The 71,260-nt window shown below is 47.9% G+C and overlaps 4 protein-coding genes across 5 annotated transcripts in view; 1 reads left to right on the top strand and 3 right to left on the bottom strand.

Moving 5' to 3' along the window:
• The first annotated feature begins 6,593 nt into the window (after positions 1 to 6,593).
• Positions 6,594 to 10,226, top strand: LOC139057502 (uncharacterized). The gene is made up of 5 exons (XM_070535863.1): positions 6,594 to 7,759; positions 8,510 to 8,610; positions 8,742 to 8,860; positions 9,788 to 9,933; positions 10,055 to 10,226. The coding sequence occupies exons 1-5, from the start codon at positions 7,200 to 7,202 to the stop codon at positions 10,056 to 10,058; spliced, it is 930 nt and encodes a 309-aa protein (XP_070391964.1). The 5' UTR covers positions 6,594 to 7,199; the 3' UTR covers positions 10,059 to 10,226.
• A 9,432-nt stretch (positions 10,227 to 19,658) lies between these two features.
• Positions 19,659 to 25,105, bottom strand: LOC139057497 (uncharacterized). 2 transcript variants are annotated; one of them, XM_070535859.1, is made up of 5 exons: positions 24,232 to 25,105; positions 23,333 to 23,433; positions 23,092 to 23,210; positions 19,975 to 20,120; positions 19,659 to 19,871 (listed from the first exon to the last, which is right to left on the bottom strand). In XM_070535859.1, exons 1-5 carry the CDS (start codon positions 24,942 to 24,944, stop codon positions 19,868 to 19,870), a joined length of 1,083 nt encoding a protein of 360 aa, XP_070391960.1. In that variant the 5' UTR covers positions 24,945 to 25,105; the 3' UTR covers positions 19,659 to 19,867. The 2 variants fall into 2 exon arrangements, with proteins under 2 accessions (XP_070391960.1, XP_070391959.1); XM_070535858.1 differs by having other exon boundaries at positions 19,659 to 19,824; positions 24,232 to 25,101.
• Positions 25,106 to 45,890: 20,785 nt separating this feature from the next.
• On the bottom strand, positions 45,891 to 46,618 carry LOC139057733 (mucin-21-like). Its single transcript, XM_070536483.1, has 2 exons — positions 45,986 to 46,618; positions 45,891 to 45,896 (listed from the first exon to the last, which is right to left on the bottom strand). Exons 1-2 carry the CDS (start codon positions 46,616 to 46,618, stop codon positions 45,891 to 45,893), a joined length of 639 nt encoding a protein of 212 aa, XP_070392584.1.
• A 21,401-nt stretch (positions 46,619 to 68,019) lies between these two features.
• LOC139057498 (uncharacterized) overlaps positions 68,020 to 71,260 on the bottom strand; it is a 9,296-nt gene continuing 6,055 nt past the window's right edge. Inside the window, exons 4-5 of the mRNA XM_070535860.1 lie at positions 68,480 to 68,619; positions 68,020 to 68,331 (exon numbers count right to left, since the gene is read on the bottom strand). Of these exons, the coding sequence (XP_070391961.1) occupies positions 68,488 to 68,619 (132 nt within the window). The 3' untranslated portion in view covers positions 68,020 to 68,331; positions 68,480 to 68,487. The remainder of the gene's footprint in view (positions 68,332 to 68,479; positions 68,620 to 71,260) is intronic.

Here is a 71,260-nt window from a genome sequence, read left to right on the forward strand (position 1 = left end):
CACACGCTGGTCTTATACGTTTCTTTCGAAAAACGTCCGCTCGCCAAGCTCTGCCAACGTCATAGCCAACAATAACGCCCAAGATGTTGCAGATATGTCCATCACTTTCAAGAAATTCGAATTCTTTTGTGGTTTAGATTAGCGAAGGGAGATAGTGATCGCTCTTGAATTAAATTGGAGAGGTTAATACCTGGTGGAAGGCCCACAGCATGTTATTACCCCTGTGATAGCGATGATAACTGAAATGATACACAAGACTCATGGAACATGCACGACAATTAATACACGTGGGACGCACGCATAAAAGTAAAAAACCGCTTTCGTAGCGCATAATTCTCGGGGCCTGCTGCGGCTCTCAGTCACTGCCGTCTTGAAAAATGCCTTTCATGCTTGCAACTCCAGGCCAGAACGGCGCAGATATAAAATTTGGGAGCGCACGGGCATGTTGTTTTTGCGCCTTGTCAGCAAGGTGAATGTTTCTTTCAATCCTTGCATTTACGAAAATGTTCAATGATTTCAACTTCTTTTGAAGTGCAGCAGGCATTGGTGTAGGACATTCGGGACGCCTCATCTACGATGTGATTGTGTGATCAGTTAGTCTTGGCTTCCACGGGCACTTTGCGGGTCTAGGCCCACTTGTCACGCGGCCATTCGTCATAGGCCGGCTCCCCATAGGAAAACTGGTCAGGAAGGTGAACTTGTCGTAGGGGATATCATACGATAACTTGTGGCGCCGGACTTTTCGTCACGCGGACAAGCCGAGTTCGGAGCTGGTTTGAGATGCGACGAGCAATTTGTTTTGCTTGCCCCTCATCCCCTTAGCAAGAAAAGTGATTTTGAAGGCCTCGTTGAAGCGCCCCTCACGAGGTCTGGCCATTTTGAGCTGACAAGCTCACTGCATACAATGCGCGCTAACGACCGTGTCTGATCCCTTCGCGCCGCGCACAAAGCTTAAATTTCAAGCGAAACGCTGTTTGCCCTTAGCCTCGCGGGGGCCGCGTGGCTACATGCATGTCATTGCTGTGACGTCACTCACATTCACACGTGACTTCGACATTTAATTGAGGCAACATCAGTTATTCGTTTAAACTGTTGCTTCAATAGACAGATTCATTTTTAGGGAAATATTAAAACATACAAACCGAAGGTCTGCGTGTTTCGGTTTTACGTCGTGCTGTAGTGAGAAAGATGTATACGTCCATTTCGGGCGCTTGCTTCCTTCTAATTTTCTATCGTGTTCCAGCGCCACCCTCTTTCATCCTCTCGCGTCTGCCTCAGTGCTCGTGGCTGTGGCACTGACTTATACCGCATAAAATAAACCTGGAAGCTGCTGCTCTACTGCTGTAGCCGCCTGGTTGTATGAGCGATTAAGCCCGACTTACTTGTACCGCTAATAAGGTGTTGCCGTGCGCGCAAAAATCGTCCGCTGAGCGAAACGAAATAAACCAAACAGCTCGCGCGCGAGACCGTCGCTGGAAGTGGGCCACTCAACAAAAAACCCGAGAGAAAGGGAAACAAAAAAGGAAGGCGGGGCCCGCGACTTAATCGTCACGCGATTCTCATATGGTGCGGTGTGGTAGATTGGAGGGAAGGAATTTCGCTTGCGGAGGCTAGAGGGGGATCAAGTGGTCAGAGTGTCTATGTTGGCTGAAACGCTCGCATCCTGAGATTATGGGTTGGCGGCACTTAATATAATTCTGTCTCTGCTATGAAGGAACTAACGTGAAAAATTATTGTAGTATAACACTCCTTAGAGGGTACGTGACAATTGTCAGTATATAACCGAAATTTATTTGTGGGCTACTGAAGGGCGCTTAAAAGAGCCGTCAAGCTTGCGAAAAATGATTTTTTTTAACAAGTGGCTCATTTTGTTCAGATGGGGTGAGACATTGCCAGGTGGCATGAAATAATTGCAAACAGGGCACTCATGAACTTGTATGCTTCTGGATGAAGTCGGTGAAGTTGAGAGTGTGATGGAAGCCCGTCTGGTCGGAATGATGCATGCTTAAAAGGCGGTGTCCAGACCTTTTCCTTTTAAGTATGCATCATCCCGACCAGACGGGCTTCCGTCATACTCTCAACTTCATCCATTTGCGACAGGCGTACGGCCAGCAAGTGATCACTGAGTGAACAAGGCTCCCGTGGGGGAGCCGAAACGTAAATAACTCTTTTAAACCATTTTTGGTCGGTGTCCAGACCTCTTCCTTGTATGCAATGGTTTCTTTACCTCTTCCTTACACACCATCCCACTGCTGCTGCTGCTGTTGTAGGCTGGTGGCGCGCACCGCGCCGGGAGAGGATTCAGAGCGTGTATATAGGCGACAGCCGCGAGAAGAGGGGAAAGGCGACGGGAGAAACTCGTTATCACCCCACCGCGTCGAATGAGCAAAATGCCCTCTGGAGCTCCCTGGTCGTGGCCATCTTAGCAACTTGACAGCTGTAATTATCCGTGACTTCCCTGAGAAGCATTCAAGAAACTGCAGCGCTTCCCTTTCTACTAACGTGCGAGGCCAGAGGGGACGCATAACTAACACTACTAAAACTAAATCCACATTATTCGAAGCCAAGAACAAAAACGCTACGCTGCCTGCTGACATCACACTTAATTCGGAGAAAATTGAACTAGTGAGCTCAGTTAAGAGCCTAGAGATCATTCTCGACTACGATATGTAATGGAATAGCCACGTATTATCACTTGTCACTAAACTTTCATATATAGTTGGCCTGGTTCTCCCTTAGGTACCTGCCACGCCATGTAAAAATGCTTATATATCACTCCCTTTTCATCAGTCATCTGAATTATTGCTGCCTTGTCTGGGTTACCACGTCTGTCACAAATATAGGTAGATTATTCAGCATTCAGAAAAAAAAAATTCTCCGTGTGATATGTGATGTACCATGGGACTCCCCAAGTGAAGCTCTTTTCCAAGAACTGAAAATACACAAAGCGCATAATTTATACACTTACAGGTTAGTCCGTGCATACGTTATGGAGTGTAAATCGAGTAATTGTTATATCTGTTCCATAGCTAACCTTAAACAGAACATACGCCAGTATCGAACACGATCTCCAGAATATTGGTAAGTAATGCACCCGCGCACTAATTATGAAAAGGAAATGATTGCTTATACGCTGCCTGTCCTGCTTAACACACTGATCGCGCAGATGATATCGATGTTTCACAGTCTTCGTTAACTACTCTGTATAATTACTATTGCTGCTAGGGCTGGTTTTATGCTTAATAATTTGTACTTGTAGATCACAATATTACTTTTGCAACATCATCTGTTGTTAGTATGCATGTCTGATCTGAGTGTCGTTTTTTTTCTCTCCATACTGCTGATTTCTTAATATGTAAGTTAAGTAACTTGCTTTGGGTTATCAATTCTTGTTTGTTTCTTTGCGTTATTTTATTCGTCTTTTTCTGCTTTATTGTTATCATTCCCACATGCATTCTTGTTCCCCCTGCTGCTGCCATAAAATGGGTTTTAGGACTTAGTCAAGCTATATTACTACATCTCTACGCTATCTGAACGCTAGCTAAACGCTAGCTAAATGAACGCTAGCTAAATTACTATATCTCTACGTTATCCTTCCTGCATGAAGCCGATGGCGCTGCTCAACACAGCGATCACGGCGGTTGGTGAACCAGCATGATACATATATAAGCTGTACGCTTCGGCATTGCCTTTTTGGCCTATATAGAGTCATATTATATGACAGGGATCGCATACAAAGAATGCGGTGGCTATTTTTGAGGACAACATTTCCGTAATACGTGTGAGTGCGCCGTAGAGAACGGAACGAACACAACTGGAAAAAAAAGTTCGGTTATCATCCTCTTTCTCGAAAAAGCTAGAGAAAACGAGCTAACACCGCAATACGACTTCGCATAGTCACGCCACACAACGTTTCTTACTATAACCGCTGATATATATAACGATATATAACCGCTGACGCCGTATGTTTGGACCATGCGCTATATCGAACAAAGATATCTGCAATCCAGCACCTACCACTGCTTAGGACCCTCGCGCAGTTCGTAAACGGTCGCTTTGCTGGACAAGCTTAATTCAGACTGCAAGGTACGTATGTATACACAGTGCACATACCTGCATTCGGTATACCTTATCACCAACTGTTAAGTCACCTTCTTACCTCATCAGCGAATCACTCCTGCAACCAAGTGTGCTGGTCTGCGTTTTACTTGCATTTTCACCTATGCAGTTGGTAAAAGTCTTTGGCTGTTTATTGTAACTTCATATTTCAAACATTTGGTTGCACAAGAGGCTTAGGCAACACTGGCAACCCAGTTTCATGAAGGCTGGGCAGGCTTCACGAAAGGCCACTAGTACCTCCTCGTTGCAGACTGTGCTCAACATTCTTCTTGGTTCGGCTGACTAAGAACCCATACATCTTTCCTCCGAAGTGGCTGGTACTGGCGATGCTTTGATGCAGAAAGAGGTTACTGTCGCACATGTCAACCTTAGGCCAGAAACCAATCTGGCACAGGTGGAAATAGTCTTGTCTTTCCCAGATGGTGCTTCAGCCCCGCGAGGAACATTCTGTTGCGAAGACCCTTTTCCTTCTTTCCACGAATGTTGTGGGCTCCTCGATACGGGGAAAGCCTTTGTGCAGAAATAACAGCGACGGCGCTTCGGGTATGTGCTCTCGCGCGGCCTCCGCCGCACCTGAGACGTCGCTACGTGCACATGTCGCGCCCTCTTTCCTCGCTCGGCTGCATCGGGCATCAAAAATCGATTAGTTAAGGACGAATTGATCTTGTATGCGGAGTGTTCACGCGACCATTTTTTGGCCTCTTTGAAGCAGTAAAGGCAAGGGGCAGAAGACCAGGACTCAGGAAGAAGAACGCAAACGACAGGACCGGCGCCACTCACAACTAAGTTTATTTTCGCAACAAGCCTGCCTTATGTTGGTTATTCACGCCGAGTCGCGCACAATACTTTATAAGTAAAAAACAGCAATCTATCGACCACTCAGGAATCATACCTGGCACATAATATCGAATGAGCGAACAAGAACCACACGTGGATCAGCACGGGAGGCAAATGATCTATTGTAGTCTTTTTCCAAGCAAACGGGGACAAAACCAGACATAAAAAGTACCGTCTACGCTTCACTACCAAACTATCCACAACATAACACACTTCGAACGCATAAGGCCCAGTCAGTGATAAAACCCGCACGACTATGGGAATAATGACCAACGAATAACACGGAAAAAACATGAAAAAGCGTCTAAGTACAGCGTCTGCGTCAAAACTAAAATCTCTAATAGTCACTCGCCTAAAAAAAATTGATAAAACATGTGACCGCGCGAAAAATGAACCACGTGACAAACAATGAAATGGACAGACGTGTTGAACGATAAAGGCCTAAAGAACAGCGTCTGCGTCAAAAAAGAAAGTGCAACAAAAGCTTAAGAGCCACTAGAAGATCGTCAACAAAATAAAAAAATAAGTAAATAAAAGGAAGACAGATGGTGAAACCAAATAAAATCACTCTAACATGAAGCCTGAATGAAACCTTCTAAAAAAGTCGTCTCCTTGTCACTAAGCATAATGGACGGCCTGCTGACGCATGCGTTTCCCTCTTTTTTGATGAAATAGGCTTCCACAATATCCCGCTCGAACCTGTCTTTTCCAAACTTCCAAGCGCACATATTTGTGCCTACAATCAGCCTCGGAGATCAATTGTGTATTTCTGAATGTTCCATCCACTAATGTGACCTTATTGCAGCATTATCCTCTATTTCCGAGCTGCGGTTTAGGAGAGATCAAACATACGCGACAATCGTAACAGCGCGGGTACCATTCTGCGACGATAGGAGCTGTGCTGTTGTACTTGGACAAGCGTTCAAACTGTTCGCTGCAGTTTACATTGCGTGACTACTTGGTTCGATGGATGAAGTTTCCACCCATGAATAAAATAGTTTTGGCTATTAATAGCAGCATATAAATGCCAGAAAATGAATGAATATATTTATTAGGAGGGCTGAAACTTAGGCCTGTAAGGGGAAAGGGAAAATATAGAATGTACTTTACATCTTCCAAAGAATAATACCAAATACAATGGTATGTGAGAGCGCAAGCTTATACATATCGGAGGGGGGTTTGGTATCAAGTAAACACCTGCGAGAGATCGTTAAAGCAAAAAATACATAGGAAGAATTTAGGCAAGAACAAAACTTAGTTCGTGTTTCCCGTGATCTCAAAATGCAAATAAATTATTAAAATACCATAACAGAAAAGATTGAAAGTGTCGTCATATTATTCACCAAATAAAATGAAGCACATGGAGTTAAATCATGCGAAATTTCATGTCACTTTTGGTGAGTATAATCATTCGTTCGGTGCAAGGTGTTTGTTTACCTGCCAGCTTGCGCAATATCTTTGTTCTAATATGGTGCACTGCCCGCAGTGGCGTAGCCAGGAGGTGGCTACGGCACCGACGCAATTACCGAAGTAATTAACGAAGAGAATTGCGCTAGTTGTTGTTTTTTATACTTTTCTTTCGATTCTATTTGAATTGGGTACTATGGCGCGCGAAAGGCGAGAGCACAAAAAGACGGGAAACAGACACCAGGAGCCGCCACTTTGGCGTCTCTAGCCCACTTGTTCGAACCCCCTTGAACTTGTGGCTTGGCGCATCAAGTGCATTTTCGCTCGCGTTTCTGGCGCGAAAAGAGAAGTGCGAGGCCACGCACCGCTGCAAGAGAGCCAGTTCGCGAACCACGACGAAGACGCAGCCAGAAAACCAGCCACGATAATCTCGCAAATTTTCTCTGGTGCATTATCACTTCCTAGTAAAAAAAAAAAATGACCAAGCCGAACGCAGCGTGGTTTCCCGCCGCTCATGCTTTCTTCGATTTGATAAGGGGTGGGGGGAGCATGTTCCTCCAGAATATCTGGCCAACAGAAAAATTATTTGACGCAAGTTTTTCGGCCTCCCGCAGCTCGATGGGGAGAAGAAAATTGTAGAAGACGAGAACGAGAACGAGAACGCGTCCACGTTGGAGCGAAAACGCCACACGCCGGCGTTCTGGAGTAGCACGCTTTCCCAGCACGCCATAAAGCGAGTCACTGCACAGCAAACGGCAGCTATACTCAACGGTCGCAGATCAACTTCAGTCGCGCTCCCCACGACGCACTTCGCAAACGCCGCTTGTGCCTCGAGGATGGCGGCGTCGGGCCGTGATGCTGGCTCCGCTGGCGCTGGCCTCAACGCCGGTCTCTCCAGGGACGACGACGACCGGATGAGCGCTTACAACGGCTACACCACGCTGCGGAGGGACGATTGCGAGTTGTCGACGAGCAGCAGCAGCGGCGGGGACGACGACTGCACCAGCAGCGGCGACAGCAGCAGTAGCAGCGGTTCTAGCAGCGACAGCGGAAACAGCCACGTGGCGCAGGCCGGCGCGTCCCAGTCGGAGGACGTCGACATCGAAGATGTGCCGACTGCCTCCAGCGTCGCAGCCGTCGCCGCCTTCATGGCGAGCGAGCCACAGTTGGGAATTTGGATCCAGGGGAGAGTCGAACGACCAGCGGACTTTCCCAGTGACCACCCGGACGAAGTTCACGACTGGAGCGGTTGGCCCAAGTTTGCTCCCAGGAAGAACGCGGACCAACAGCGTGCGATCGCGCCGAGCCTGCCGGCCAAGGTTCCTCACGTCGCGCTCGTCAACCAGCACGAGTTCCTGCTGCCCAATATGGAACTGCTGATCCACACACAGGGCAGGTGAGTGTTTTTTCATCCTTTTTATTTTTTTTATTTTTCCGGAGCATGCTGCTCGATCGGGACAGTTGTTGGCGCGGGCTTGCCTGTATTGTACGCGCGCGCCATTTACGTTCGATAGCACTGACATACAAGAGAGCAGCGCTTGAATGGAAAGCACGCTGTGCGCGATCTTAATTTTTGGTTCACGCGCGGACGCTACTTTCCTTTGCTGAGATTGCGTAGTTGAAGCATCGTCGCGCTTCCCGAGATCTTTATTTTTGCGATTCCGACTGCGCGGGCACTCGACGCGTTTTCTCGCCATAGAGTGCGGCGCCGATCTCAATCGTAACGGTTCTCTTTCAGAAACCGGTGCAATATCGCACTCCAGGACAGCGCTTTGTCTTCCGTTGTTGACGTGAGCGTTCTGAGAACGCATTAGTGTACCTGCCGAGAAGCTGCATGTATTCAAATGCCGCAGAGTGGTGCATATGTTGGGCTAAATGGAGGGAACATATATACTCGTCTAGCCTGCTATTTATCATGCGGACGATAATCACTTTCGTTTTGCGAATGTATCTCTGCTTTGAACCGTTTAAGCAGTCTTAATAGCTTTTGAGTGCTCAACGTTCTGTACATGGTCCACATATATCCACCGGGCACACCACGTGTTTTAGCTGCTCGTTTTGAAACGTGCGTGCCTAAATATCTCCAACGCGTGGCCACTGTGTTTATCAAAAATGATCGTGCCACGTCCTTCTATTTCGCATGCAGGCTCATGCAGCCAGCGCCTTCGTTCCGCTGTACCAACTTGGTGGACGACCTGCAGTACACGGCTTGGCTCACCTTCACTAATTCCGTTGGGGGCGAATGCGGTCAGTGTGCACGAGGCCCTTCCGGTGTCGGCCTTATCCCCGCCTCCGGAAAGAGGCGTCTTTCTTTACTTTTGTCTTTCTGTGTGCTGAAATGAATTTAAGCCCTAAATTGTATCCTTGGACTGGTGCAGTTGGTCAGTACTCCCACCCGGACTCACCGCATCCCGGTTCTTCATGGAACGGCCGGGTGCTGTCCTTTTCTCGGCTAAAGCTGTTCTCCTACGACGGCTTCACCACAAAACTTCCTCCGGTAAGATTTCGTTCGCCGGTTTCCCAGTTTATACACGCTAGGTCGCCGTTCGTAAGTTGCCCTAAACTTCGCAGGTTTATATGTGCGCACACTATGCACGAATACCCAGGACAGGACTGTCGTCAATTGCAATGTGCGCCCATCCAAATTTTGATCTAGCGATGTTTGGGGAAGGCATCAACAAAACATGACGGCGCGGGTGGTACAAATTGTTACCGTGCTGTCGTATCTCGTGTCTTGGTGCGTGCCTGCGATGGCTTCTCAGGCCGATTTCTTGTCAGCCCAGCGAGCAACGTGGTCTTAAAGATATACTTGTAGCCACCTACTTTCTTCCTTGTCATTGTGGTTTCTTGTTAAAACAAAAGTAGCATTAATGACCGTATACCACGAGGAGACCGAAACACAAATTAGGTCATTTTGGCTGTCGTGACGCATGAACCAATGGTCACCAAGATGTGTCAATTGGGTTGAACTGTGTACGGAACTGTGTATGCCTGACCAAAATTGAACCACTCTAAGCTAACATTGTGACACCAGACGCCTTACCTTAATGTTTGCCTTCATAGGATAGCTAGTGCAGGAGGTGCCATGCCAGTTCTGTATTCAACTGATTCGCGCAGTGCCTTGCGCCATTCATGCTGCTGTGCACTACGATTGTTATCAATTCCCTTCAGTGCAGTTTAGCCTTGTGATAACGAAGTTGAATACCTTCCTTATGAACCGACGGTTCTTTCAGGGCAAGTGGGCTGCAGTCGCACTCTACAGCATGGTGCTTCACGCGGGCTCGATTTCGATTTTTGTAAACATGTACAGTATCGTATCAATAAAGAAATGATTAAGCATGCATTCTATTGACTAGCCGATGATTTAAGGTATTCCCCTCTCCAAAGCTCAGCACCGGAAACTCTTCCATTATATGTCTTTCAGATCACCCTGAAGTGTAACCACAGTTACCGAATCCAAGTGAACGTTGGAATCGTGGACAACAGCGGACACATCTTGAGCAGGTCGGTCGTCCGCCGCTTTGTCGGTGCCCACTTCATTGCCGTCACCCAGTTCAGCAAAAAACCTAGGTGGGTGCTGTACGTATACTGCGTGCCGGTTATTTACTTTCCCTTCCAAATCGGTACACTTAACATTTCACTGTCATCTTCTTTCTCTCTCTCTCTCTCTCTCTCTCTTTTCCTTCTACAGCTGAGGAAACCACGACCAGAGCTTCATCTTCATGTTTTTTTTTCTCGCCCATCCAAGCAACAAGGGATTCAAGACTAAGACACGCTAATTTAATAATATATACACTGCACTGTTTTCACGACTTTCATTGTTTCTGTGATAAAAGTAATAAAGACACATTTGCCGGTACGAATAGGTCCGTTTTTTTTTGCTTAATGACATTTTACAGTACAAACAATGCACTGGTGGTGGTTCTACTGAAAAAAAATTAAATTCTGGGGTTTTTCGTGCCAAAACCACTTTCTGATTATGAGGCACGCCATAGTGGAGGACTCCGGAAATTTCGACCACCTGGGGTTCTTTAACGTGGACCTAAATCTAAGTACACGGGTGTTTTCGCCCCCATCGAAATGCGGCCGCCGTGGCCGGGATTCGATCCCGCGACGTCGTGCCCAGCAGCCTAACGCCATAGCCACTGAGCAACCGCGGCGGGTCAGGTTCTACTGAAGAATACGAGAATGGACTTGCTGCACACATGATGATGCCAGACCAGTTGCCGCACTGAAAAGAAAACAGATAAATTTGAAGCACTCTTCGCAGATAAATAAGAGCACCCTATTGCATAGAATGTAACCTGAAGGTGCTTTTCCCACGAGAACTAAATTCGAATTTTCAGCATGCACATCATGATGGCCATCCAACAGTCATACAGTGACCGCTTCCTCTGGAAATGCAAAGTGAGCATGCGATGGAATGGACCACAGTTTTAAACATTTACTAGAGGGAATTGTGGCGCTAGTGTCTAAGGGATCTGCAAGCGGTGCAGTTCAACCAGCATGGTGAGGAAGTTCATGAATTTGCCTAAACTTCGTCTTTGTGACTTTGCAAAGTGATCATTTTGAGAAGGCACTGCATCGTATATATGACTACATAAACATTAAAATTGTTGGACGTCAAGATGCAAACGCAGGACCTCTAACACATAAGCCCAATGATAGCAGTACACCATGGACGCATGGACGAGCGTAACCACTGCAGTTAGTAGCGATGGGGTGCGCTTGCGGAGTTTTATTACCTTCTGCATTAAAAAAGTATAAATTGCTTTGAAATTTAGGAGAACTTAGGCCCAGGTAAAACGAAAGAAACGAAGCCATAAGAATGTCTGAAACCGCAAGCACAAAGATCGGGCAAATGCATGTACTACCCATCATACCCATGGTGGAAGTGCAGGATCGCAGTACCAGAGTTCCGTCCATAGTGATATGAAACTCTGTGGCTTGGAGGAAAACTAACTCTAACTCGAGAAATGGCTTGGGATTCTTTGCATTTCCGAGAGATCGAAAAGGAAGGCTTCTATGCATGGACAGTGAAAATTAAATGGTACGAGTGCTAGCCAATGAACAAATCGCGTTTATGTAATGTGAGTATAGAATGTCCCGCTTTCTCTTAGGAAAAAAAAGTGATTAGTAATGGCGAATTCAAATTCAGGGAAACAGTGCATGTACAGAAAAAGTTTACAATTTGTGAGAGCGCGTGTTGACAGTGTGACATTGTGAAAAATTATCGAATTGCAACCTTGCAAAATGACAACCAAGTTTCAGCGATGCTGTTAGCGCGGGTACACACTTGCAAACGCGTTTTTACATTCGTTTCACCAGCTGAGCCGCCGGAAGTCTGTGACTCAGCCATAGTCGAGGAAGAGCTATTTTCGGCTTTGAAGTCTATGAAGCATAATCGCAGTCCAGGATTCGATGGTCTGGCAGTTGAGTTTTATGTGAAGTTTTGGACACTGTTAGGGAAGCCGTTCATATCAGTGGTGAACAGGCTACTACTCTGTCAGCGTCCAAAAGAGAAGAGCTAATCTCTCATTTGTAAGGATGAGTCGAGAAGCACCGATTTAAGAGCATGGCGTCCAATCGCACTTCTGAACTGCGATTACAAACTCATAGAGAAGTGTCTGTGTATGCAACTCACTCCAGTACTCAACACTGTTTTGGATTCATACCGGGCATGTTCGGTCCAGGGACGTTCCACTCAGCTTCATGGTATAGCAGTCGGGGACCTTCTCCTGTGGGCAAACGCCAGGAATCTTCCAGGTATTCTGTGCTCCTTCGATCAGGAAAAGGCTTTCGATATCAAAAGGCTTTCGATTGCAAAGACTATATGTTTCTACTTCATTTCGCCTGCTGGTACGTTGAATTTGATCGCCAGACAATTCACGGAGATTACATAAAGGCTTCCCGGTCTCCCCGATTCAGCCTGAGTACACATGCAACATATTTTCCTTAGCATTGTTGTTCATATTAACGTCCAGTAATTACCTTGATTGCTTTTCTCGGAGAGTCGATTGGTTCACCCGAAGCTGGTGCAGCTTTTCAAAGAGAGACGCCTATATTCCGGTCGGTGTTTTCACTTTTTTAATCAGTGCATTTAGAATGTTTTATAATTTTTCTCTTACATGTACGTCTTTGACATATATGTCTATGTACCCTTAGATTTACCCAGAAGTGCATTGGTCAGCTGCATCTGTTCGCGCCACGCAGTCAATAAACCACTTTATAATATTGTTTCTTTCATCATTGTCCCTGATGGATGTACTACCAAGAAAGCGCGTAAAATGACACGATGTCAATAAAATTTTTCGTAGCTCCATGTTGCAGATAGGCGGCTTCTGCGGCCAAAATTACATGTTACTTCAAGAAAACTGCTTAAAATAGCAGTTCACCTGGCTAAAACTACAATTGGAACCGGCAGACAAGAGTCGCGTGTGCACCAAAGCAAATGAAACCATAAAAAATTTACTGCACAGACCTAGTGCGAAAAAAATTGAGTGTCCGTCAGCGTCCGCGCAAAGAACGCGCGCTCGCTGGCACTCAAGCCACACGTCATACGAACTCCTTAGGGGCAGGCACCTTTCGATCAGCAATGCCGCGAGCAGAACCGAGAGCGAGCTCGTCTATGCCGTGCCGATGCTGCGACCCGGGCACAAGACCAGTCTCGTGCAGCCGAGCGCAAGCAACTGCGTACCGAGGATCCGGCAGCCTACCAAGTCGTCGTTTAACGAACCATTTGGATAAACCCAGTGATAAACACCGAGGCCGCACGTTTCAGCTTCGCTGGTTAACCATCTGTACGGAGTGCTTGGGGGTCTTTTTTTTTCCCGCACGTCCGACGCCACGGATGGATGGATGGATATTATGAACGTCCCCATTGGAACGGGCCAGTGGGTTGCACCACCAAGCTCTTTCTATTATACTGCCTAATGTCATACCTAGGTTAAAAAAGAAGCAAAAGAAAACAAAACCAACGATAAATTGCCATAACCAAATTTTCTGACCCCCTGTTGTGAACTTTTTTTTTGTACGTCTCCGTTTTTTTTTTTTTGTAGTTTCCCTACTTTTCTTCCACCAATCTTCCACTCGCCTCTTACTAATCTCTATTGCGGACATGTTTACTTTTCTCCTGCTCTGAACCCAAGGACTTCAAGGAGGCCAGTGTTGCCTAAATTGACCGCTTGGCAGATATCTTCACGTTCTAATAAAACATGCTCCATCGTTTCCCTAGCTTTCCCGCAGCAAGCAGATGCTTATTCTTCCTTCTTATATCTCGGTTCCTGATTTCGCTTCGAAAAGTAATGAGCTTCCCTTTGAGTTATCATAAATTGTTTCTTTCCTAATTTCGTTTTTTCCTCTAAAGTAGTTACTCATGGCAGGTTTCTTTTCCATTGCCGCCACCCATGAGGTTATCTCAGCCTCTCTGACTTTCCGCTTGATGTTCTTTGTTGCTGTGTTGCTCACCCTACAGGCCACATGCTTGCTGGTAAGATCGTAGTTCTTTTCCTTCTCTGTGAATCAATGTTAATCCTGTACAAATGCCCGAACGCTCTTCCAGTCCATTTACAGTCTTTCATATTCCTCAGACGTCAGGTGAAAGGCGCCGCAGCGCCACCTGTACGTTTCTGGGAAAACTGCTTCAACACTACCTCCACCCCCACTACCCCTTATCTACGTAGTACACTATTGGGGGCGAGATCTACCACTTGGAAAGCTGGCGCCACCGTCGGCGTGACGTGGCATGAGGGATCACGTGGACACAGCGGCCGCGTAGGCTGTTTCGGAAGTGTCGAAGCAAGCTGAAAACTAAAGTTTAAAGTCCCACCTGCACCACGGTTCTGATTAAGTAGTCAGGCTTTACCTTCTGGGTGTCAGCTTGTCAACATTTGAAAGTACTATAATAGGTAGTGGCTGTCTTTCGAGGCGTGCAGCATGGTAGGCTACTGCTCGGTGCCGCAGTGCCGGACGTACGCAAGGGAGCCCTGTGTCAGCCTTATTCACACGTTGCCGCAGTCCAAGAAGCTGCGTGAAGCTTGGCTGGTGAAACTTAGAACCGGCAGACAGCCATCGGCTACAACTGGGGTATGCACCGAGAGGACTGGGAGGCCGCCCTGCTCGGCTGCTCAACCCTCCAGGACCAACGGGGCCTGGTGGCCCGAGCCAAAGTCGCTGCAGAAGCCACGGAGGTCCCGGACTAGGGACACCCCCCCTCCCCCTAGACTTTGTAAGGGCTTGGCCCTTAGGGCTCAGCTCACACCTCCTCCTGTAAATAGCAGAAATAAAGTTTATCGCCACCACCACCACCAAGCACAGACGCGAGGAATATTTCTGCTATACGGCGCCCGGACAGCGCGATGTTCGGTGAGTAGCAGAAAACGAGCACTGGGACTCTTGTCCACGGCCGCTGCCCGGCTAATGTCATAATGGTTTGGTCTATGAACTCGTTGATGCTAAATACTGGCAAGTTCACTGGAACGGAAAGGGAGCGGTAAGACGCACATTGAAGAAAGGCATGACATATGGTCGTGCTTGTGTTATGAATTAAGGCACTGGATTACGAAAAAGAAGCGGAGGAAAATCGCACGCTGAGAAGACCGACAAACATAGTGCGACGCAACTTGAGAAATAATATTCAAATGTTCAAAAATTTAGAAGACAAGAAAAGATTGAATCGTCGCCACGGCCCATCATGGTAGCCGTAGGCGTCGAAGTCTCTATAACGAAATTATTTTTGAACAGTTCTGATAGCGTCCACGCAACAATGCTTGCTGGTGTGCTGTCAAATGCTCATATGCTGCGGCCTAAAGCTCACGGCACTATGCGAAAACGCGCTCACAGCGAAAGCGAAACATTGTGCGCAGACATGCATGCAGACGCGCAGTCGGTCGCTGCAAACCTGTGCGACCGATGCATTGAGGCTTCATTCTGTTATGCCCCATTTGGTTATACAGACAGCCCACTATAATAACACATTTCACATAGTTTACTCTCAGCGTTTGCCTACCTTTCATGCAAGAAGCCGGTTCGGGAGACTCCATCGCGACGACCGCGCGCAGTGGCACGTTCACCGTACGTATTCGGTAAAGAGATAGCGTGCGTAAACGATTCTGTGCTTTCAGTTTGCCCAAGATCGTTATATCGACAGTAAAAAACTTCTCTCGTTTTGAGGGTACCTATACAAATGTGGAGAAGGGCTGCCGCGTGGTGTTTTTATTGAGTGCGGTAAGCGAAACATATGAGCGTGCCGCGTGATCCCTCACACTACGCAAGGGAGCTAGACGCTCCCAACAGATAACTCTTCGCCCCCAATAGCGCCGCGGAAAGAGTTTAAATTTCAAGCCAAACGCCGTTTGCCCTTCTTGTGGGCACCGTGCGCCTACATACATGGCAGTGCTGTGACGTCACTCACAGTGACACGTGACTTCTTTTAAGGCGACATCAGTTGTTTAATACGTTGCTTCAATAGACGGATTAAAGTTTAGACAAATATTAATAGAAGCAAACGTAGTCTCTGCGTGTTTTTTTTATTTTATTTTGTGCCGCATAAAGAGAACTGTGCTTCCTCTCATCTGCTGGTTCCCACGTAGTGTAGTAACCCGCTCAGAGGACGAAGCCTTGTCATTTTCTGCCGTATTCCAGCGCCGCCCTCCTTCATCCTCTCTCGTCTGCCCCAGTGCTCGTGACTGTGGCACTGACTTATACCGCATAGAATAAGCCTGGAAGTTGCTGCTCTGCCACTGTACCAGCATGTTTGTATGCGAGATTAAACCCGACATTACTCCCTTCTGGCGCCCTCTCCATCCTCACCATGTGCATCTGTCACGGCTTGTCGACCCGTTCGCCGTCGGCGCGAAGTCGTCGACGGGGTATACACGCCAGTTGGTCGTTCCGTACTCAACCGAACACAGTGAAAGAGGTCGGGAGATATAGAGAAACAAATATATTTCTAGACTGACAACGACACACAATTTAAACGAAACGCACAAAACAACACAACACTAACACACATTCACTTAAACTAGATCAGTGATGAAGACGAAAGAAATACAATGAACAGTTAACAGTGGATATAGAAATAACACTACACAAAACACACTAAACGGTGATCAACTAAACAGAGTTCGAAAGAAAAATGATGGCACACGCATGGCCGCGGAGCGGCAGCAAGTCCCTCAACGTAGAGTAGACGGCAGAGCTTTCCCGAAGAACGCTAGTAAGCCAATCTCGCTGAAGTGGATGCGATTGGCACGACAAATGCATTGAGGGGCAGAAGTATATACAGCTTGGCTGTAAAGAAAGCTCGTTGAACCGAATAGCATACAAATGAGCAGCGGGGCCGACGCGAAAGCATTTTTCACGCGAAAGAAATGTTATGTGGGACAAGGTGCAAAAATCTTGCTATCGAACCGCAAAACCTTGGAAACCTTAAAAGCTCGTGGTATAGAGAACACAGCTTTCTACACGTTAACCCTTTTGCTCCATATCTATACCACACCTGACACATAATTAAGGGAATCTGAATTTAGTTTGTCCTATCAGCACGGTGCGGAAAAAACAGCGAATCTTCTTTTTTAAAGCATTAAAAGACACGGCGTAAATTAGGAGTATTGAAACCAATTTTGATGGTAGTTTAAAAAAAGATGCAAGTATTTTACGTGCTTGTGTGGAACGGGTCTCTCAATATGGCTTCTTTGGACAGGGCTGAAATATTCAGGAACTTAGCCTTTGGTGATCCCAGCATCATAAATACATTTGCGGGTTATCTTAAGACTAACAAGGCAACAGTAATGCTTCTCATCCGAGCCTTCTGAAAAGCATTTTTTGGCGCATCAAATGACACAATGCCGTAGCACTATGATGAGAGAGAAGTACGAAATTGGGCCGTCAGCTATATCGCAGCTGTTTCTGCAAACCTAACTGTCACACTACCTTTGCCCATGACTTGGCGCAACGTGGCGCTGTAAGGCTTGTACACTGTTGATCCAATCAGCAGTCTGCAAAAGCGATGCGAATGATACTGCGATTGTAGGAAATTTTCGCCGGACAGTTCGGAATTTCTTTCAATACTGAGAGAAAAAAAATTCACCGACGATTACGATACTCCCCAACGCGAAATTTCAGCGCAGCTGTATAGGTGTTTTCATTTCGCGATATATTGACTGGCGCTGACAATGTCTCGTGCGGCACGTTGCAAGCGCACCGAAGTGTGGCGCGACTGCATCGATAATCGGGAGATCGCGAGAGGCAGCGCGTAGGTGACGCGTGGACGCGATTCACAGCAGCCGCCGCAGACAGACCTCCACTCATGCAGCGCTTGGTTTCCATATATGGTAGCGGTGGACGCGCTCGTCGCGTGCCATCGGTGAAGAGATAAGGGCAGTAAAGGGCGCGGTATATGTATACTCTGGGGCCATCTCGTAACGGTCGTCGCCGCAGAGCGCGTCTTGCGCGCGGCACAACGCTTTCCTTCTCACGCTTTCGCCATGCCCTCCTCCCCCGCTTTCCGCCTCGTGCTCTCTTCGCTATCGCAGTCTTTTATCCGCGCTCCACCTTCGGTATTTCATCCTTCGCTGTGCTCGCTCGCTCGGGTATAGACGTCGAGGCACGATGTCGCCGCTCGCCGCAGGAACGGGCGCCTAAGAGCTTAGCCCTGAAGAATAAGCGCGAACCTTACTTTTTAGGCCCTCTTTTTTAAAAATTTGTCATCCACTTTCAAGCAAAAGCAGGAAATTGGTGAACACACCTCCAGCACTAGACACGAGAGTATAAACACTACACATGAAGCCACGGCCATCTCGGCTCGCACCTTTGAATCCGCCACAGATATCTTCATGCAGAGCGGGTTGGGGCCTTGCACACCGACAGCCATGGGCAGACGAAAAGAGAAGCGCGGTCATCTGCCCCCATTCAGACAGACGCAAACGCATGCGCGCTCAAGCATATTTACCGCGCGCTGGCTTCCGCGATCTTTTGCTCGCGCTTTAAAGACGATGTGCATGAGGCCCCTATGCCTCTCGTCGCACCCTCGCACGCTTCCCTTCGCAGCCACAGCACACAGCGCGCAATAGGATCTTATCGCACTTGAACTTTGTACGGAACACGACGGTGACAGGGTCTTGCGGCTCCGCTTCAGGGGCCACTCACTATCTCGCTGTTAGAGGTGCGTAAACGGCAACATGTCATTCCATCTGGTCCCAAGGAGGCAGTTAAGTTTCGTTATGTTGAGCTTTAATTGTACTTCTATCCTCTTCCCTGTCCAAGTGGACACCCTCAAAATCCTTCACATCATGGCAAGCTGGCGCAAAAATTAGGCCTGCGCTTGAAAGGCTGGGTGCCATCTAAGCCATAGAGTTTCCTAGAAGTACTGCAGGGAACTTTGGCGCTGGGATCGTTCAGCCACCACGGGAATGATGGGTAGTACGTGGATTGGTCTGACCGTCGTGCTTGTGGATTCGGACGTTCTTGTAGCGTCGTTTATTACGATTTACCTGGGCCTAAATTCTCCCATATTTCAAAGCAATTTGTACTTTTCTTTAACGCAGAGGGTAATGAGACGCCGCAAGTACGCATAATCGCAACCTGAGCCGTGCTCCCGCATGGGTTGCAGAAAATAGCGCTAGCCTTTTCTCCTTCCCCTCAAGAACCACTTCTCAGCCAATTGCAGTGGTTCCGCATGTCCGTGCGTCCGTGGCGTAATCATACCAATATTGGGCTTCCGTGCTACAGGTCCTGTGCTTGAATCCTGCCGTCAGACAATTTTTGTGTTTAATTATTTATAATGCAGTGCCTTCGTGAAACGATCACTTTGCAAAGTCACAAAGACGAAGTTTAAGCTAATGCGTCATCCATCATGCCCATGCTGGCTGGACTGCCCTGCTTGCCGGTCCCTTAGACAGGGCCACAGTTCTCTCTAGTAATTGTCTACGGTTCAAGCCATCCAATCTTCACTAAAGTATCCCAGAGGGCGCTATCGCTCTGTACCTGTTGAATGGCCTCAATAACGTGCATGTTGGGAATTCTAACTTTGTTCTAGTGGGAACTACATCTCCAGGTTGCATTCTGTGCGCAATGCATTTTCTGTGAGGTATGCAGGAGAACTATAGGGTGTTCATATTTATGTGCTGGGAGCGCTTCCATTGTTCTTTCGTTCTCTTTAGGGCGGGAACTGGCCTGCGGCATGACCATGTATGCAGCAGGTCTATTTTTCTATTCCTCAGTAGCCACCACAATTACATTGTTTGTCTTTGTTGTACTGTAGAATGTCATTGAACAAGTAAAAAGGAGAAAAGACCTTTATGTACCGACAAATATGTCTTTATTAATGTTATCGCAGAAACAATGGAAGTCGTGACAACGATGCGAAGTATTGACATTATATTATCGTGCCTTAGTCTTGAAGTATTGACATTATATTATCGTGCCTTAGTCTTCAACCCCTTGTTGCTTGGACGCGAGAGACTAGAAGCAAAAAAATGAAAATAAAGCTCTGATTGTGGTTTCATCAGCTGTAGAAGGAAAAGAGAGAATGAAAGAAGAGGAGAGTGAAATGTTAAGTGCACCGATTTGGAAAGGGAAGATAACAGCCCGCGTGGAAAGCACAATACCCACCTAGATTTTTTGCTGTACTGGGTGACGGCGACAAAGTAGGCACCGACAAATTGTCGGACGACCGACGTGCTCAGGATGTGTCCGCTGTCCTCCACGATTCCAACGTTCACTTGGATGCGATAACTATTGTTACACGTTAGAGTGATCTGCAAGACATACAAAGGGGGCAGTTTCTGTATTGAGCGTTTAGTTTGGAGTGGGGAAGGTGTTAAATTACGGGCTAGTCAGTAGAATGCACGCCTTCTTTTTTATTCGTATGATATTGTGCATATGTACAAAAATCAAAATCCAGCCCGCGTGATGCACCAATGCTGTAGTGTGCGACTGGGAGCCCACTTACTCTGAATGAACTGTCCACTGATAATGAAGGTATTCAACTCTGTTATCACAAGGCTAAACTGCACTGATGGAAGTTATAACAATCGCAGTGTACAGCAGCATGACTGGCACAAAGCACTTCGTTATTTAGTTCAATACAAAACCGGCCTGGCACCTCCTGCACTAGCTATCCTATGAAGGCAAATCTTAAAACAAGGCGTTTGGTGCCACAATGCTGGCTGAGGGTGGTTGAATTTTGGTCACCCATCCACAGTTCAACCTGGCTGACACTTCTCGGCGGCCGTTGATCGACGAGTTATAACAGCGGAAATGACCAAAATAAGTGCTTCAGTCTCCTCGGGGTACGTACATGGTCACCTGCGCTACTTTTGTTTTAACGAGAAACCACAATGACCAGAAAGAAAATAGGTGTAAGGGCGGGTATCGGGGTTGGACGGCGCGTTGCGAGCTGGACTCGGAAGAATGCGACTTGTGAAAGCCATCGCAGGCACGCACCAAGACACGAGACGGGACATGCACGGTGAGAACTTCTGTCACCCGCGCTGTCATAAATTCCTGATATGCTTCCCCAAGTGACGCTGAGCCAGCTTTGAACGAACGCACACTGAGCACTTGACAGTACTGTCTTGCGTCTTAGTGCAACGTACGCGCTCGTTCAAAGCTGTGAAGTAGTACAAAGGCAAGCTCCATCTAAATAGGTCGCGAAGCTGCAAAAGGTCGCGAAGCATGCCAAAACTTATCGCCAGAGATATCAGTTAGTGGTGCACGATTGATGCGTGACTAGGCGAGGGGGATGGGATGGGGGCGACGAACACTGAAACGAGAAAACCTATGTGAAAAAAAAATGTACGAAAAAAAGTTTGGACAGAGTACTGTCATACGAGTAACTTTCTATTTCACAATTTAGTTTTTCGGTCTCGGTGACCGCTACCAATCAGTGATTCTGGCGAAAGCCTTGGGAAGACTGTGCAAAGCAACTATTACGTCGTTCGGAATGCCGTGCTCGTGTACTTGAACGCGGCGGCTTTGTCCGAGCTTTTTTTTTATAATTTTCTTGTGCGTTTGTTTAAAGCGTGGCGTGCACTTCACATCAAATTTCGCGTGACCTAGCGCGCGGCATTCATTGGCGTAAGGTGTTAGTGCAAGTTTTTTTTTTGTTATCGTGTAAGTTCACGCTGCGTCTCTTCGTGACGATAAATGCGGAACGGTCCGCGAAGAAACGTCGCGCTATGTTCGTTCGCCCAACACAGGCTCCGATTGTCTGACGGGCAGCCAAATTAGTAAGTAGAATGTTTTCTAAATGATAATACGGGGCAATCTTGTCTGATAATTGTTGTATATGAATACATGGTGTCGCGCGGAATTGCGAATGATTCTGGGAAAAGGTTTCGCATATGTTGCCATACATTACGACTGTCTGCTCGCCATAGTACCTCCTAAGGAACCTACTGGAGCAACTGCTGTCAGTAACAGCCTAATTATCTTCACATTAACACATACGCCACTCGTGTAGTTTAATGACACGCTGGTGCTTCAGCTGAGGCGAGTCGCAAGCTCGCCACAGCCTCAAAAGAATACGCGTAGCTACTGGCATAGCGGTCGAAATGCCGGACGTGAAGGAAATTCAAGCATCCGCGCCAAGCAGCATAAGATCTTGACGTGACTGCCATTTCCAGTTGTGACGTCGCTTTTTATTTTTATCTTTTGCGTGCTGTTAGTTGTGTCCCCCCGCCCCCCCCCCCCTGATATGTAGATGGCGATGGCTGGAACGAGCCGCCATTTTCTTACCATGTGGGCATGGAAGCTTCGCTACCAGTTTACATATACCTTGATCAAGCCGCAGCTTTTTCGCACAGCGGGATGGATACTATTTCATGCGGACCCGCCCAGCCGCTCAATTCGTACCGATCGTATGTGGTATAAGCAGGCACCGTCGTTTCGTACTATCGTCTGCTCGCGTCAGCTCTCGCTCGAGCTTATTTTAATTGTAATGGTTTGTGATAGTTTTTTTTTTTCTTTTTACAATGATGAGTCTAAACCGAGGTTTTCGGAGACAGTGCGCCATATTCGATTCTGTGCGAGAAAACGGACCCTGATTACAAGAACGCGGAGGCAACACCCAATAGCTCATTCTCCTGGTCTTATGAACGCGGCGACGCCGCAACAGAAGGGACCACATCATCACGATTATGATTAGTGGCAACGACATCGTCATCATCATCATCATAAGGCATTACTCACGGCAACACTAACTCACGTGAAGAACGTAAAAACAGCGCCGATCTGTCACCAGACAAGAAAAAAGCACGCGACATCGCGCACCTACACGCAGAGTAAAAGAGAGGAGGCGAGAGTTAATGATGTCACGTGACTGCCGCAGCGGCTCGTCGCCAGTTGATGTGGCCAATCCTGGCTGATGTGGCTGAATCAGGTGAAATCTTTCTCAAGAGCGCGTGATGACCTACAGGAAATATCACGTGACCTAAGGAAGGCCAGAAGGGAACCAAAGCATGTCCAGCCGTGTATAAAACATTATTAATGATTACCAAAGTAAATTAAGGTGTACTAAGAAGGATTAGGGTGCATTAAGGAAGATTAAGGCGGATGAAGGAGGATTCATGTGAATTACATTAGGCTTTAGCCTTCGCGTCTCTTAGGCGGTAGCTAAGGACACCGGGGAATTTTACACTGGTAGCCTGCGAAGTATAGTGCAACTTACGAACGACAACTTAAATCACAAGCGCGGCTAAAATGGGGTAGCGGCGAACTAACTCTCACCGGGGGTGGTTTCGAAGTGAAGCCGTCGCTGGAGAAGAGCTTCAGCCGAGAAAACGACAGCACACGGCCGTTCCACAAGGAACCGGGATGCGGTGAATCCGGGTGAGAATACTGACCAACTGCACATGTCCAAGGACGTGCCTCGTACTTCACCACAAACAAACGCAGAAACGCAAAGAAAGACGCCTCTCTCTGGAGGCGGTGAAAAGGCCGACGACGGTAGCGTCTCGGTCGCACTAACCACATTCGCTCCCAGTGGAATCCGTGAAGGTGAGCCAGGCCGTGTACTGCAAGTCGTCCACCAAGTTTGTAATCCGAAACGAAGGCGCTGGCTGCATGAACCTGCACGCGAGGGAGATGGTCGAGGCACGGTCATTTTTGACGAACACCGTTGTCACGCGATGGTAGGCAAGCATGTGTCGAAACGAGCAGCTAAAACACGATGATTGCACGATGCCATGCTGTAAAAGACATGAACAGACAGCGATTAGCGTGGGTCGTGCATATGTGCTTGATCTTAGTATCTGAATTACGTGAATTACGCGCTGTCTGTAGGGACGAACATGGGCGACTGGATGAGCTTGCTCTCAACACTGCTGAATCGGTTTAAACTGCAGGGATACCTACGCAAAATGATACGGTGATTATCATACGCGTGATCAATGCATAGCGTCCCGCGATTATTGTCAACTTTTTTTTTTTCAGACCAGCATGTACACCACGACGTGGTATGTGAAGCTTCTCGGCAGGAACGCTAATGCATGCTCGGAACGCTCATGCCAGCAACGGAAGGCAGGACGCTGCCCTGTGGAGTGCGAGGTCGCAACGCTTCTTAAAGAGAACCATTTAGAGTTCGTGCCCTTGCATGACGAGGGGTATCCATATCGTATTTCCGCATAACTGGTATCGCAATAATAAATGTTTTAAATGCGCCACGACGCTACGACTACGGCAAACTCCGTATAAGAAAGCTGCGTCCGCCCGAGCACTACAAGAACGCACACAGCGTGCGTTCCTCTCATCCATTGCTCTGTGGTAGTACGAGTCAGTACGCGCATACGATCCAGGATAGGCCGCGCCAACACCCATGCCGATCGAGCAGCCGACGGGGGAGCTCCAAAAAAAAAAACAGACACTCGCCTGCCCTGTGTGTGTATCAGCAGTTCCATCCTAGGCAGCAGGAACTCGTGCTGGTTGACGAGCATGACATGGGGAACCTTGGCCGGCAGACTCGGAGCGATCGCGGGCTGCTGATCCGCGTCCTTCTTGGCAGCAAACTTGGGCCAACCGCTCCAGTCGTGAACTTCGTCCGGGTGGTCACTGGGAAGGTCCGCCGGGCGGACGACGTTCGGCTGAATCCAGATGCCCATCTGTGGCTCGCCCGCAGCGAAGGCGGCTCCGGCTGCGACGATGGAGACGGTCGGCGCCTCTTCGATGTCGATGTCCTCCGACTGGGACGCGCCGGCCTGCGCGACGTCGCTGCTTGCGCTGTCGCTGCTGGAACCGCTGCTGCTGTCGCCGCTGCTGGTGCTGTCGTCGTCCCCGCTGCTGCTGTCGTCGCTGCTGCTGCTCACCGACGGCTCGCAGTCGCCGCCCCTCAGCGTGGCGTAGCCGTTGCAAGCGCTCATCCGGCCGTCGTCGTCCCTGGGGAGACCGGCGTTGAGGCCAGCGCCAGCGGAGCCAGCAGCACGGCCCGACGACGCCATCCTCGAGGCACAAGCGGCGTTCGCGAAGTGCGTCGCAGCGAACGCGATTGCAGCTGGTCTGCGACTGTCCAGTAGCTGCCGTGCGCTGTGCAGTGACTCGTTGTATAGCGTGCTCGGTAAGTGTACCACTCCAGAAGGCCGACGCATGGCGTTTTTGATGATGATGATGATGATCACCCTGAAGTATTTAGCACATGCCCGCTAACAGGGATTGGTTTTCTCTGCCGTACGAGCGTGCCCTGGTTCTTGTCCACAATTTTCTCCTCTCCCTCTAACCGCAGGAAGCCTAAAAACTAGTGTCGGAGCTTTCTTTTGTTGTCCCGACCCCTCCCTTAATCAAATTAGAGAATGACTGGCACGAATCCAGGCTACAATAGCAATGGGCTTGGTCAACTTTTTTTTGGAGGGGGGGGGGGGGGGTAAGTGATAATGCACCAGAGGGTATTTTGCGATGTTCGAATGACTGGTTTTCTGGATATATCTGTCTTCGTCTTCGCTCGCAAACTGGCTCTTTCGGGGCGGCGCGTGGCCTCGCGCTTTTCTTTTCGCGGGCACAAATGCACGCGATGCGACGAGCCACGGGTTCACGGGAGTTGGACCAAGCGTGTTCGACTAAGCCACAGCGGCCGGGGTTCGACATACCAAATCGGCGGCCACGTTCTTAAAAAAAAAAGTTTGCACCCTTCGCAGCTCATCTTGGACCACAATAATCGTCATCTGTCTTGCGCACCTTTACTTTTATGACGCTACGTATAGTTTGCGGCATGCGCAGGCTCCGTCACGATCTTAAGATTTGTGCTGGTTCCTGGAAAGAACCTGCAGGATGACGTCAACAATGGCATAGCATAGTGCAATGCGAGGAGGGGGAGCAAACAAGTCTTCTCTCGTGCCGTCAGTGGTGTATCCAGAAAACATTCGTGGGGCCGCAACATTCGTATGGGGACGGATTGCCAGCGAAGCTGTTTAGGCTGCATACAATATGAAATCATACTTTCCTTTAACGGCACCACACTACGCCGATACAAGCGCCGCAACGGTCACCGTACCTCCCATGCCGCAACCGCTGCTGCATCCGCGCCGGCACCTCCGGCGCACGTGACGTCATAACCACAGAAGCGCAGGTCACGTGCCCAGGCGTCGTCGCCACATAGTGTCTCCCCTCTCCCCCAAAGGCTCGGCTGCGCGCGCGCATTCCTGTCCACGATACGGATGCAAGCAATTAATGTGTGTATAATAATGATCATACTCACCAAGTGACACGAAATATGACATGATTTAATCGATGTGCTGCATATTATTGGGCGAATAAAAGGACGACACCTTCTATGTTTTTATTAGGTTATTTTACATATTCATTTACTTTTTAATATCACGGAGAAACAAGCAATAGGTTTTGTTCTTGTCAAAATTCCTCCTATTTCTTTACCGATCTCTCGCGTGTGTTTATTTGATGCCACACCCCCAGTCCTATGTGTATAAGCTTCCTGTTATTTTTCTTTCAGTTATCTGTAATCCTCACTCGCACACCACTTTCTCCGTTATATTCTTCAGGAGATGTAAAGTACGACCTATATTACCCTTTCTCATAACAGGCCAAAGTGCCAGCCATTCTAATAAATTGATTCATTTTTTGGAGTTTGTCCTGAATGTCGCCATGATTGTTCGGGATAGTTCGTGACCGCGCGTCTTGCTCTTTTTCCAATCGCGCTTTTTGTTTTGTCTCCGATAATGCATAAACTGGTCTACCTAGCTGATAGCTAGGATAACCTGTAAGATTCGTGCGCTATTTCCCGCTACCCACATGCTCGTCACTGGACGCGCAGAAAGGCTGACTCATTCCGTTGTCAGCATGCCGAGATACGCCACGTCATCAGTGGGTCGCGTCGCGTTTGTTCGCTCTTTGAATCGGGAATTTTTTTTTTGTCTATATCAGGCGTATCATATAGGCCTGATAGTTCTTGATAGGCGAACTGGTCGGCCTAACAAGAACAGATTCGAATCGTTCCAATTTCTTTTCGAGCTGTACCGATAGCCTGCCGGCGACTTCCGATTTGAAGATATGTATATATATATATATATATATATATATATATATATATATATGTTCAGCAGATTGGCCATTCAATGGCGCCCGATATGAGAGATATCAGCATATGATATCAGTATGGGGCACTCTTCATTACTGGACGCGTAACTTGTCGTACATGTCATGACGGACGTGCTCCCGAGACACGAATATATATACGACGCTTAACCTACTCAGCCCCTTATGTATACCTGGCCTTTATTATTCCTTTATTTCCAAAATTAACTCAGAATCGATTACGTGAAGCAGTCGTTCACCGTATGAGCTCAGATGCATGTGAAACTGTGCAAAAGTAGCCTATAAGCTCATTCTTGCTGTCAGCCTGTGTGAAAACTGACATCAATTTGATTCACGACAATTGTTTTGTAACGGACGGTGTAAAGTATATATGTAGCGCGTTTTGAATAGTGCCAGTTTAGATGAAAATCCACACACTCGGCGACCCAACTTGGTGAGAGGCTCATAGAAGAGCGGCAGACACCAACTAGCACATACTCAGGGACACAAGTTGGTATCAAAAAGGTTCATTGAAGGTCAGAGCAGACCGATTAGAACATACGTATACAGTGCTCCAAATGGGCGTCAAATAGGTTCACTGAATAGCGGTGCCTACCAAATCCCGCATCTATGCAGTGACCCATGTCGACGTCCACCCTGCTTGGATGTCCAGCCAGGTCGCTGCCCTCTGCCAAGAGCCACTTGCTCCAGGCGGCCCTGAGGCGAGGGAAACGCCGCAGCGCACCAGGAGCAGATGGTGTAACGCCACAAATGCTCTGCAAGCTGGCCGCCAGCGAGCAACAGCGCCTGCTAGAGTGCTTCAATGAGATCTGGCAGTCATGGCAGGTGCCAGAGGTATGGCGCACAGCCATTGTGGCACCCATCCTCAAGGCCAGAAAACCGGCTAGGGAACTGTCGTCCTATCGACCGGTTTCCTTCACCTCCGCTCCCTCCGCTGCCGCAAGGTGATGGATGCCATGGCCCTGGCACGACTGGACTGGGTGGCCCGTGCTCGCGGCTTCCTGGTAGACAAACAGACGGGCTTCCGGCGGCGGCGGTGCACTGCGGACTCCATCGCTGACATGGTGTCCACCGTGGAGGATGCCAAAGCCGGCGGGGACCTCGTGATGCTCTTGGTAATCGATGTACAGGGTGCCTTGGACAGCCTCCCTCACACAGTTGTCCAGCAGGGCCTGGACCTTCTCGGCATATGTGGCAACCTGCAGGAGTTCCTCTCGTCGTTCCTGCACAATCACACCCTCAGGGTGCGTGTGGGTTGATCGAAGAGCACCCCCGTCCCGTCGCTGCAGGCGTTCCACAGGGGTCAGTGAGGAGCCCCTTTCTTTTCAACCTGGCCTTGGCATGGTTGCCTGCTGCCCTGCCAATCGACCCTCACTTCCCCGTGCAGTCCTCAATCTGCGCGGATGACATCGTCCTATCGGTACGGGGACCACCGCAACACATCCGCAAGACACGTGCGGCCCTACAGAGAGCCCTGGACCCTGGACAGAGAGCCCTGGACAGAGAGCCCTGGCTGCCCATTTGTGCAGCATCGGCCTTACCATCTCGGCCAGGAAGACCGAGGCCTTGCTGCTGCATCCCTGAGCAGCAGCCCACCGCTAAGCTGCCCGGCTGCGCTTGGAGGGCGTCCAGATTCCATGGAGCAAGGCACTCACGTACCTGGGGCTGCGCATTGACCATCGGCTGACCTGGCTGCCGGCTACCAACGCCCTGTGCACCCAGACGCTCCGGTTCCTCAAGGCGATCTCACAGCTCCTTGCCCGTGTACAGGGCTGTACCACCAGGTGGGCCCTGCAGCTCTTTGAAGCTGTAGCCACTTCACGGCTACTGTATGCCCTCCCTCTTGTGGCGCTGCCCCCACCCTGCCTGCGGAAACTGGGGCTTCAGCTCCGGTCAACAATGCGGGTCTGTCTTGGCGTTCCCGAACCTCACAAGTGGCCGCCATTCTTGCTGAGACAGGTACCTGGGCCCTGTCACTACTCTTCCTGCAACAGGGGCTGTGACACATTGATCGCCTACACCATGCCGCGGATGATCATGCACTCCTGACCCATCTACGCTCCCGGCCAGCATCACACATGGGACGGCTGTGTGGCCTCTATAAGGAAGTCATAGGGCACACGCCTGCAAACGCCGTACGCCCTCGCCCACCACATCGACCACCAATCCCTATCTCGACGGAGCTGCCAGGTGACTTAAAGTACCGTTCCGCAACATGTGCACTACAGCAGACGGCATCCTCTCTCCTCCAAGAGAGACTTGGGGACCACCTTCACATCTTCATCGATGGATCCGTGATACCGGAGACGGGTTCATCCACAGCAGCCTGCGTTGCACCGGCCCTACAAAAGAGCAAGCTGTGCCGACTCCCGGGACATGCAAGCTCTACCGCAGCAGAGCTAGCAGGACTCCACCTTGCTGTGGACCTACTGGCAGAGGTGCTACCAGCGACCCCGGCAGCCATCTTCTGCGAGTCCAAGGCGACGCTGCTCTGCCTGCAGAACCCTGACAGAGATAGCCTTGGGATTGCGCTGCTCTCTTCAAGACTGACGGCCCTTCAGGACGCAGGATGCTCACTATCCCTGCATTGGCTACCGGCACACGTGGGGATCCCGGCCAATGAAGAGGCGGACACTCTTGCAAAAAGTGCCCAACACTCAAGCGTCCCCTTCAGCCCTGCTGTAACGGCCGCAGACTTCTTGAGACTGAGGCTGCGTCGGCACATCATCGCCTGCCACCCGGACAAACGGGCATCCCTGGGCCGGCCTCTACGGCCTCTTCCACAGCACGGCCTCCTACGAAGGGATGCCTCGTTGCTGCTCCGACTGCGAGTTGGCTGCTACTGGACGACAGCCCGCCGGCACCGCCTTGGGAAAGCCACCTCACCAGCCTGTGCCTCCTGCGGTGAGCCAGAGACCCTGGAGCACCTCCTGTTGACCTGCCCTGCGCACCTGCAGAACCGCGGCCGAATTCTGCAGGAGTTCCACCGCCTGGGGCTCCCATGTTCTTGACAGGAAGATATCCTCTTCCCCTGTCGTAATCAGCTACCAGCCTTCCTAAGTGTCATCGAGTACCTCGACTCGTCGGGGCTCTCGGCGAGACTATAGGAAATTTCTACAAAGACCACCACCTCGAGCTTCCTGATCCGCCACTACTTCGCTTCTGCTGGGCCACCTCCTATACGGTCTACCTCCAGCCTACTCCTCCGGTCGAACCCACTGGGCCCTCCCGGCCGGGCTTCTCTGATGCTTCTAGGACGATCCTCTACCTTTCTCCCTCCTACCCTCTCTCTCTTTAATCCAATCTCCCCCACCCTGCTTGCGCTGAGCCGCACTGGGTTCGCGGCACTGAAATATTTCTATCTCGGCTATTAATGAGCCGATTTGAAACAAATTTTGCTACAGAACGCTCTCTAGAGGACATATAACAACTTCCAGCGTATAATCAAAATTCGCTATGGGGCTTGGTGAGGGGCCCTTAAATTGAAGCCCATGCTTGACTTGGTCACGATGACACCTGACTTGAACGCGCCCAAGGAAAGGCAACGAGCATGTTGGTCCTGTTCATGGTAGGCATTATGTTGACTAAGTCAAGCATGGGCTTCAAGTTGGGGCGCATCTTCAAATACATGATTTGTTTACCTCATACTTGTACCCTCATATTTTTGTTAACGCGTCATTTCTGTACCCAGTTCCCCTACACCCTCAGAAGCACGCGCATAGTGTTGCACGTACATATACCACTACGGCTGCATCCTCAATTAATACAGCCTATATCCGATCTGTCACAAAATGTCTGACATGTTCGGGCACCTTGAGTTCATACACGGGTGAAATTTATTCAAAAATGCGCATTTGCGCATTTCGCGCAAATTGAGCAATCGAAGATCAGGTATGCGAAGAAAATAACTTTTGATGGTATATAAAACGTACGATCGTCCGGTATTAGAAGTTGTTTGGGTTTTATTCTCTAGGGGTACCACCATAAAAGCTTCGGCCACTAGTTTTATTAAAGCGAGAGGCGCCACGTCTGTGCGTGCGTGCGTGCGTGCGTGCGTGTGTGTGTGTGTGTGTGTGTGCGTGCGTGCGTGCGTGCGTGCGCGCGCGCGCGCGTGTGTGTGTGTGTGTGTGTGTGTGTGTGTGTGTGTGTGTGTGTGTGTGTGTGTGTGTGTGTGTGTGTGTGTGTGTGTGTTATTGTATCGAGGTCCGGGAGTCGCGGGACACCCCGCCAGCATATGTCTGATTCCAATGATGTCAATACAAATACAATCGCTGCAGTCCATCTTTATCCTCCAGCTGGATATATTTTATTAATGGTGTACGGTGTGGGATATGCACCCGTCATTGTATGTTATTAAATGATCTCTAGATTCCCTGGCTTAATGGTGAACGCCTCAGTTGTGAGTGCCACGGTTAGTAAGTCCTCGTGCCAAGTCATGAGCAACCTCATTGAGGTTTACCCGAATCTCGTCCACTTTTCCCATTGCGCAGGAATCCATCGGATTTCAGTTCTCATAATTCCAATGTTTTCAAAAAGTTTAGCTGCAACTCCAGCTACGTAGCCTTTATCAAAACACTTTACAGCGGATTTCGAATCACTGTAAATGCAGGCCTACATATTACTCCTGATGGCTAGAGCAATTGCCGCTTCTTCCGCCACCATGGGGTGCTTAGTAAAAATAGTGAGAGCGTCTTGCACCTTCCCTTGATAATTTGATACAATGGCCGTATATGCATCTTTACCTTTCCACCAGGCAGCATCAACTATAGCTGCCAGTTGGTTCTGCTGCTCTATTTCCTGCAAGAGTGCTTTAGCTCTTGCCTTTCTCCTTTCGATATTATATTCTGGATGCATGTTTCTTGGGAGAGGGTTGGTTCTGATCTTGTTTCTAACTTCAGCCTTTAATTCTACTTCAGCCTCTATTGGGCTCCTTGAAGTATTCAGTTATGCACCTATTGCCTGTAATATGTTCCTGCCAACTCGTGACTTTGTCAATGTTTCGTGTCGCGCTAGCTGTTGGGCCTCGGCGATTTCTTCCATTGCGTTGTGCACCCCTAGACTCATGAGTTTGTCGGTTGCAGCGTTACTGGGTATCCCTGGGGCTACTTTAACGAGCTTCCTGAGCATCACGTTAAGTTTGCTAAGTTCTGCTTGCTTCCATTTGAATAATCCAGCCACATAAGTGAAGTGACAGAGAGAAAAGGCGTGTATTAGCCTCAATGCGCTGTCTTCTGCTAAGCCTCTGTGTCTATTGGTAATTCTACTCAATAACCTAATGGTTTCATCTGTTTTATTCGAGATATTTTGCATTGTTCAATAGTTAGTATTGTTTCCGTCTATGTGATACCCAAGAACCTTGATTTTTTCAACTAGCCTGATTGCGGATCCTTCATAAGTGCATAAGCACACTCTTGGCTCATCATCCGGAATGTAACTTCTTGGTTTACGACCTTTTCTGCGATGTGTAATGACTAAGAGTTCTGATTTGGCTGCCAAGCATTTCAACCCCTACCCCGTGTCTCTACAACATATAAACTTTGCAGTAATCTGGTATCTGTCTGTTCTACATTGCCCTTGGCACTCCATGTGGTTATGTCGTCGGCATATATGACATAATGTATACCCTCAATTTTTTCCAGATTTCTTGCAACCTTGGACATTGCTAAATGGAATAGCATGGGTGAGAGCACAGACCCTTGTGGAGTACCCATATTTCCCAAATTCTTAGGTTCTGATTTAAGCTCACCCAGCATGGGTTGTGCATTTCTATTTCTAAGAAAGTCCTTAATCATGTTAAAAAGTCTCTTACCTGAACCCATCTCCGAGAGAACGTCAAGTATTGCCTTATGCATTATACGATCAAAAGATTTTTCCACATCCAGTCCCAAAAGAGCTTTCGTATGCGCTGGGCTGGCCTGTATAATATTTAATAATTATAAACATTAATCTTCCGGACATCATAATTACCTGGATTACAGACTATCTGGATAATCGCCAACAGTATGTTTCAGTTGATGATCACAACTCGGGATACCTACCAGTCACTTCAGTTGTTCCCCAGGGCAGTTCGGCATCTAAGTTTCATTTCGGAGTTCACCGTAGACCTAAGGTAGATTGAAGGCCCCGTGAACGCTGCTGCCAACGCCCTTTCCCGCGTAAGTGTCCTAATATTTGATGCTGTTGAATTCGACGCAATTGTAGAGGCACAGCGTCGTGGCAGTGAACATCGCGACTTGTGCGCAAGCTCTAATTCTTTCTCGTTGTCTGATGTACCGTCATCCTTATCCTCTGCTACAATTGTGTGTGATGTGTCTTCTGGCCGCGCGTGCCCTTTTGTGCCGTCCGAACATTGTCGTCAAATCTTCACTAAGCTGCACGAAGCAATCCACCCTGGCATCCGCGCCCCTCAACGCCTCATCACGTCTCGTTTTGTGTGGTGCGGCGTCAACAAAGACGTCCGCCGCTGGGCTCGTGAGTGCTTGCAGTGCCAACGTGCGAAGACGACGCGACACACCAAATCTCCCCTTCGAACCTTCCGCTCGCCAGACTGTCGCTTTGACCACGTGCTCATTGACGTTGTCGGTACACTCCCATCATCGCGCGGAAAGCACCACATACTCACTTGTGTGGATCGCTATGCATGCACGCTGGCCCGAGGCATTCCCGCTTCACGATATCACGGCATCCACCTTATAGCCTCATATTTATTTGTCGGATGGATCTCTCGCTTCGGCTGCCCCAGTATTGTTACTACGCACCATGGCCGTCAGTTTGAGTCCGAAATATTCAGAACACTGACACGTATTCTCAGTGTATGGCACGTCCACACAACGGCATACGGTGCCACCCCTCCGCAAATAGAATGGTCGAACGACTGCACCGAGAGCTGAAGGCTGCTCTCGTGGCTCGCAACGCCCGAACTTCATAGGTTGACGAACTTCCCCTCGTGATGCTCGGAATTCGCTCGGCGATTAAAGAAGACCTCGGGTGCACTGCAGCTGAAATTGTGCTTGGCACCGCCCTTCGCTCTGGCTCCTGCCCCCGACCTGTCACCACCTGACGTACATCAAGCAGCTTCGGCATCTGCGACTGAGACCAACGTCCACACAACAACCGTCCAACTATGATGTCTTCGTAAGCAGAGATCTTGCTTGATCAAGCCACGTCTTTCTGCGACACGAAGACATCCGGCCAACTCTTACGGCGCCATACGAAGGCCCTTTCAAGGTGCTTGGGAGTGCCGACAAGACCTTCAGTGCGACAGTAAACGGCCGCATGGACATTGTTGCGTACATGCTGAACTAATTTATTTCGGTTCCGTTTCTTCAAAGCTAAACGGTTGAACCGGCGCGAAACGCACCTAATAAGACGTCCAACACAGAACAGTAACTTTAGTCGCCGATGCGCAATGAAGCAGCGGCGAGTAGGCCTAATGGTCTATGCAGTGTGGCCGTGACGAAAAGTCACTGTTGGCCGATTTGGTAACAGGGTGCAAATCATTGCGGAATGTGTGCCACTTATATGTTAGTTCAGTTGGGACCGATGAGCCGAGTTTGCGTGTGCAGGTTAGATTGACGACGTTTGAAGCTGCATAACGTCTGTCATGAACCTAACACGACAGGCATTCCTATCATCATCTACGTGGTCCGAGTTACGCACATGCTTTCAGAATTTACGAAATATGCACTTCTTTTCTTGCTGTTGCCTTTACCAGCATCTCGTAACCTTTGCGATTGGTCATGTACACCGTTAGCAGAAGACCATTAATAGAATTCTGTTAATTTGATTTGATTTTAGTTTATCCCGACCGAATGTTCCAGCCAACATCCGTGCACACGTCTTTTGGCCTAGACTCATTATTTTGATCCTAAAATTGTCCTTCGCTGAATAATTCAAACTCTAATGGTCAACATGCACGTGCCTGACCTCGATGGTGGTGCCAATAGCAATACACTTTAGCAGCAGCTTTGGAAGCGATGAATGATTTGAAAATGCATCATCCACCAGAAATGCCTATTTTCAGCCTTCCCTAGCAGGATTTTAAAGCAAGAACGATAGAGCGCACTAAATGGTTACGCTGTTTACTCAATCCGGATCCTTTTTTTTTTCTTGAGAAATTGGTCTGAATATTGCCTGCACGTGGTGGAATCGGATACAATACAAAACCACACGCGATGGCAGCGGCTATCATACTCACGTGTGATGATGACGTTGGTGAGGTGCCACTTTGTCTTTGATTGCAAAAGCTCAGTCTAAAGATGTTTATGATTGTTGCGAAGCCATTTCGTAAGCGTAGAATATCAAACGTAATGGATTGTATAAAAGACGTTGTGGTTTGTATCGATAAAGATTGAGTAACTATTAATGATGGACGTTAAGTGTAAAGTTCTATTCTCTAAAGGTAAACTTTGCCTATTTCGTCTTTTTAGATTGTCAAAATAGAAGGCATGCTACGCTTTTCTTGCTAAAAAAAATTGCGTGGACATTAGATTTCTACTTTGAACACAGAAAGTGGGTGCGAGTTAGAATTGGCCAGCACTGATCAATAAATCAGCAGGCAATTGCCTTTTCTTTTTTTCTGCATTTATTAAATTAAGCTTGCTGGATAACCTGATTTCTTCACTATCGTAAAGGTCGCATCAACAGAAGTTAACTGTATATGTTGGCATGTTGCACGATTTTACTGGTAAACTTCTGTCGGTAAGCTTTTGCAGCCGAGAGTGCATGGCACATACCATCTAATCAGCATCATGTGTAGGTGCATCACTTTTAAGTGGCCCTCTTCACCACCGCATGGTAAGCATTTGCCGTGTTTCTTTTCATACTTCAAATTCAGTTCAGTATGCAACTATTTACTTGGGTCTAACTCGCTAAAGCATGACATGGGCATTAGAATAAAAATCAAAACGGCCCATAGGTTGTGACCGAATCCCTCCCCAATATCTTGAAATATTTCCAACTTCGGAAGCTGTGCCTCGCCATACTGCAGGTGCTCCTGCAAGCGCCAGATGTTTGTCGTGACAAAATGAGGCTTGGGGCAATGGGAATTGGATGCAATAAAGTTCATTTTTTCATTTGAAAAAAAATCGCCACTTTCTTCTTAAATGTACCATGATAACCTGGTAAGGGAACTGTCCCAACCCAAGGTAACCTGTCTAAGCAAATGAGGGGAGGGGGGGGGCAGGGGGGTTATACCTAGGGTGTCTACCTACCAGGAAAAGCGGGAAAACCGGGAATTCTCAGGGATTTTGAATAAAGCTCAGGGAACTTGTGCTTCTATCAGGGAAAATTAGCTGTATTTTTATTGAAAGGGAGCGAAAGTCGCACTAATGCTGGCTGACGTAACAGAGAGGGATCGTAACGAATCGTCTTTCGACGCCGTGTCATCGGCTGGAGGAGTTTACAGTCAATGGCCGACTTTCCAGACGCCCGACGGCTCCGCGGCACTATCACGAACCACATAGAAACAATGTCTAAGAACGTCTGAAATTTCGGACACAAGAGTCTTTCGCAGTCTGATTTTCCGGACTTTCTGCCATGACCGCAGGTCCTAAACGGCATTAATCAAAGCCACGATTGCCGCCGTTTTGATTACCTCGCCACCGTGGCAAACGCTAGGCCTAGCTGCTTCAACGTTCGTTATAAAGCTTCTTGGCGTTCGGCGCCGTGTTTTTTATTGAAAGAATTCGACACTGTAGGCAGTGGCACTGACTCTGTCTTTGTGGTCCTCGCGATTGGCTTCGAAGCTCGGAAAGTACGACATGCTGCATAATGTAGGTTCCCAAAAGTCAGCTTTGCCTCGCTACAAGATTGTTACGCGGTGAAGCATAACAAGTGTGGGAAGGGGCAATTGTCACGAGACACAGTATCTATTCCGTAAAGGGACCCTGAAACGATGTTGACAATTTTCTACAAATGTACTTAGTCGTTAGAGTAGGTACTTCTGATCATTAATTGACGCCTCTAAGTGCTCTGCGTAAAGCGTGTATATTACCATAAGGTTTTAAAAATGCACATTACTGCCGATCGCAGCACACTGCTCGGCGGAATTTTAAGCCGCCCCGACTCAAATGACGCAAATCACCCATATTACGTCAGTGGGACGAGCTATCTGATTGGCTGACTAGGGCGCGTGATCGATAATTTTACCAATTTTATGGTAAATAAATAATGTTCGTAATAGTTCGAATGTTAGTTAATTTGTTTTTATAAAAAGAAAGTAGCATGAAGGGAATGCACAAGAAAAATGTTTCAGTACATTTAAGCCCTTCCGGCACACAGTAAGTGTCGTCTGCTTGTGTTACAACGTGTTCCGTATTTGACGAGAGCTCCGCCGTCCGTGTCGGTCTGTCTTTTCGCGAGCGCTATGATTCAACTTTGTTGTCTTGTGGACTGCAAACGTAGCGACTGGCAATATGTCAAGGTACGACATCGTGTCCCTCTGTAAGCCAGTACATGAACGGACTGGCAGCAGCGCATCGGACTACCGCTATCCGATCCGCACCAGGACTTGCGCGATTGCAGCCGGCACTCCACACCGTAAGATTACTAACGCAATAGCGTTTCGCGAGTCCTGTATTAGGGTAAACGCAAGCGCAAGGGGACAGGGCCTGGCCATGTACCCTTGCGTGTCCTTTCATGGTATCAACAGAAGCGCTAATGTGGATGGTCTGCAGGGTGCAGCAACCTGGTTGCATAAAGCTCAACCACACAGTAGCAGTAATAAAATGTATTCTTTGCTGCCGGTGTAAATTTTTCGCAGGAGTGTAATTGTTAACACGTTGTGTTTGGTAATGTTTAAAATGTTTTACACTTGGTGAGGCAATAATTGCTCTTCATTTGGCTGGTTTAGCTCTGCGCTAAAGGGTGGCTGGACCATGGAGACTGGTCAGGCAGCTCACGTACGCCGACGCTAAAGCTCCTTCATCAGCTTGAGTTTATGTCTCCACTGTTCCGTCGAAACGCCCAGCTAGCCTGTGGTTATCGAAATACCAGACACGTTCGACGCTGCGACATGCTTACTAGCATGCTTACTAGAGAGCAACAGCATCGGGCGACATAGCGTCAGCCTGTCTTGACGTAAAACAAAATTCTGTGTGACTCAGGGAATCTTGCAAAGGCACTCAGGGAAAAGCCGGAAAACACACGGGACTTGGAAATGTCAACTAGATAGAGACCCTGGTACCTTTAGTAATAGAAATGTGAATAACGCCCGCCATTCGCCATAAAGACGCGTTTACACCCGCAAAAGATAAATGAAATAAAATGTGTCTTGCAGGTACGCCTGTGAGATACACCTCTCCTTTACTTGGCGAACAAGGCACCACGTCAAATGGATTCACGCAGCAAAGAAGCGTTAAAGAAAGATTACTATAGTAGAATACACCTTAAAAAAGAACAGCAGTTGGCAACCAAGGTACACGGACCACGCAGGGTTTCGTTATTCTGCCAGCCAATCACAGAAGCAAACAAAATCGTCGTCATGTGGCCTTTTCGATATGGCGTCATACTTGATCCCTCCGGAGAGTCTGCTTTTTTTTAAGACCCTTTTCATCGGCGGAAGCAAGGAATTGTGCAAAAGACAAGGACAAAATATATGAAGTCTGGGCATTTCACTCTTCAAAAGTCTCCGGTACTGTTCTTTTGACTGCTGAACCTGTTTTACTCATGAAACTTCCCTTCCAATTGAAGTGAAACTTGACAGTAAATAGTTGCAGTAAAGTAAGTATTTTATTTCAGTTCAGTGAAGAATAAGCCTTTCGCCATTGCACTATAATAGACGAGGGAAAACATAAAATTACGCGCTAATAATTATTTTTGTAGTTACCGCCTTATTTGGGTAACAGGAAACCTTTTGAAGTATGAATTATTTGCAGCCTCGCGGGGGAACCATGGCTGGCGGTTATGAGGGCGTGGGCGGGACTTCCGTGCAGACTTAAGTTGCATCCGACTATAGTCGCGTTTTTTTAATCGGCTCTGGGAGAATTATACAGAAACATTTACTTGCGGAACAATCACAATTCTTTTGGATCCCTTGTTTAATGATCTACCGAGTTAAGCACCCAAACCGACTCGTATTGTTATTTGGGAAGTTGTATAACGATGCGTTGCCACCAGTCCCGTAAAGCACAGGACGCGGCAGTTTTAAACGCACTTCACCCACCGCGGAAGGTTAGAAAAAACACCCACATAAGCACATCACAGAAGTGGCTATGTCAGGTGGCTCGACTGATGCCTCTAGTAGCACGATTCAATACGCACTGAATTATTATCATTACCGGCGCTGTTTTCGTTACTTCCTTTCTAAATAAATAGATGTTGATCAATAAATATATTAATAAACTATTGTTAAATTTGTTACCTTTCGCTTTTCCGTTATGTTTGGCTGTTGCCTTGTCTCTCTGCCTTAGTATATCACTTCATTTCTCAACTCTTTGCGACTCCTGTTTCCAGTTTCCTTTGCACGAAAAGTGCTATACAATTAAGGCAAACCAGAGTAGATAACGGCTGACAGTCATATTGCTTATTGGTTGAAGGGTTTGTATTTTGCATGGTAATTGGAATTCGGAGGCATTGATGGACGCTGCCTCGCATTATTTTATTTTCCACTTAATCTTACCCTATTGGAGGTTGGAATGCGCAACAGTTTCACGATACACACAGAAGAGACACACACCACAGAGCGCTCTGTGGTGTGTGTCTCTTCTGTGTGTATCGTGAAACTGTTGCGCATTCCAACCTCCAATATGCTATACCAACACGCCCAGTCGTCAACCTTGGCAAGTTTAATCTTACCCATATCGCGGGCATACGGTTCAGAGGATCTGCCAGCGTCGCGGCAAACAGTCGTTCGAGGAAATAATGAAGCGAAAGGCAAAGTTAAGCGCAACTGGTGTTTTCTCCCGCCAGAAATTGTTTCACGAGCATACAGACCAACTGACCACGAACCGAATCCCTTTCCTGGTCCCTGGATCAGTTAAAAGAAAGAAGGTTCAACTTTCGCAACAGCGGTTGGCAACAGAAGGTTGGCAACAGTGATACGCGTGGCCGTTCAATAGATGGTGACAACTGAACGCTTCATGAGTTAATCGCGCGGGCACCGATTCGATGACAAAGGTGGGATTCAGGCACGGGTACGTGCCTGCATTCTGCGCATAATGGACTTTATCTGAGGCATGCAAGGGTACTAGAGTGTCCTTATTTATCTGCGGAGAGCGCTTCCACATTGTTTTCTTTCTTTTCAGGGCGACAACTGACCTGCGGCATCACCATGTGTGCAGCATGTCTATTTTTCTATTCCTCAGCAGCCACACCACCATTGCATTGTTTGTCTTGGATTTACTGTAAAATGTCATTAAACAAGGAAAAAAAAAGAAAGAGGCCCTGTTTGTACTCACAAAGAAATATATCTTTATTACTGTTATTACAAAAACAGCCTTGATAACTTCACTTAGCGTGCCTGTCTTGTACCCCTGTTGATTGGACGCCTGAGAATAAAAGAAAAAAAATTAGGATGACAATAATATTTTGAGCGCGGTTTCAACAGGTGCAGAAATAAACAAAGAGAGAGAGAGAGAGAAAAAGGCAGTAAAATAAAGAGGTTTGCAAAAGAAACAGCTAGCATGCAAAGCACAACACCCACCTAGTAATGCTACTGGTGACGGCAATGAAGCGGTCACCAACAAATTGCCGGACGACCGATGCGCTGATGATGTGTCCGTAATCGTCCACAATCCCAACATTCACTTGGATCCGGTAAGTGTGGTAACACCTCAGAGTGATCTGCAAGACAAAGGAGGGCAGTTTCTGGTGTTTAGCTTTTAGTTTGGAGTGGGGAAGGGAACGCCTTGGTCTAGGGAACAGACTGCGTGCTTATTTTTCGTTAATCATATGAAACATATTTACATACAAATTGACTCGCCGTCCCAGCCTTGCAAAAGTGTATGTCCAGTGAAGCTGTTCAAAACCACCACTGCAACTACTGAGGGGCTTACGCGACACTTTATTGCTTTACAATAATGGTAATTGTGTCAGCACGCTGCCCCTTATAGCGGTGCTGCAACAACATTGAAATCATTTGTTGGTCTGGTTCTATTAAATGGAAAAGGCAGGAACGTCGCTCCCCACGTCGCATGCGGCCATCTCTGTGGCAGCTTGCACAGCAAAATTCTTTATCGGGAAATGTATGCAGGGAGCGCTGCTTGCTTTGCATTGTTGTACAATACAATGTAAGCCCAGTTTACCGGTAAAAATAACTAAATAGACCTGAGCAGGACACCGTCGCACCCCGTGACTTGATTTTAAGCGGGTGCAGGAACTTCAGTTGAAATTTAAAGGAGCACCACACTCTACAGGCAACGGGACTGGTCCTCTAGGCAGATCTAACCCTCTAAATAAAAATCTAAGCGGCTCGACATTCTAGAATATCACAATGCGCTAAATATTTCAGTCAGACCGCCTTTTAAATGATGCAGTCAACAGGCGTTCAAGTATTGCATGTATCAGTCATTAATGTATATATCGACGCTGCAAAACACAAGAAGAATGTGTATGTGGCAAGCCGAAGTATGTCGCGGAACCGTCGGCCAGCCCCGTAACTATACGCGCTCTGTTCCGCTAAGCTGACCGTTGCCAACGAAAACAAGGAATCGATGGCTGCCAACAACGAATGACGTACCAGTTTGTAATAATTATGAGAGCGCTATTAGCGTTCCAATTCAGTGACGAAAGTTTCCCATCCAGGAAGACTAAAAGGAATGCCGGTTTTTTTCCCGGCTTGCACTATCTGAATGCTGCTTGAATGTCCCGCGGAAGTCTACGGTCGCCTCAGTAGTGACTTCACGGAAATACGTGAATTCGTAATCAACAGCGATCTGGCTTCCCAAGTCTTTACAGCTTCTTATTCCTCTGTGATACGAATTTTATCACTGATGTGAAAAATTCATGCTTGGTGCATTTCTATTAGAAAAGACTGTGAAAGAAGTATGACTATAGTCAACTGCTTTCGGCAACATATCGAAGGTTTATCACGAATTGCACGCAAATTAAAGCGCGGGAGGGACAGTGTATTCCTTGGAACTTTTGAATAAACGATGAGAATTATGCCCACAGAATATTCGATGACCACTAAACTTGTGCAACTCCAGGCAACTGCTATGCATTACACAGCATGCTCCAAAGACACAACACACATGCGACACATGGTTGTTTGAGAAATATTAGGGGGCACCACGCTTATCTACGATCCTCAGTTGAGGAGATATGTAAATGATCTGACACTCAGAGTTCTAGGATTAGCGAATATTTCTTGTAAAGCGTTACGATATCTGCACGAATCATCGTGCCCGCGGTTTAAAGTCGGCCGCCCGTCTTTAAAAGCAAATAAGTTTAAAGCGGTAACATATTCTCTCAAAACTTTACTTTCACCGTATTAGATTGGTTTATATAGGAGAAAATATGTTTGATGTTTCCCTTTTTGAACGTCGCGCCGGAGCCCCTGCACTCGGTGACGTCACGAATTTCAAAATATTTTTCCACGTTTCAGCCGCTGCGGTTAACAAAATGATGTTGAAACTCCTGAAGTTCATTTTTTGGCTGTTCTACAATATAATGCTCTAGCTTTACCGATAAAATCTAGGGCAAGCAGATGAAGTCAAAATTCATTTTTAAATTCAAATCTGGTTAGGAAAGTACAATGCGTTGTTGACACCGGTTTTGCTCTTTGGCGTCCTTTGGGGTCCCCTCGCATGACACGGTTTTTCTTTTAAATTACGGAAACGCAATTTTCCAATGCAGCTCAGATTTTTTTATCGTTAGTGTGCCTTTAAAATCTCTCTGAAGTAATTTTTGTGCAACCGCAATCAGTCGGTAGGGCAGGTCATCATTGCGATCGCCAAGAGGCAAATTCAAGTGCGCGGCGTAACGCGCCTAATATTAGGTTTTATTCATCTGCATCGCAGAATATCGCAGTGCCATCGCTCCGCCCCTTTACATCCGTCTCTGCCCACTCTACGTGGAAGGAGTGAGCGATGTCACTCATTCGAGAGATCGAGATCTGACTGGCTTTCCACACGCGGTCATCGAGAGCGCTTGGAGCAATGCCGACTGTATTAGGGTATTTTCAATTGCACACGTATACACACTAATTTGTGCGCCTTCTGAAAGAAATGCACAAATGCAACATATGTAGAGGTTTCTTTAAAACAGTAGCGCGCTTCTACCTGAAAAGGACGAGGATCGACAGTCAGCTACACCTTGCGAAGAAAGCAGTTGCGACACTGAACTCTAGCGGGAAAGCGTTCTGTACCACAGGCGGGACTCTATTCGGTTCCACGAAAATCGTATCGGAGACCCTTCTTTCTACAGTGGTAAGCTTTTTACGAATCTCAAGATGAATGATACGTTGAAAGGGGTTCAGAACTGCACAGAATGTGTTGTGAGATGTTGGCAATGAAATCACGATGATTTCTAGAGATGGAAGCCAGCACACCGGTCGCGATTTCAGAAGGAATTACAATTTTAAATTGGGAAAAAAAATGTCTAAAACCAGTGAGTGGCATATATACTGGGGACGCTTCGGCGGCGGTCACTCCATGCACGAACGTCTGTATGTACAGATAGACCGTTTCGCGTCAACGCGCTGTGGAAAATGGCGCCCGCCGTAGCAGACGACGCTGTGGTCGCGTCGGGCGACGAGGACGTCGAGATACCAGTGGTCGCGCCCGTCCTGTTCGCGAATGATGACCATAAGCGCACCGCGTAAACAATGAAGTCGAGGAGGAATTTCAAGGAAGTCTTTCCGATTAGTATTCACTGAAAGGCATCGTCGCCCGCATGTCATTGCCTTGGTCAAATTTTCAGGCGAGGTGTCTAGAGACCCCTTCAAGCCTTCCGAAAAAAAAAAGTTCATCAAAGTGCGCTCCTCCGTCCAACGGATAAACAATACACCTTGGTAGGTGCAGCCTATTGCAGAACCTCGTCAAATGTCATTGCGGCCAGAGATTGAAGTAGGCCTTCCTTCCAAGCAAGGAATTTCTATCCTCAAGGCCTACACATGCGTATTTCTCTTTCCGGCAGGTCGCGCGGGCCTTCTTAGGAAAGGCATGCGTGGTTCCCACAAAACGGTATGCGGATAATGCGACATCACTACCGTTTCCGACTACCTTTGAAGAAAAAGCCAGGTTGGAGAACAGAATATGCGAAAGAGCCACAGTTTACTGAAATCGACAAAAGTAAGTATTTGGTCCTTGAAACAAGATAATTATATATATGTCACGCCATGGTCCTTGCTCGTTATCTTTCAGGGATCCATGCGTTAGGTGCAAGGAGGCGTTGCAAGTAACAAGGTAACTATCAGACAAGCTTCAACAAATAAACGTATGTTCCGTGCACGATTCAACTTAGCTAGGTAAAACCCAGGGCCTTCTGACTAGGGTGTTAGTGCAAAGCGTACGCTTCTTCAAACTCGCTAAGTATTGTGCACCTTACGAACGGCGACCTAACTAGCAATCGCGACTAAAATGGGGAAGCGGCGAACGAACTCTTACCGGAGGCGGGTTCCGGATCTTTTTCTTCTCGGAGAAGAGCTTGAGCTTGGAAAACGACAGCACGCGGCCGTTCAGCCAGGAACCGGGCCGCGGTGAATCCGGGTGGCAGTACTGACCAACTGCGCGAGTACAAGGATACACATAAGGGCTTATATTCACCTCGCCACAAATAGACAAACACAAAAACGTAAAGAAAAGCGCCTCTGTCGGGAGGCGGCAATAAGGCTGACGACGGTAGCGTCTGCATGGCTCACACTCACCGCATTGGCGCCCAGTGGAATCCGTGAAGGTTAGCCACGCCTTGTACTGCCACTCATCCACCAAGTTTGTAATCCGGAATTCAGGCGCTGGCCTCACGAACCTGCATGCGAGGTACGAGGCACGGTCATTCTTCACGAACCGTTGCCACGCGATGCGTACGCAAGCACGTGTCGAAACGAGCAGCGCAAACATGATGATTGCACGATGCCACAGTGAGAAAGACATGAACAGACAGCAATATACGAGGTTCGCCGCATAGGTGCTTGTTCCTAGTATCTGAATTACGCGCTGCCTGTAGGCACGAACATGCGCGACTCAAATAGCTTGCTCTCAGCACTGCTGAATCGGTTTAAACCTTCGCAAAATGAGTGATTATTGTTCCCGTCATTACAGTCCACTGTTTCTTTTTTCAGAACAGCATGCACACAACGATGTGGCATGTGAGGCTTCTCGGCAGGAACGCTCATGCGTGGTCGTAACGCTCATGCCAACAACGGAAGCCAGCACGCTGCCCTGTGGAGTGTGATATTGCAACGCTTCTGAAAGCGAACCGTTTTGAGATCGCCCCCGTGCACTATACTGCGCGAAAACACGTCGGCTGTAAAAAACACTCGCCTGCCCAGTGTGTGTATCCGCAGTTCCGTCCTACGCAGCAGGAAGTCGTGCTGGTTGACGAGGGTGACACGGGGAAGCATGGCCGGCAGTCTGTCCAGGATAGCCCGCTGTGGATCCGCCTTCTTCTTCGGAGGGAACTGGGGCCAAGCGCTCCAGTCGTGAACTTGGTCCGGGTGGTCACTAGGAAAGTCCGCCGGACGGACGAGGTTCGGCTGAATCCAGATCTGTGGCTCGCTCCTAACGAAGACGGCTGGGGCTCCAGAGGTGGACGGCACGCTTTCAATGTCCGTCGATTGGGACGCTCCGGCCGGTGGCTCGCTCCTAACGAAGACGGCTGGGGCTCTAGAGGTGGAGGGCACGCTTTCGATGTCCTTTGACTGGGACGCTCCGGTCGGTGGCTCGCTCCTAACGAAGACGGCTGGGGCTCTAGAGGTGGAGGGCACGCTTTCGATGTCCTTTGACTGGGACGCTCCGGCCGGTGGATCGCTCCTAACGAAGACGGCTGGGGCTCCAGAGGTGGACGGCACGCTTTCGATGTCCTTCGACTGGGACGCTCCGGCCGGTGGCTCACGCCTAATGAAGTCGGCTAGGGCTCCAGAGATGGACGGCACGCTTTCGATGTCCTTCGACTGGGACGCTCCGGCTTGTCGCTTGCTATTAACAAAGTAGGCTAGGGCTCCAGAGATGTACGGCACGCTTTCGATGTCCTTCCACTGGGACGCTCCGGCCGGTGGCTTGCTCCTAACGAAGTCGGCTAGGGCTCCAGAGGTGGACGGCACGCTTTCGATGTCTTTCGACTGGGACGCTCCGGCCGGTGGCTCGCGCCCAATGAAGTCGGCTAGGGCTCCAGAGATGGACGGCACGCTTTCGATGTCCTTCGACTGGGACGCTCCGGCTGTTCGCTTGCTATTAACAAAGTAGGCTAGGGCTCCAGAGATGTACGGCACGCTTTCAATGTCCTTCGACTGGGACGCTCCAGCCGGAGGGTGGCGCCTAATGAAGTCGGCTAGGGCTCCAGAGATGGACGGCACGCTTTCGATGTCCGTGGACTGGGAGGCTCCGGTCGGCTCGACGTCGCTGTCGCTGCTAGAAGAGCTGCAGCTACAACTGCTGCTGCTACTGCTGCTGCTGCTATTGCCGCTGCAGCTGTCATCACTGCTGTTACTGCTGCTATCGTCGTTGATGCTGGTGCTCGTCGACAGCTTGGAACGGTCTCCAATAAGCATCACGTCGCCGTAGAGCCTAGGGTCAAATCCATCAGCAGCGGAGGTAGAAGCAAGGCCCGACGACGCCATCCTCGAGGCACAAGCGGAGTCGGTGGAGTGTATCCCAGGGAGCGCGACTTGATCTGTGGCGGTCGACTAGCTGCCGTTTGCTGTGCAGCGAGCGACTTGCTTTATGGCGTGCTCGAGAAGTGTGCTACTCCAAGGCCGGCGCGTATCCTTTTTGACTATGATGACCACCTTGAAAGTATTGAGCACAGGCCCACTCACGGCAATTGATTTGGATTGGTGCATAGCTCAACCGACTTGGGGTGGTCGGCCACGCCTGTTTGCTCTGCAAACTTGGCCACGTATTCGTTCTGCGAATTTCTCCTCTCCGTCGAACCGCAGGAGAGCGCAAAACTTGTGTCAAAGTTTTCCTTTGTTCTGATAAACTGGAGGAACATGACCCCCCCCCTTCCCCCCTCTTCTCAGTTTGGAGAAGGCATGACCTGCGCGAAAGGGTGATGGGCTGCTTTTTTCTATACTGAGCCGTGGGGATTCAGGGAGTGTATATACCCGGAAATAGCATGGATGGCAGAGAATAAAGGAGACACAAGAAACGCTTCTGAACTTTGCACCGTGTCCAATGTGCAAAATACCACCTCGAGCTCCCCGGGCGAGATGGTATGCCACATTAGCGTTTGACGGCTATAATTCCCCGTGAACCTCCGCAAAAGGAGCGCCTAACTTTTTGCAAATGTGGAAGCCAAGTGGCAAGCTAGATAGACTGATCATGGTTATATTGCGCTCAGTTTTACACAAACGATATTAAGGAAGGACAGGACGTGGACGGACGTAAACGGATGATAGACTGGAAAAGAGGCAGGGGAGGAGTACGAGGCCTCGCCACCCTTCGCTTGCTTCTCTCATACAATACAGTAAGGGGGGGGGGGGGATGAATAAAATAAATCGTAAAGAAAATATTAAAATAAACAAAAAAAGCATGAACAATAAAAGCATACCCCCAGTCGTGGATAACAAGACGAGGTCACGTGAACGAGTCTTCTGTACTGGTGCTAGCCACCCGCATCTTCATCGTTGTGGTTAGTTCAGCAAAAACTGTTTTTAACAAAATGACCATGAGAATTAAAGTGGTTACTTCAGCCACTTTCATAGAGATGCTGTCTCGAGCATTTCAGTGCGGTGTTAAAAAAATAATGCGGATACTCCTAACTGGGGGAATCGATTTAGGCGAGGTTTTCTATGCTGTTTGATTTGATTGAAGATAATTAGCGGTGATGTTCACGGTGCATGTTAAATTTCTTCAACGTTTAGTTTAAAAAATGTGGTGACTTCATGTTGAGCGTTACCTTACGTGCGCTACTACTAACTGTTTGCGTATTACCAAGAAAACACAGAGGGAGGGGTTTGCTTCAAGGTTGTTGAGTGCCAGACTTTATAACATCAGAGAGGGCTGAGCATATTTATTGCGCCAGATTGCACATCGCATCGTGGCATAAATATTAAGTCATAATTTAGATATGGGCCTGTACGTGCAAAAACTACAATCGGTGTCGGAGGCACGCCGTAGTGACGGAGTTCGGATTACTTTTGACACCTTAGTGTTCTTAAACGTGTTCCTTAACCTAAGTGCACGAGCGTTATTTTTTTTTTCATTTATTTTGCACACGTTGAAAGGCGACATTCACGGTGGGGCCCGCGACCTCAACCAATGCCATAGCCACCAAGCTGAATGAATTTTCTGGTTTACGAGACAAAAGCACGATTTCATTATGAGGCACGCTTTACTGGGGTGCGCCGGATTAATTTTGACTACCTGCAGGGGATCGTTGACGTGGCCCCCATTTGACATGTGCATTTTTGCGTTTCGCCCCCATCGAAACACGGCCGTTGCGGTCCGAAATGCTGCCGAGGCTGGCACATAAGTGTTTATTGGAAGCGTCACCGCTTTCGTAGCGTAGCCTATATCGTCCCTACGGTGCGCTTTTTACTGGCGCTATGCTTCTTCACACCCTACCTGTGTTGTCCGCTCCACATATTTGCCTGGTGCTTATTTTTCACAAATAGCGGTAACGTAGCCTACCGTAGTTTGAACTGAAAATTATCCAGTTTGCCCACAACCGATGTCGAGTAGCAGCGTTCCCTTTCCTTATCACGTCACCTTTTGCCGTTCACCTCTCCACCCCTATCGTAAGGGAATAGCGAGCAAAGAACGGGCAAGGCTTTGATTGACTCGTTTAGCGACAGGCTCGTTTCTATCCATTCTCCGTCCTCCTCTCCAGCATTCTATCTCGCGTCGCTCTGGAATTTCACGATAGGAGAAAGCTTAGCGCCGCCATTCATATTAATGCTTTTGCGGGAGCATCGCGGACAATTACAGCTGCCAAGCGCCTATTGTGGCGATGCTGAGGGCACATCTGCACATTCGACGAAGTGCAAAGGCACATAAGAATTTCTCGCGTCGCCTTACCTCCCTGCCGAATTCCTGTCATGTATACACACGCCCTTAACCACTCCCCCCTCCCCCCCCCCTTGTTTTCACGCGGTGTGCCAGACAGAAGCAGCATCAGTAGAGGGAAAGTAGAAGGACGAGGCAAAGAAAGCTTGTCTTCAAAGAAATACTGGAGGCGCCTCCATCATTTGGAGATGTGTGGCGAGGTGAATGCGATTAGCAATCTAGGTTAAGATGGGCGTGTGACTTGTGATATAGTCGGTCATATGACACGGCGATTATCCCGAAGAGCTGTACATAATCAATGGCAGGTACCCAGAGATCCGAGTTTGCGTGTAGAGAAAACTTGAAACTTGAAAATAATTTCGTCCCTGTGCGTGGTTCTGGGTTAAAAGAAAGTCATTGACTTCGGAGGGTCAAGGTGTTTTGCTCGTCATCAGAGGTCCTTACTAACACTGACTTACTATCGTTGCCGCTGAGTCAAATAATAACCGATTATTTTGATATTGTCTCCTCAATATCTCTACGCATGCTTAGAGGTCTCTGACCATGCGTCGTTTTTTTTTTTCGATCTTTTTTTATTGACATGATATAAGGAGATATTAGCGCACAAATGCAGTGACGGCTACTGCTTGGGCTTTGGATATGATATATACAGTATACAGTAGCAACACACAGCATATGACAATATATACATAGATAAACAATGTTGCATTGTCACATGGAAGTCAAAATAAAAAGACGAGGTTACAAAGACGCATTTAAAGCAATAATGCGAACAGCGGTGTAACACAACAAATAAACCCTCAACCAATCCTTCTAACTACGATAGTATCAAATGTACCCCCTGACAATAAAAATAAATAATTCTCTCAAAACATTTCTACCGTGCTTTAATAACGGCCAATTATGCCGCTGTCTTCGAGAAATGTGTTTAATGCTATTAAAGCGCACATCTGCATAGCTCATCTTGGTCATGGTCGTAATAAAATTTCTTCAAATTGAGAGGGACATGCTGTGAAGCTTACAATGACGATTTAAGTCAGCGTCTTGGTGTGTCGTGGTGCGGGCATTCTTGAAGAACGTGATACGTGTATTCGTCAACAAAGGCACAATCACAGTGAGGAATTTCAGATCGGACAATTCCGTGTAATGAGTGTTTTGTGTAGGTGGTGCACAGCCGTTATACCATTAATAAGGTTTCCTATGTTTCTATCTAACGCAATCAAATGTTGAATTCAATAAGTGGTTCAATATGAATCATGTCGGAACTTTCTCAATATTGGTCGAACCACGTCGCTTTGCATATCTTGAATAACGCTGCGTTTAAGATCTGCGCATGGTTTGCCTTTGTGTGCTTCTTGAGTGCCTCATAAATTATATTAGCATTATATGTTTTCATTTTGAAGCTTCATAGAGACGTGAGCGCCGTCCTAGGAGGCGTTGGAAACTATCCTCTTTCGCGCCTCTCTTAAAGAAGTCATAAATATTATCGCGCATAAGATAGCGAATAGTTAAGCTGTTATATAATTGTTGACGAAGTTACACGAGAGGATTGTTCGTAATTGAGGTATGGTATAACTCTTGCTGAAGTAGACGATTGTGTTAAACTAGAGGCATCTGTATAGGCATGAAATGTATCCTGGATGCCGCATATACGGGGTCATCATATCTAAGCTTTCCGGAATGTTTTAACATAATGCCTGTTGCAGATAACGTAATTCCTGTCCTTGAGCTGGATTATTCCAAGAGGCGGACATTACTGGAAGGACACATCAAAACACACATGTTATAATAATTAACACAACTTCACTAATAAAGTTCATAAATATGTACGGCACGTAGTGCGAGTTAGGAATTGTAGCCGGTGAATTTGCAAGGCATATGCACTTGAAATTAATGTCCGGGATGACACCATTCACGATATATAATTTCCCAAAAAGTGGGACGAAATACATGCGCGTTCGAGTTGTTGTTCAACGCGTAAAAGTGCGTTTCGTTAAAACGTCAGACAACGGTGAATTGTCATCGCGAGCTTGATGGCGAATATCTCAACACTGGTGTCATTACGGAAATTTATTCCAAATGGATACGCCTTGCTACAATCCACAAATTGCAATTATATGCCATTATGTTATTAACTAAGACCCTAACTTGTGATTTTTTTAATTAGCTGGATATATGTTTCGCTTTCTGAACCGACTATGTCTGCATCTCTGAATAATCCAGCTCAAGGACTACACTGATGTGAATTGCGACAGGCCATTCAAAAAAATCCGGAAAACCTAAATATGATCATCCCGTATATTTGGTATCGTGTTACTTGTTGAGTAGCTTTAGTGAACGTGTCTCGTTTTGAAAGTGTACCATCTATTGCCAACACTACTTATGGGAGCGTAAGCATCAATAAAGGGTATTGTGCGTCCGATTTGCAAAACTCGTTTTTCGGAAGGATACAGAGATAGTTTTGTATTTCTTTATGGATACGATTTTTTTTATTATGTTTAAACCCAATGGGTAACTTTTCATGCTCGAATTCCGGAAAAAAAATAGAGAGAGCTGTTTCTGAAGTTCTCCGAACTGGAAGCGGTGGTTCGCGAGCCTCTGTAATAGAAAGGCAGCTACAAGACGCGCGCGGAACTCCTAGGCGTATGCGAAGACCTCTCACTCAAATTCTTTGGAGCCGCTCTCCCAAGTTCGGGAAAGTCCGCGCTTTCATCGTGGTGACCTCGAATCGAGACAAGAAATTTGAGACCAGCGCGACTCTAGACTGTGCAAGTGATGAGTGAACATCATTTGTACTACATCGCGGCATCGACTCTTTTAAACACTGAACTCCGTTTTAACGTCTTGAAGTGACATGAGCCGGTAATGTGCAGGGATTCCTTTTACTCAATTCTGTGACTTTCTTGTCATCTACACCACCGAAGACTGGCCGATCGCGGTGATAAGGCAGGCGGATCGAAATAAGCAATATAATTGGAATACAATCATTCCTGTGATTGGAATTATCATATAATTGGAATACAATCAAATAGCTAAAGAAACTGCGATAACGGCCGAGATATGGCGACTGAGCGCATGCACTGTCAAGATGTCCGGAACGCTCCCTGTCCTGGTGGCGGTAGGTATGGTATGTAGAACTTTATTTAGGTCCTCGAGGGATCAGTCTGGGACTGATGCGGGCCGCTCCCACGTCGGTACAGAGAGGCCGAGCCCCTCTGCCATCACACGGGCCCTCTGGACAGCCCTGAGTTGGTCCGCCAGCACTTAACTGTGCAGCAGTGTGTGTGTGTGTGTGTGGGGGGGGGGGGGGGGGAGGCGAGCTAGTCGCCATGCACCTCTTAGACTAATGTTACTGTCGTCAACGACATAGGCACAAATTTGTTCCCCAGCAATGTGGTGGAGATTTACTGGTTCCGAGTGTCCTCGTCTTCAGGAAAAAAAAGTTTCCTCATCTCGTTCTTCGCCTTTAACTTGGCGAAGAATTAACAGTGATATTGTAATAAGTCAGTCTTCGGCTCGCACTGGCGCTTGCGGGCCTAGGCCCACTTGTCACGCGACCATTCGTCACAGGTCAGCTCCCCACAGGAAAACTTCTCAGGAAGGTAAACTTGTCGTAGGGGATGACAGACGATAACTTCTCGTCCCACCGGACTTTTCCTCACACGGACAATTGGAGTTCGGAGCTGGTTTGCGGTGTGACAAGCAATTTGTTTTGTTTGCCGCACATCATGTCTATAGCAAGAAAAGTGACACTGAAGGCCTCGTTGAAGGGCCCCTCACCAGGTCTGGCATTTTGAGCTGACAAGCTCAGGCCATACAATGCGCACTAATTACCGTGTCTGATCCCTTCGCGCCGCGTAAAGAGCTTAAATTTCAAGCAAAGCGCCGTTTGGCCTTCTTCTCGCGGGCGCCGTGCGCCTACATACATGGCAGTGCTGTGACGTCACTCACAGTCACACGTGTCTTCGATATTTAATTAAGCCAACATCAGTTATTTGTTTAATCCGTTGCTTCAATAGACGAATTAAAGTGCACATAAATAATATACCATGCAAACCGAAGGTGTGCGTGTTTTTGTTTTACTTTGTTCCGCAGCAAGAGAGATGTACTTCCGTTTCGTCAGCTTGTATCCTTGTCATTTTCCACCGTGTTCCAGCGCCGTCCTCTTTCATCCTCTCGCATTTGCCTCAGTGCTCGTGACTGTGGCGCCGACTTATACCGCATAAAATAAATCTGGAAGCTGCTGCTCTACTACTGTACCCGCGTGTTTGTATGAGCGATTAAATCCGACTTGCTTATACCGCTAATAAGGTGTCGCAGAGTGCGTAAAAGTCTTCCGCTGAGCGAAACGAGCGAAATAAAATAGCTCGCGCGCGAGACCGTCACTGATGCAAAAAAAGGAAGGCGGGGCCCATGACGTATTCGTCACGCGCTCCTCAGGCTGCGGTGCCACGGAGGAAGGAAACTAAGCAGAGGCCCTGACGTCACTCTTTGTGAAGCAAAAGTGAAGCCGGAAGTTGGCGTTGCTCATGGCGATGCTCCGCCTTTTGTGCCACCCTCCTCTCTTGTTTACATCTTTCGCGAAACCACGCCGCGCTCGTGGTTTCGCGCGCGGAGCGCGCGCGCTCGCGCAGCATCCGGCAGAGCGCGGTGAAGCTGACACAGCGCAACAAGACACGGTGACTAACGCAAACCCGCCCACACAGCGCCTTTGCCACGGCACGAAACCTACCAGAGCAACACGTGTGAGTGCTCAAAAAATCAGAACAACGCCACCATTGTAGCCCAAAAGGCGGGGCCATGCAGCAAAAAAAATAAATAAATAAAAAAGCAGCAAAAAAAATAAGAACTTATACGTCATTTCCGCCACACTTTTCTCCTAGCGCGCGGAGGGGGTAAGGCCTCTCCTTAGTTTCCTTCCTCCGTGCTTCGGTGCGGTAGATTTCAGGGAAGGAATTTCGCTTGCGAAGGCTAGAGGGTGTCACGTGGATAGTGTCTATGTTGGCTGTGACGCTCGAATGCGGAGATTATGGGTTCGCGGCACTTAAAATAATTCGGTTTCTGCAATGAATGAACCAACGTGGAAAATTATTGCAGTAGAACACTCCTTAGAGGGCATGTAACAGCTTCTAGTATATAACAAAAATTTCTTCATGGGCTGCTGAACGACGTTTGAAAGTACTTGTAGCTTTTTAAACCGATGCTTTCTTTGCCTTCGTTCGTAGCAAATGACTGTGTAAACGGCTTTCTCGTTTCGAACGAGTCGAAGCCTAACGAAAAAAGCGTTCGAGATGTCAGCGCCACCTATCGCTACAGGCGCGAAATAGCCGCGATGACGGCATATGGCCTCTGAGATCCGAAGATATAACTGGCCAACTAAAATTGTAGAAAACGTGCACTGCTTAGGCCGTACGCATCGAGCGGCCTACGCAGCTAAAACGTCTTCGGTCATCGCTGTAAGTTAGTACGGAACGGTAATACCGTACTGTATACCGTACTTACCATACCGTAATACGGCACTGCTAAAACTATAGCACACACTAAGCAGCGCACGTTTTCCTCAATTTTAGCTGGCCGGCGATATCTTCGGATCTGAGAGGCCATATGCCGTCGTCGCGGCTATTTTGCGTTTGTAGCGATAGCTGGCGCTGACATCTCGAACGTTTCTTTCGTTAGGCTTCGACTCGTTCGAAACGAGAAGCGATCTCGAAAACACCACGAGGTTATCCATAATACTCTGTAGACGAAGCGGCCTGAGTCTAAGCGAAAGCCGTTTACAAGTCATTTGCTACGAACGAAGTGCATTTTACAAATTTGGCGTTGTATTTTACAAAAGCAACGCCAAATTCAAATCGAGGCGGGCAGCGGGGACCGCCGCCATGTTTCCCGCAAACTCCGAAAACCACGCCGAAATGCTAACGCTAACTCGTTTGCGTTGCGTACGCGCGCTACCCGCTATTTAGTTTAGCGTTCAGCGCATGCGCAGTAACGACCCGCTATTTTTTTAGCGTACGCAAGGTATAGCGTACGCTAGTCAGCGCCACTTATCGCTACAGGTGGGAAATAGCCGTAACGACGGTATCTGGCCTCTGAGATCCGAAGATATCGCCGGCCAACTAACATGCGCTGCGTAGCGTAGGCTACACTTAGCGTATAGCGTACGCTATAAGTTGCGTACGCTAAACTAAAACTGTCTACTGTCTAATGACATTCTAATAGACTTTAAGCGAAGAAAATGGCACTGGGCAGGTCATATAATGCGATGATTAGATACGCATTGGACCATTACGGTGACAGAATCGGTACCAAGAGAAGGGAAGCGCACTAGAGGACGGCAGAAGACTAGGTGGTGCGACAAAATTGGGAAATTTGCGGATGCTTCTTGGAATCGGTTGGCGCACGACAGGGGTAATTGTAGATTGCAGGGTGAGGCCTTCGTCCTGCAGTAGACATAAATAGCATGATGATGATGATGATGCCGCCTCAAACCGGCGCTCTCGCAGGCGGATCTGCTGGCAGCCGTGGTCACAACCATGGCAACGCTGGGCCTAGCTGCTTCGACGTTCGCTATTAGGCTTCTTGCCGTTCTTGTGCCATGTTTTTCATTGAAAGAATTCGCCATTGTTAGCGACGGCACCCACTCCTCCTTCGTGGACCTCGCGATTTGTTTCGAAGCTCGGAAAGCACAAAGCATTGCACAATGACGGTTTTTGAAAGTCAGCTTTGCCTCGACACATAATTGTTACGTAGTGGAGCATACGCAAAAGTATTGCGGTGAACTATGACAAGTGTCGTGAGGGGCAATAGCCATGGGACACAGTATGCATTGCTTAATTATACATGCGTTCACCCGCCATCTCCGTACACAGTACGGGCACCGATATACCTAATTAGCGTACTGGCAGGCCTTCTGAGCTTTTCCAGTTATGCCTGCAGCGATTTGAGCCCTTAAAGGGCTCCTCACCAGCTCTCGCCATTTTGAGCCAATAAGCGCCGTGCATACTATGCACGCTAACGATCGTGTCTGCTAAGTATTATATCGCTACACGCCGCGGAAAGAGTTCAAATTTCAAACCCAATGCCGTCTGCCCTTCTCCTCGGGGGCGCCATGCTTCCAGTCGGAGAGCGGACGTAATTGTACAAGTACGCCTACGTACATCGCACTGCTGTGACGTCGCTCGTAGTGACACGTGACTTCAAGAATTATTTAAGACAACATCCGTTATTTGTGTAATCTGTTGGTTGAATAGACGAAATAAAGTAAAGAGAAATATTAAAACACACTAACAGAAAGTCGGTGCGTTCTTGTTTTACTTTACACCGCTGTAAGAGAGGGTGTACATCCGTTTCGTCTGCATCTTCCCACGTCGTGCAGTCGCACGCGGACAATGGAAGTATGTCATTTTCTACAACGTTCGAGCTTGCGATCATGCTCCGCTTGTGTCTTCCTCAGTATTCGTGTATCACTGGCTTATACTGCTAGTCAGGCGTTCTCGTGCTCAGCACGCGATTTTGCGTGCTGCGCGTAACAGACGCGACGGCGCATGCGCGACGCCGTCAATAGAAGTGCACCGCGCAGCAAGAAAGAGAGGAGACAAAAATGTAAAGGCGGGCCGGTGACATTTGCATCACGTGATCCTTGAGCTCCGGTATGGGAGAATGCAGGGAAAGAATTTCGCTTGCAGAGGCTAGACGGGGCAAGTGGAAAGAGTGTCTCTCTTGGCAGTGGCCCTCGCCTCCTGAAATCATCGCTTCGCGGAACTGAAATATTTCTATCTCCGCTATTCATGAACTAGTTTGCAAACTTTTTTGCAGCAGTACGCTCGAGACGCACGCAAAACGAGCAATAGAAGCAAACGACCTATTCGAAACGTGGGAGGCCAAGCTAACCCTCGGGGACCTGGAAGACCAATGACAACTCGTCGCCAGGGCCAAGAGGGCAGTCGAAGCCAGAGGGTTCCTGGACTAAGGAGCCTTCCCACCTTAGGGTGATACCCGTCCTCGCTCGGGACACTGTTTCGTACAATAAACGTTTCTTTCTCTCTCTCTACGCTCCCTAGAGGGAACATAACCGAAATGCAGGTGTCCCTCGTCCAAACGAAAATAAATTATTTAAAGCTGTGAAACACAACACTCAGATGTTTTGCTTGGGCTCAGGCTATGTCAGGAGAGATGAGGTTTACTTACCAACTGATGAGAGAAAATCTCACTGATGACAAAGTTCAGGCCGCATACCAATGAGCTTGCTATGAGATTATAGAAATTGCTCATATTCGAAAATAGCTTATTCTGTGTGCATCTCCTTTATATTCGTATTTGAGGATGTACGAGTCAAATTGCAATGGTTTTTACCATTTTTTAAAGCTACTTTATGCGCTGGGCACTTTACTAACGCCACCCTTCCGTTTCATTTTTTTAATAAAATAAACACTACTCTTTACTATTGAAAGTGTATTACGTCGGGTTTTTTTTTTTACATGCTTACTAGAGAGTGGCAGTATCAGACGACATGGTGTCAACCCGTCTTGATATAAAACGAAGTTCTGTGTCACTCAGAGAATTTTCGCAAAGGCTCTCAGGGAAAGTGTGAAAAACAGCGAATTTGGAAATGCCAACTTGGTAGACACCGTGGGTCTAGTATAGAAAGGTCCAGAAAAAACAATTTCAGCAGTAATTTTTTTTCAATAGAATCAAGTGCTTCTTCTCCTCTTAAACTAGTGAAATTTTGACATTCTTTCACAATGAATACAAACGAGGTTCTCATTTAATGGTGGACCTGTGTTTTGTCGCAATTTTATTTATTGCACAGAAACTTTTGCTTTCCAGCATTTCTCCAGAATACGGAAGGGTTAGCCCCAACATTACAACAGGTTGGTTATGATCAGGAGAGTGTAGGTCCATGATAAAACAGCCACGCATCACGTCACTCGCCCCGCGCATAGCCCGCAGAGCCAGCGCTGACGGTCAAGAACATGCGCCGTCCACACTCTTTCAATGGCAGGTTTAGGGTTATTCGACACCTGCCAACGGTTTGGAATCTGGAGGGTCACTGGTTGCTCACCCTCTCTTCTGGTAATATATGCATGCAACCGGCTTTTGACGCCAGTTCTTGCTAGTCTTGTGACGAGTTGCTCAAGGCTACGAAAAGAGACTGCGCGTCACAAACGGCATCAGGAACGAGAGGCCGTCGTACGGTGTGTCGCAAGCAAGGTGGTGTGCGTGAACAGCTTTTTTGCCATACCATGCACTCGCCTTTCTTTGTGAGGCAGCTTGTGGGCAGGGTTGCCAGATCGCTCCAACCACAGGCAGCCAAAGTTGCCTCCGCCGTAGCCCACATATAACCAAAAGCGAAACTTTTGGGTAGCCCAAAAGTAGCCAGAAAGCTTTGTATTTTTTGTGCAGTCATATCTTAAGCATATTGAATTAATTTTCTGCAATAATACCTACATATTAGATTTCGCACGCATGACCATGCATGACCTCCGCGCGCATCGTCACGGAGGCATTACTTCACGGACAAGAGATGCTGCACAAGCGCAAGAAGTGCAGAAACGCAGGCGCGCAGGAAAATTCGTGATAAGGCAAATGCAGTCTTCTTTGCAAATGCACTGTTTTATTTTTTCCAGAGGACAAAAAAATCACGAAAAGAACAACGCACAAATAGCACCGCGCAATAAACGCGCTTAGTAATGGCATGCATTCAGGCTTTCAGTATTATTACTTACAGCTCATGATAATTTCGCTTAACACCACACAATGCACTAAAGTAAAAACTACGAAGAATTGCAAGACAAAGTCTAACGCAATAGATGGCGGTTGGTACAAAATCCAGTACGATATATATACGTAAAGAAAGTATGCTGATGTCACGTGGTAGTGACGTATAAAGAACACAGTAGGAATACTGTGGAAGACGAAATTAACTTTTATTGGGCGAACCTGTTCCCATAAAAACAGGCTACACTTAAAGAACAGCGGCAGTGGCGAAGACTGTCGGCGAACGTCAAAATCTGATCAGCGGGGCAAGCGCCAAGGTAAATGTACCTGGTAGCGAAGCTTCCATAGGAGCCCATACTTCCAAAACATGGCGGTCCATCGCCGGTTCATGGGGCTTAGCGCCATCTGTATGTGGTGGAACACTTCCGGCGGAAGAAAAAATAACGTGCCGCCATCATGTCCGTTAAATGAATGAATGAATGAATGAAAACTTTATTGTTCCACCGAGCTGGGGTGCCCGCCTCTTAACCTACACGTAGGTAGGGGAGGAGGACGAAGCAGTCCCCGCGCGTTGAGGACGGTGACTCTTCACGGCCTCAACGGCCAGGCGGATCGCTCGACGCTGGTCGTCTTCAGCCTCGCTCTGGAGCAAGGCCTCCCAGGCTTCTCTACTGACAATGTTTTCCTTGGCCCCTGGGGAGCCAGCACACTCCCATATTATATGGTCTAGCGTACCTTTTTCCTTACAAATTTTTCAGAGGGCGTCGTTATACACTCTAAGAAGAATCGCGGGGAAAGCGGGAGTAACTGGGCAGTTAGTCCTAAAAAGGGCGCTTTCGTCCCTCAAGGGAGTAACTGCATGGATGTGCGTGCCGTGTGCAAATTTTGGAGAGTAAGTGTTTAGTCCCTGGTCGGAAAGAGAGCAACGGGAGGACGAACGGCAACAGTTACTCCCCATGCGCTCCGCTGTTTTCGTCCGTGTCGTGCAGTGATTCGGAAAAAACTGTATTGTCTATAAATCGTGAATAGTTCGAAGTTCGTGCACTGTCCATTGAACCACATGCAAAGCAGCACTTTGCCTCTTCGTGAGAAAATTGCGTGAAATTTAAAGTTGGAATGTGAAGAGCCATGCATGCCCTTCCTGCGTACCCCATAAGTGAGCGATAGAAATTAAACGCGCAAGTCATTGATAGACTGCCAGATATCGCTGGTCAATAGTACCTAAGTTCCTTCCGTTCCAAGGAGATTACGAACTTAACTGAAGCGATGTGTAGCTCAAACGGGACACACTAAGCGACAGAGCAATTGTCCGTCTCTGTCGTCTTAGGTGCCCCGTTCGAGCTCGCTACACGTTTACATCGTGTAGTGCCTCAGTTTAAAGCACCCTAAGAATACTCGGGCATATTTCTTTTCGCACTCACTGATGGTTGCAAGTACACTCAACGTTACACTCTCCCCGCACAACATACACAAAATGCCGAGTCGCTTTTACATTGCGGCACCTGCGTTTCGATGCTTAACCTGTCTCAATTTCCTAGTCCCGTCAAGCAATCTGCCGTGGTGCCGTGGTGCCGTCAGCCCGGGACAACTTCAACGAAAGCATCGCATATTTACGAGATGTGTACAAACAGAAGGAAGAAAAGCGAGATTGGTGTGTTTATTTGGACAAACTCCTGACCGTAAAGCGTTTTTTACCCACTTATGCTAGCCAGACACAAGCTAGCATTTTTAATGTGATGTTATGATGGTGTTTTTCACTGTATTGTGCCAAGTTGGCAATAAAGAAAAAAAAATCTGCCGTGGTGCAGTCGTTAGAGTAGCTAGCATGGGAGCGCGAGGACATGAGTTCGAATCCTGCTTTGGGGCCCGTGTTTTTTCTTTTTTTTTTCAGCTCAGTAATCTTTTTTATTATTGTATAAATGCCTAATTTCATTAATTCCACCTTTGCGGAGCATCGGAAATAATGACCGTTACTAATTTGAGGAGCATCGGAAAAGAGCAACTGTTAGTCCTCGGCGGAGTAACGGCATGGGGAGTAACAGTTCATTCCCTCGCACTTACCCCCTAAAGGGAGGAATGGTTGTGGCAGATCAGTTGCTCCCCTAAAGGAGTAACCTCAATACCCCATTTCCTCCTTTTCTTCTCAGAGTGCAGTCCCTCGTCTGTGTTAAGTAGATCCAATGTGGTGATGTGTAATTGTTTCCCTGGAGGCGTCGCCAAATGCAAGCGTCCTCCAGAGAGAGAGACCGATGCGGAGGCGGAAAGATTCTTCTTTCGGTTTTGTAGTGATCGACAATTTCCCTGTACGTGATCATGCCATCTTTTATCCCTGTAACTGGCTGCTCTAGAGTTGCCCGGTGGTAGAGTGCTCGGGCGAGCTCATGAGCGGCTTCGTTGCCTGGGACTTCTTCATGGGCTGGTACCCAAATAAAAGTTATGTCCATCCTGGGAGGGTTTTTGAGTAGAATGTGGAGGGCTTCTTCCGAGATTCTCCCTTTGTTAAAATTTCGGATAGCTAATTTGTTATCGCATAATATTACTCCCGCTTTTGTTCCCGCACAAGCGAGCGCTACTGCAACCTCCTCAGCTGTACAGGCGTCCCTCGTGCACGTGGAGCACGCTATCTTAACGCACCCGTCGCCGTCAACCACCGTCGATACCGCAGCCCCGTCTCTGCCGCAAGCGGCGTCCACGTACGCTACGTTATGCGCCGGTGTGTCTTTAAGTTTATTTACGAGAGCCTTAGCCCTGTGAGCTCTCCTCTCTTTGTTGTAGATAGGATGCATATTTTTAGGTAGGGGCGCGATTCGGAAGCGCTTACGCACGTCCAACGGAATGTCTTTCTTGTCAGTCGGGGCACCCCTGTCACATTGAATTCCTACCGATTCCATGATTTTTCTCCCTGTTTTAGACTGGCCTAATCTTTCCAACTGAGACACTCGTACTGCCTCAGTGAGTTCAACTAGCGTGTTGTGTACCCCCATTTTGAGGATGAGGTCTGTCGAGGTCGAGTCTGGGAGCCCTAGGGCTCTCTTAACGCTCTTCCTAATGATCGCATCTATTTTATCCTTTTCTTCTCGTCTAAACACAAGATACGGTGTGGCATATGCTATACGGCTGGTAATGAAGGCTTGCATGAGTCTGAGGAGGCTGTTCTCTTTGAGGCCCCTGCCTTTCAGTGAAATTCTCCTAAAGATCCCCGTTACCTGCGCCGCGTATCCTTCTAGCTTTTTGATTGTCGTGAGGTTGCATCCATTTCTCTGGATATACATGCCCAGAATTCTTATTTCCTCCACCTTGGGAACCTCATTTCCGTTTACGAAAATAGTGATGGGTCTGCTGCTTCCAGCGTGTCTCCTTTATTGATGTTTTGGCTCAATGATTAACAGCTCCGATTTCTGTGGCGAGCACGCCAAGCCTCTGCTGACCGCGTACTCTTCCACCATATTCGCCGCTATCTGTAGTTTAAGCTCGATGCCTGCGTCACTCCCACTGTTAACCCAGATGTTGATATCATCCGCGTACATGCTAAATTTAATCGATTTAATCTTATTGAGTTCCGCTGGGAGACCCCTCATCGCTTTGTTGAATAGGAAGGGCGAGAGCACAGACCCTTGCGGGGTTCCCTTGCTCCCAAGTGTGATGGGAGGGGATTTTACATCCAGAAATTTTATATTCGCCTCCCTCTGTGACAGAAAGTCTTTGACGTATGCATATACCCTGTGTCCCACACCTACCTCTTCGAGGCCTACCAAGATAGCCTTATGGCTAACGTTGTCAAATGCCTTGGTGAGGTCGAGACCTAGGATCGCCCTGGTGTCAGTTGAGTCGTATCGGTCTAGGGTATCATGCTTAAGTCTGAGCATGACATCTTGTGTACTGAGCCCTGGCCTGAATCCAACCATTTCATGCGGCCGGAGATCATTCTCCTCCATGTACCTGGTCAGCCTCGTTTGAACAACATGCTCCATCAATTTCCCTACACACGAGGTGAGGGAGATTGGTCGCGTGTTGTTCAAGCCGGGTACTTTGCCTGGCTTGGGAATAAAGACTACGTCCGCCTGTTTCCATGTTTTTCGAAGTTCTCCTTTCTCCCACACCTGGTTCATAAATTTGGTTAATGCAATGATAGACTCATCGTCTAGATTCCTAAGAGCTGTGTTTGTTATCCCGTCCGGGCCGGGGGCTGATCTCTTTCTGAGGTTATTAATCTCTGCTCTAACCTCTGTCGTGGTGATGGGAGCATCGAGATCTGGATTGGGAGGTCCCTCGTAGTCCCTAAACACCTCGCTCTCTGCTTTTCCAAGATATGTTTCTTGGAGCTCGCTAATGAGCTCGTCATATGTGCCAACAAAGCCATGCCTCGCTCTCACCTGGTTTGTACTAGCTTGCATTTTTGATTTACTAGGGTCGATTAGATGTCTGAGAAGGCTCCATGTTTTGGAGAGACTCATATTGGTTTCCATCTCATCGCACTTGCTGTACCAATTTTGCTCGTTGAGCTTAATCGCATATGTTTCTATGTTTTTGTTGAGTCTGGCTAGTTCGCGCCGGATATTCCTGTTCCATCTTTGTGCCTTGAGTCTTTTCTCCAGATTACTCTTTCTGCTCCACATGTTCAGCAGTTTGCTGTCTAGTGCTGAGGGTGCGTCGTCATCCTCTATGGTTGTAGTCGCTTCCTCTATATGCGTTTTAAGGAGGTGTGTCCACTCGTCGATATTGTAGATATCGTCCGGCAGTGAGGCCTCCTTTCTTATCTCTCTGAATTTATCCCACTCCGTTAATTTCGGTTGTTTGATGAGGCGTGTTTTGACGCCTTTTCCTAGCGTGAGCGAAATAATAAAGTGGTCGCTGCCTAGATTTTGTCCTGTGCTTTTCCATGTTACTGTTCCCGCCATGTCGCTTATCGTGAGGTCATGTCCGTTAAAAGCAGAAGGGACGTCATTTTGTTTTCGGAGGCGCGAAATTTGTTTTGTTGTTGTTCCTTTGGGGCTGTATATTCATATGCCCCGCCATTCGACTTGATGGGCGTTTCGAGCTTTCAGCGTGGAAAGCGATGCAGGAAAAGGCCAGCCGTACGGTTGTCCAAATCGCATCCCTGCACAGAACATACTTTCTTTGGAGGCCAACGAAAGCTTTAGGTGTAGAGTGCTGATCCTATTGTCGGATGCCAAGCCCGTCGGCCAGCGCAGTCGCACGACAACAACTACACAATTATCTGGCGGTCGTAACTCACTACTTTTGACTGAACAGATTAAGAAGCAATGAAGCTACCCGCGTAACCAAATTCAGACAAACTTCGACAAGCAAGAAAGCACAAATTGTGAGGGGGGCGTATTTCAACAGGTGATACGATTGCGCCTTTCTGCGCATTTCAAGACGTGCATTGCACTGCGAGTGATAGTGGTGTCAACGCCCCCTGTAGCGATGGGCGCTGAGAAGAAATGCATTTATTAATAATAAAATAAACGTATTTTCTTAACTCATCACGCATATACAAAATTGACTAGAAATTTTATTTTCGTTGAATGAATCTAACTGCGTCTCGTTTGAATTAAAAAACGCGTTTTTCTTTTCCCATGCTTGTTCCCTCCAAACATAGTCGCACTTCAATCGCTGCTCCCATAACCCGCCATGCTGATGTCGGTGACAATCTGTACTGAACCGCTTTTCGCCCGAAGCTTCGCGACCTATTTGAATCGACCTTGCAAGCGCGTCGGCTTTCATACATCAGTCGTCGAATGTTCCAGACTAATAGCTGGGACCCACGTGTCTTGCATAAAATTCTATACTATAGGCGTCGCGCGCACATGCAATCAGATTACGCAAGGTTCGGTGACAGACAGCAGATGGAACCATCGATAACATTCCAGAAACTTCCGATACATGAAGGCGCGTCCTGCGCTGTGCGATAAAAGTTGTTAGGCGCTGAAACGTGGTAACTCGATGAACATAAACAAGTACCAGTGTCAATAGGATCAAGCATCACGAGCTTATGGCGAAGTGGAACTGCTTGTTCCGTACAAAATTTCAGAGCTGAAACGGGACAAAAATTCTTGGCCCGGTTCAAAATCTTTGCAGCAGCCTCCGTTCCTGGCCAGGCCAAACTTCACGTGGAGGAGCGCTGCCAATGCCTCGTTCGACAATACATTTAGAAGGTCGGTTTTAATGAGCGAGACCTGGCTGAACACTCGTTCGGCGGCGGCATTTGGTACGGGTAGTAGTGATAGAAAAGACAGGAGGAGGGTTTGGAGTTGTGTAGGGAACGCATGGCTGTGGTGGCTGTGTGGCAATGGAAGAGGATATGTTCCACGTTGGCGTTGGAGCAGGGGAAATTTGGGCAGGAAGAGTCCGAGCGAATTGCCACGTATGCGCGCCACGCGGCAAGCAGAAAATTCGGCAAATTTTGGTTAGGTTCAGCTCGGTGTTCGCTCTCCGTTCTGGCGCCGGGAGCTAGAAGCATCTCATGCTTAAAACGTAGCACGCCGAAAGCTCACATGTGGAGACAGCAGCAGTTTATGTTCGCTGGTGCGCGCGCGGGTAGCGTTAGTTCACGGATGGAGACATGCTTCCTTAGGCCCGCTTTCATAATTAAAATTATCAAAAGGCCGCTATCCTTGACCTTTTGACAAGCATATGTGTTCTTTACATAGAACATGCGAATTACTTTTTTTTTACACAGGAAATAGATGTAGCCGAAAAAATAGCCACATAGCCAAAAGGAAAAATCTGACGCGAAATCGGACAAAAAGTAGCCCAATTTGGCTATTAATAGCCCAATCTGGCGACCCTGTTTGTCCGCTTTCTGAATGTCGAGCAGCTGTTGCCAATGCATCTGTGTCAATTCAACACCGAACAGTAACTTTAGTCGCCGATGCCCGATGAAGCAGCGCCGAGTAGGCCTTAATAGTCTAGGCAGTGTGGCCGTGACATACATTCACTGTTAATTGGCCGCTTTGGGAACAGCCTCCAAACCGCTGCGGAATGCGTGCCGCTAGTATGTTAGTTCAGTTGGCACCGATGAGCCGATTTTACGTGTGCAGGTTAGATTGACGACCTTTAAAGCTGCATAACGTCTGTCGTCGTGGCCCTAACACAGCCTGCGTTCCTATCATCATAAATAGTTTGGGCCTATTTACGCACACGCTTTCGGAATTGACGAAATGTGCACTTTTCTCACTGTTGCCTTTACTGGCATCTCGTTACCATTGCGATCGGTCATGTAGACCGTTAAGAGAATTCTATTAATTTGATTTTTCAGTTAGTTTAATCCCGACCGAAGGTTCCAGCCAGCATCAGTGCTTGTCTGTTGACCTAGACTCGTTATTTTGATCTCAAATTTGGCCTTCGCTGAATAATTCCAACTTGAGTGGTAAACTGGTAAACATGCACGTGCCTGACCTCGAAGGTAGTGCCAATAGCAACCACCTTTAGCGGCAGCTTACGAAACGGTGAATGGCTTGAACACACATCATCATCCACCAGAAATGCCTATTGTCAGCCTTCCCTAGTAGGACTTTAAAGCAAAAACGATAGAGCACATCAAATGATTACGGTGTTTCCTCAATTCGGATCTCTCTCTCTGTGTGCGTTTGAAGATTGGTCTGAATATTGCCTGCACGTGATGCAATCGGATACAATGCAAAACGGCAGGCGATGGCAGCGGTTATCATTCTCACGTATCACGACGACATTGATGACGTACTAATTGGTCTTTGATTGCAAAATCTCATTCGAAAGATCTTTGTGTTTGTTGCGAAGTCGTTTCACAAGCGTAGAATATCAAACACAATGGACTGTATGAAACACGTGTTGTGGTTTGTAGCAATTAAGATTAAGTAACACCTAATGATGGACGTTAAGTATAAATTTCTATTTTCTGAAGGTAGAGTTTGCAGATTTCGTCTTTTCATATTGCCAAAACAGGAGGCATGCTACGCTTTTCTCGCTAAAAAAAAAAAATGGGTGCACATTAGATTTCTACTTTGAACATGGAAAGTGGGTGCAAGTTAGTATTGTTCAATTACTGATAAATAAATCAGCAGTTCTTGGGCTTTAGTTTTTTCTGCATCCTGTTAAATTAAGCTTGCTGCATCACTTCATTTGTTAGGTTCCGTAAAGGTCGAATGGACAGAAGTTATCTGCATGTGTAAAGATGTTGCACGATTTACCGGGTAAACTTCTTTCGGTGAGGAGGAGGAGGAGAAACATTTATTTTTTTTTTTTAAAGGAAAGGACAAGCAGGTGTCTTTCTGCTTGTGCGGGAGGCGCCCTTTTTGCACGGCTCCGGCGGCTCCTGCCGCCTACCGGGCCCGCCGCACCAGTTGCTGCTGGTTACGAGGGTCCGAACTAAGCACGGCCTCCCACTGCTCGGGTGTGGGGTCGGGTATTTGTGGGGCTGCCTTCACGTTGGGGCACGCCCATGTAGTGTGATATAGGGAGGCGTAATGGTCACAAAGGGGACATTTGTATGACTATAGAGTGGGGTGTGTTGCATGTACTCTGCTTAAATAGGGGTGTATATTGGTTTGTAATTGTCGACACGTTACGGCGTCTTCACGTGAGAGGTCTTGTGTGGAGGTGGGTATATCGTCGTCTGTTCAATCTGTGGTGTTGTAGTATGGCGTTGTATTGCGATATGTACGGGCTCCATAGATGCGGTCGGATCCTTCTCTTGTAAACTTTTCTAGCCGAGAGTACATGGCACATAGAACCTAATCAGCATCATGTGTAGGTGCACCGCTTTTATTTCCTCTGAACTGAATGAAAATTATCGCATGTTGTGATTTCGCGAGCGCATTTCTCATGTGCACCTGTCGCGTGTTTTGCAATTGCGCAGGAGTAAGGACCGTCCGCGCTTGAGAGAGAGGGACCGGTCACAAGAGCGATCGTCACGCCAAGAGAAGTCTATAGGCGTGACCGGTCGTGAGCGGGACTACAGAGACAGTAGCCGCAAAAGGGACCGCTACCGAGACAAGGAGAGGGAGCATGGCAGTCGCCACTAAATGTCCCTCTTCACCACCACGTGGTGAGCGTTTGCCGTGTTTTTTATTCCTACTTGAAATTCAGTTCAGTAGGCGACTATTTACTTGGGTCTAACTCGCTAAAGCTTGACATGGGCATCAGCATAAAAACCAGAACGGCCCATAGGTTGCGACCTAATCCATCCCACTTATCTTGAAACCTTGTTTCCGAATTCGGAGGCTGTGTGTCGTGATACTACGGGTGCTTCTGCACGCGCCAGATGCCTGACATGAGAAAATGAGGCTTGGAGCAATGGGAATTGCATGCAAGAAATTTTATTTTTTCATGTGAAAACAAATCGCTGTTTCTTTCTTAAGTGTATCATGATAACTTGGTCTGGTAAGTCTACAAGACATTGCAATTTCCGGTTATGGTCATAACAAATTCGTGCAAGTGAAATTTGCATAAGTACATCTATTGTAAAAACCACTTTTCTAAAGCTAACCATAGTTTTCAGCAGTAAGAAGCATCGTCTGTTAGTTAGAAATTTGGTAAAATGCCCCGCACTGAGCTCACAGCATCAGAGGGAGGCTTTGCTTAATGTGACTCAGTCTTGAACGTTTTCTTGACTCGAGGCTTGAGACTAGAAGCAAAAAAAAAAGGAAAATGAAAATAAAATACGGAACGTGGTTTCATCAGCTGTAGGAGGAAAAAGATAGAGAGAGAGAAGAGGACAGTGAAATGCACAGATTTGGAAAGGAAACAGCTATCATGGGAAACACGACACCCACCTAGAATTTCAGGTTGCGACGGCAATGAAGCGGTCACCAACAGATTGCCGCACGACCGATGCGCTGATGATGTGTCCGTAATCGTCCACAATCCCAACATTCACTTGGATACGGTAAGTGCGGCAACTCCTCAGACTGATCTGCAAGACAAAGGAGGGCAGTTTCTGGTGTTGAGCTTTTAGTTTGGAGTGGGGAAGGGAAGGCGTTGGTCTAGGGAACAGACTGCATGCTCATTTTTCGTTATTCTTATGACCTACATATTTACAAACAAATTGACCCTCCGTCCCAGCCTTGCGAAAGTGGAGGTCCAGCAAAGGTGTTGAAAACCAACACTGCAACTGCTAAGGGGGTTATGCGATGCTTTATTGCTTGAGTAATGGTAATTGTGACAGCACGCTGCCCCCTATAGCGGTGCTGCAACAACATTGAAGTCGTTTGTTAGGCTGGTTCTTTTACCTACGAAATGCTAGGAACGTCGCTCCTCACGTTGCATGTTGCCATCACTGTGGCAGCTTGCGCAGCAATAATCGTTACCGGTAAATGTATGCAGGGAGCACCACGTGCTTCGCATTGTTGTCAGGACCGCCGCATCAATTATGTGGTTTCGATGATTGCTTTGCGCTTGTTCTTTATTGAAATATATACTGTTCTGTATACGTTGCATGAGCTATTACAGAGAATGTACGCACTGTTCACTTCATTTTGCTAACTCATTGAAGCCTGTACCACACTGAGGTAGGGGCCACTGCTCTTGCCTTAGCACTGTCGCCAGGATGGGCCCACAATTTTGACGATAGATGCGAACACGAAAAATGGTGACCAACTAGCTTCGCTGTAAAATCAAAATCCAGCCTGCTTGAAGCACCAATACTTTCGTGTGCGACTGGGCAGCCTACTCAACCCGAGTGGAGTGCCCACTTACCTGTAAGTAAAGCCGTTTAAACCGCATTCAGCGAACCGATAGCGTTCGCCATGCACAATAGTATGAACGGCACCAAACACTTCATGAATTAGTTCGGCACAAAACTGGCCTGGCACCTCCTGCACTCTCAACAGGCTCCGAAAGCACGGGGATTCATTTTTTTTTTTTATACCACTCGCTATTTGTTTCCAGAGTCTAGTCAAACCCACAGCCTCGCGCTATCCAGCCGCACTGCACAAACCCTGTACAGAATGAATCAAACGCAAACACAGAGGCATTTCAGTGTTCCACTGGTGAAGCAAATGACAATGCAGGCCATCCTGAAACAAGCTAAGGGTGCATACACATTGAACCTGCCGGTGCCATGCTGTCGGTAGTACTCAGCGCTTTCTCTCTCTACTTAAGGACAAGGGTTCATTGAGCAGAATGCAATTGTGTATTTTTTCATTGAGTCATAATTGAGTAAAGCGTGTTGTTTCGGATTACATGGGAATCCGTTTCCACAGATTCCCATGTAAATTTAAGTACGGAAGTGCCACCGTTCATGAAATTTTCTGCCTGCACTCGCACTGTTTCGGTAAATACTCTGCGACGGTGCCTGACGCTGCGTCGCGATCATTGCAAACTAGGCAACGTATTCCGCAACTGTTCTTAGTCATTCTGCGTGGGAATGAAGCAGGCCGTCAATGCACAAAGCATTCGCTTCTTTTTTTTTTTTTTTGAAGGGGGGGGGGGGGGAGGGGCGTGGCGAAAGGTGTGCACCGATCTAAGGTAGTGCGCAGGCGTTTCTGATTTTTTATTTGTTCTGTTTGGTCTTAAAGCATCTCTCCTATGACAATATTGCACGAAACAAGGGCCCGGACTGCGTATACTTAAAGCGGTTGTTGATGACTGCGCGTGCGAGTTTCCCGACAGCACGCGAAAGCGCTGGAAACGGGGCGCGCTGGCACACTCACCGTCCCGCTCACACATTGTAAATCGACACTACTGAAATGTTTCCGTGTCATGTGGCCTTTTTGACAAGCATTCCGCAACTAAGCTGGTGCATGGAGCCATGTATCTCGTCTTGAATGCACACATGGCGGCAAGGGGAGTACTGCGCTTTCTTTACATCCGAACGTTACCGATTAAGTGATTGGTTGCAATTCTCCTACATCGCGTATTAATTACAAAACGTAAGGAGAAATAGTAATCTTTGCGGCGCCGGTTACATCGCAGACTAACTTTTATAGTATGCGGCGGGCCTCTTACGGCGCGCTTGTCTGTACGCAGAGTCGCTTGGCCTGGACAGCCGCGCTTGTCGTCTCTCGTATTCCACGCCATATTATATGGCCAGCGTTAAACGTAGCCTCTCCTTCGACATCGCATCGCTGCGTGTCCTTGGAAAGGTCAAGGACCGCGCTTAGAGATACCAGAGGCCCGTAGGCCACCTGCATCTGCAGGTGCGCACGCTTTCGTCTCGCCTCATCACCTCTATCCCCGCCATATTGAAACGTTCTCCGCGCCACCTATAGGCGCTGGAAAGTGCGAATCACTCGGATGCATTAAAATTCATGAAAATAGGTCCATGAGTGATCTCAGAAAAACGTTTTTTTCTTTTTTTTCGTTGAACAGGCCGCATCGGAGTTGGGCCCGAGGTAAATATTGGGTGCCTCAATGCGCGCCTCCTGCCCCGCTCCGTGCAGGGTGGCCTCATTCTTGGAACGGGTCGTTTCTGCGCCGCCCGGCTTTTTCCATCTCACTTTCAACGACCACTGCGTTGTGAATTTTGCAAGGTTACCAGATGCTGCGCGCTGCGGTTCTCTAATACTTCGACAAATGGCGGGCGATTGTTTTCATGTTCCAGACATCGAAAAAGA

This window comes from Dermacentor albipictus, chromosome 3 (genome assembly GCF_038994185.2).
Source record: "Dermacentor albipictus isolate Rhodes 1998 colony chromosome 3, USDA_Dalb.pri_finalv2, whole genome shotgun sequence".
NCBI lineage: Eukaryota > Metazoa > Arthropoda > Arachnida > Ixodida > Ixodidae > Dermacentor > Dermacentor albipictus.

Excerpts from the sequence above, each read along its gene's own strand:
- LOC139057502 (XM_070535863.1), top strand. The coding sequence starts at position 7,200 with ATGGCGGCGTCGGGCCGTGATGCTGGCTCCGCTGGCGCTGGCCTCAAC. Across the intron at positions 7,760-8,509 it reads CTGATCCACACACAGGGCAG|GCTCATGCAGCCAGCGCCTT; the intron begins GTGAGTGTTTTT and ends TTTCGCATGCAG. Across the intron at positions 8,861-9,787 it reads TCACCACAAAACTTCCTCCG|ATCACCCTGAAGTGTAACCA; the intron begins GTAAGATTTCGT and ends TATGTCTTTCAG.
- LOC139057497 (XM_070535858.1), bottom strand. The coding sequence starts at position 24,944 with ATGCGTCGGCCTTCTGGAGTGGTACACTTACCGAGCACGCTATACAAC. Across the intron at positions 20,121-23,091 it reads TCACTTCGAAACCACCCCCG|ATCACTCTAACGTGTAACAA; the intron begins GTGAGAGTTAGT and ends TATGTCTTGCAG. Across the intron at positions 19,825-19,974 it reads CAGTACAGCAAAAAATCTAG|TCTCTCGCGTCCAAGCAACA; the intron begins GTGGGTATTGTG and ends TTTTGCTTCTAG.
- LOC139057733 (XM_070536483.1), bottom strand. The coding sequence starts at position 46,618 with ATGGCGTCGTCGGGCCTTGCTTCTACCTCCGCTGCTGATGGATTTGAC.